This window comes from Danio aesculapii, chromosome 3, assembly GCF_903798145.1.
Source record: "Danio aesculapii chromosome 3, fDanAes4.1, whole genome shotgun sequence".
Lineage (NCBI taxonomy): Eukaryota > Metazoa > Chordata > Actinopteri > Cypriniformes > Danionidae > Danio > Danio aesculapii.
Genome location: NC_079437.1, coordinates 2,226,596 through 2,298,684, shown reverse-complemented (window position 1 = coordinate 2,298,684; position 72,089 = coordinate 2,226,596). Strand labels below are relative to the sequence as shown.

Sequence of the window (72,089 nt, the reverse complement as noted above, 5' to 3'; positions counted from 1 at the left end):
TGAGTTAGTGTACGTATAGATGGCAGCTGAATGATTCTGGGTCAAGTTATCTTCTGGTGTCTTGTAATTGTAGTTTGCAACGTTTATCCAAGACGTTTCTTTCTCAAGATATTTAGCTTTCACCAGATCTGCCATTTTCTCTGTGCATCCCTCATACTGATCATCAACTGAATTCAGTGCCATATCCAGTGGATATCCATCTGCAGCAACTCTGTGATCCTGCAGTGACAGGTATCAACGATCAGATCATCAGTATTGATGTGTAATAATATTCATACTAGAACTCAAGCTCACCTGGAGAGCAGCAACAATGAGGAGAAGAGCTTCAATCGTCATCTTCATTCAGTCCGATGATCTACAAAATACAGAGCAGATGATGAAACACCAGAAACACAAAAGAGATAGCCTTTAACCTGAAACGTACCTGAGAATTGAGTCCTTTTTTTGCTCTTCAGCAAAAGTCAGTCGCTCACAGTCAGTTTGTGAATGACTCTTCAAACACACAGATGGGAAGGTGCCTTTTGTATATCACAAGTCATCCATGTCTCTGTGTGTGTGTGTTTTGACATGTTGGGACATAAATGTGTACAATGACATGGGTGCGAAGCAGGCATTAGATAAGATGATGCATTATGAAGACATATCTGATGTCCCCATTTCTTAAAAGGCTTACAAATCATTCAGAATAAGTTAAGAGTCTAGTCTGAGGCAGCTAAACAAACACTGGAAGACTGCTTTGCATGTACAGACTGGATGTTTTCAGAAAAGTAGAAAGACAGCAGGACCCCTCAGTCATTATTGACAGCACTCCCACCACACCACATGACAACCTCAAAACATTATCAGTTCTGATTGTGCCTCCTGTATGTATAAATACCGGCCACTTTATTAGGTACATCTGCTCATTAAAGCAAATTTCTAATCAGCCAATCGCATGGCAGCAACTCAATGCATTTAGGCATGTAGACATGGTCAAGACGATCTGCTGCAGGTCAAACCGAGCATCAGATTGGGGAAGAAAGTGGATTTAAGTGACTTTAAATGTGGCATGGTTGTTGGTGCCAGACGGGCTGGTCTGAGTATTTCAGAAACTGCTGATCTGCTGGGATTTTCAAGCACAACCTTCTCTAGGGTTTACAGAGAATGATCTGAAAAAGTGGAAATATCCAGTGAACGGCAGTTCTGTGGGCGAAAATGCCTTGTTGATGCCAGAGGAGAATGGCCAGACTGGTTCCAGCTGATATAAAGGCAACAGTAACTCAAATAAGCACTCGCTACAACCGAGGTCTGCAGAAGAGCATCTCTGAACACACAACACGTCCAACCTTGAGGCAGATGAGCTACAGCAGCAGAAGACCACACCGGGTGCCACTCCTGTCAGCTAAGAACAGGAAATTGAGGCTACAATTCACACAGGCTCACCAAAATTGGACAATAGAAGATTGGAGAAACGTTGCCTGGTCTGATGAGTCTCCATTTCTGCTGCGACATTTGCATGTGTTGTGGCAATTTTTCTTTAATGAGGCGTTCTCTGTGGTAAAAAAAGACAAAGTCTTACCCAGGGTGTCTTTTAAAGTTTTATTCTTTGCAAAGAAGGTCACAATCATACAGCAATGACAGTTTCTGCAGAGTGAGACACTGAAACAGAGTGCTCTCTCTTTTTATCTGGTTTCTCCCCTGTACTGCTTACAAGGTCACTAAAGTCATGCGCTAGGCACATGCATCATGGATTATAGTTATCTTTCCCCTGTATTGGATTCTTGTTTACTGCTTCATTTTTGTCTTTTAATCAGGCCATATCATATTTACGTTAGGTGTCTCAACCTTTCTGACCCATACAAAACAAGGAGACAAACAACATTACACAATAGAAGTGTAAGATGAAAAACACAGAGTAGTCATGCACAGTAAAATTGAGCAATGTAGAAAATGCATTTACATCTAAAAGATGAATATAAATGAATTTCCATTACACATGGTAGGGTCAGAATTTGGCATCAACACCCTGAAAGCATGGATCCATCCAGCCTTGTATCAATGGTTCAGGCTGGTGGTGGTGTAATGGTGTGGGGGATATTTTCTTGGCACACTTTAGGCCCATTAGTACCAACTAAGCATCGTGTAAACACCACAGCCAACCTGAGTATTGCTGCTGACCATGTCCATCCCTTTATTTTTATTATTATATTTTATTATTTATATTTTATTTTTATTTATATTATTTTTATTATTATTATTATTATTATTATTATTATTATTATTATTATTATTATTATTATTATTATGACCACAGTGTCTCCATCTTCTGATGGCTACTTCCAGCAGGATAACGCACCATGTCTTAAAGCTCGAATCATCTCAGACTGGTTTCTTGAACATGACAGTGAGTTCACTTTACTCAAATGGCCTCCACAGTCAGCAGACCTCAATCCAATAGAGCACCTTTAAGATGAGGTGAAATGGGAGATTCTCATCATGGATGTGCAACTGACAAATCTGCAGCAACTGCATGACGCTATCATGTCAATATGGAGCAAAATCCCTGAGGAATATTTCCAATACCTTGTTGAATCTATGCCATGAAGGATTAAGGCAGTTCTGAAGGCAAAAGAGGGTCCAACCTGGTACTAGTAAGGTGTACCTAATAAAGTGGCCGGTGAGTTCATATTTTAGTTCAGCTGTCAGAAACTAAACACAGAGGATTGTGGGATATTGGAGACAGTGAAGGACACATCTATACTTTTAAAATTCAATTAGAAGAAGGCACCTCCCAAGTGAAGAAGCAGAATTTAGATTTGGATGTGTCTCGATGTCTTGGACACAGCCCTAGTTTTGTCCAATATTTCACCTTGACGTCTCAGTGCTGCTGAGATGACCATATGCAATTTCATTCATTAATTTTCTTTCCAGCTTAGTCCCTGCATTAATCTGGGGTCGCCACAGCGGAATGAACCACAACCTATCCAGCATGTGTTTTACGCAGCGGATGCCCTTCTAGCTGCAAACCCATCAGTGGGAAACATCCATACACACTCACTCACACACACATACACTATGGAGAATTCAGCTTACCCAATTCACCTATAGCGCATGTGTTTAGACTGTGGGGGAAACGGGAGCACCCGGAGGAAACCCACGCCAATACGGGGAGAACATGCAAACTCCACACAGAAATGCCAACTGACCCAGCCGAGGCTCGAACCAGCGACCTTCTTGCTGTGAGGCAATCGTGTTACCCACTATGCCACCGTGATGCCCCATATGCAATTTCATAAGGTAAATTTCCATATGGAAATGTCCAAACCAAATATTTGCTAAAAAACAAAACAAAAAAAAACCCTCATTACATCATTCCCTACAGGATACTTTCAGCTGTGCTGTGATCTTTACGATCCTACATGAAGAAAACCTACTAGGATATAATCTGAAGTAAAATGTGGTAAAGGTTTATGGTACAGAGGTAAAGGGAATATGATTTATTTACTTACTATTATTCTACTAGTGTTTATCTTTTGTATCAGTGTTTGTAATAACAGAGCAGTACCCATGGCATGTAAAAACACACTGCATCATATATTTTGTGTTACTACAATAAGGCAATTTCTTCTTAACCATATTATGGTTTCAACACGGTTTCCCTTTACATACAGTTGAAGTCAGAATTATTAGCCCCCCTGTTAATTTTTCCTCAAATTTCAGTTTTTTCTAAACATAAAAGTTTTAATAACTCATCTCTAATAACTGATTTATTTCATCTTTGTCATGATGACAGTAAATAATATTTGACTAGATATTCTTCAAGACACTTCTATACAGCTTAAAGTGACATTTAAAGGCTTAACTAGGTTAATTAGGTTAACTAGGCAGGTTAAGGTAATTAGGCAAGTTATTGTATAATGATGGTTTGTTCTGTAGACTATCGAAACAAAATATAAGGGGTTAATAATTTTGACCTTAACATGTAATAAAAAAATTTAAAACTGCTTTTGTTCTAGCTGAAATAAAACAAATCAGACTTTTTCCAGAAGAAAAAATATTATCAGACATACTGTGAAAATTTCCTTGCTCTGTTCAACATCATTTGGGAAATATTTAAAAAAGAAAAAAAAATCAAAGGGGGCGAATAATTCTGACTTATATATATATATATATATATATATATATATATATATATATATATATATATATATATATATATATATATATATATATATATATATATATTGTCATGATTACCAGCGATCTAACCACCAGAGGTCGCTGGTAAACACTCACATTCACATGGACTACATCTTATGAACTACAAATTCAGTCATGCAACACACACACACACACCTGCTCCAAGTCTCTACTGATTGGACTCCCACAGCTGATGCTGCAATTCATCGCGGTTTCTTTAGTCTTGTTTCTCCGTGTTTTGACCCTTGCCAAGTTTGTCTGTTTGTCCATGTTCACTGCCTGCCTTCTGACCTCTCGCCTGTTATAGTGACTACGATTCTGGATTTGCCTTTATTCATCTGTTTGCACCTGTGTTGACCCTTGTTTGCCTGAATACAGAATAAACCTGCACTTGGATCCTAACGTTGTCTCTGTCATCCACGTGTTACCCACACACACATATATATATATCATTATTTAATAGCACATATATAGTCAAGCGGTGGCACAGAATTAGACCTTTTCCTTGACCACACAGAAACAGCCATGGATAAGGCAGGACATCACTATCGTTGCAGAAAATGAGAGTATGTCTGCGGTCTAGAGGTATTATAAAGTTGATGACGACAACATTTCCATAGCAAACTGTGAGATATGTAAACTTGGGATTGTCTGCAGAGTATTTTAAGTAGATTTTTTAAATTTAGTTTTTTATATTATTATTATTTTTTAAATATTTACTATTGCACTAAAGTCCAGAAGTGAAGGATTGATGTTATTTAATACTTGATTGTTCAAGCTCCCTCACAGAAGTGCTCTGTTTGTTAACAGAGTTGTTGAATGTTAAAATAAGGTAAATTAAATAAAAAATAAGGAACATCCTGGATCTTCTTTGCTCTTCTTTTTTTAGTATTGTAGAAGTATCGGTTCAGGTTTCGGTATCGATAGACACTCAAAATAAAAAAAAAAACCTGATCGGGATATATATTCTGATCTGATCTTGGCCCATGTAGCCAAAAAACCTGCAGAACTGTAAAAAAGTAAATTGCATTTTTGTAATGCTTGTTGAAATCACCATAAATTGTTTTATAACTGTTTGTATTTTTCTATGATGTTTTTTTTTTTGTGTGTGTGAAAACTTATGACATTTCATCTTTAGAAAGGAACACGTAATTATGCACTTTTGCTTTCAAAAGATTTATTGATGCAAATAAAATAAAAGCCTTTGGCCAGTTTTCCTGACAGTTAAAACGGCACACTACATCAGAGCAGAAAAAAATAAATGGATGACTTCTGATGGTAATCACAATACAAAGCTTCATTGTTCAAATGCACTGCAAATCAACAATCAATACAAGAAAATGTGTTTAATCTGATTCCTCATTATTTAAGCCATCACATGTAATAATAGAAGCAACTTTACATAAAAAACACATTAAGCGAGGATTTACACTTTGCTTTATGTATAAGCAGTGTAAAAATATCCACAAATTAGCGTTTTTTTGGGGTATTTTGTGATTCGTGATTTTATTTCTCGCCTATTATTTATGCTTTTGAACTGCACTATGGGACCATTATGGCAACTTTTAACCTTGAAAAATTTGGTGTTGTATATTATGCCACAGAAACCTTGTAATAAACTCCAAGTACATTTTCTGTTCTCTCACAGACTTATTTCTGCATATATTATTTCTTTTACATTATATTATTATTGTAAACAACTAAAATGTCAATAAAAGTCACTTTGTTAAACTGCAGAGTTGAATTTTCAGCATAAAAATTCAACAGAGCAGAGATCAACATCGCATAATGCAATTCACAACCGTAATTCTTCTTTGTCTTCTTCTTTGGCTCTCGGCGAAGGCGGTCGCACTTTTTCCCTCTCCGTCCCATATCTCTCCTCGCTAGCTCCTCTTGTCTTTGTCTTAAGCTGCGGTCACACTTGACTTTTCTTCCCATAGACTTCCATTCATACGCACGCGAATGCGTCAGACCGGAAACGCAGGGTCATGCGTCAAGTTTCGCATGTTGCTGCGGTGCAAAGTTCAAGCTTGGTGAACTCTGACCTGCGAAATCACATCACTTGACTGCGTGAGACCAATCAAGGATCAAAACAGGACCTCTCTGGACAGAAATTTAAAACATGGAGCAATCGCTCGCTTTTCTTAAATGTCTAATCATCTTGTTTAATCCCGCCCCTTTTCGCAGCGCCGCACGACAGAATTTCGCACACAAAACGCTCGGTGTGACCGTAGCTTTATTCTATCTCACTCCCTACCCCTATATCCAACACCTTCGTGTGCTTTCACCCACTGGAGGGGGTATGTGGGTCTGTGACCAGCGCTGCAGGACCAGATAGCTGCCCGCCCTTACCAGACTATATCCACACCCCCTGTTCCATCCCCTGTGGCAATGTTATGTCTTGTCTGTGTGTTTTTTGTGCTAGATTGCTGGGGCTTTTTTTTCTCGCTGATCTCACACTGATCTAACTCAAGAGCAAGGTAAGAGGGAGTTTTTTTGCCTCTCTCTCCTGAAATGTATCTTATTTCCTGTTCTAAATGCTACCTCCTGTGACCTGTCTTCCCCTGGAATTGTGATGTTCGTGTACGGTCGGGGGGTTCAATTTTACCATACGAAAGTGTATGTGACGAATAAAGGCCTGATTTGATAAATACACAGAAAAATCACAAAATACAGAAACTCGACGAGATGATCCCAAGGTTTCCATATCCTGGACCAGGCCGTATCCTGAGCAGCTACTGTGGTGGTCATGGAGGAGTGGAGAACATGAGACTGATTCCTGTGACGCTCCAGAGACAGACGAGTCTTCGCTGAGGCCAGCTTCCAGCCTCCGCCACTGAGACTGCAGCTCTGCACAAGACGTTTGGCCAGCGGAGAAATTAAAATGATCGTGCCCAACTGAGCCTGGTTTCTCTCAAGGTTTTTTTTCTTCACTTTCGCCATTTAGTGAAGTTTTTTTCCCTCTCCGCTGTCGCCACTGGCTTGCATGGCTCGGGATCTATAGAGCTGCGCATCGTTGGATTTGCTCTTCAATATTTGGACTCTCAGTAGTGATTATTAAACCACACTGAACTGAACTAAACTGAACTGAACTTAAACACTACAAACTAAACTACACTGTTCCAATTTACTATGACCTTTTATCTGAAGCTGCTTTGACACAATCTACATTGTATAAGCGCTATACAAATAAAGGTGAATTGAATTGAATTGTTAACTAACAAATATTTTTTTTACAGTGTTATTTTTTGTGCTGTTCACAAATTGTAGAATTAAAATTGAATAAGAATTAAAAATGATCAAATAAAATCAAAGGAATAAAACAAAATACAACAATACATACAACAGGAAAAAAGCATACTCAGACGATTTGAGCATTAAAGGTCTTGTCTAAACAATGGAAAGCCTTTAAAATTTGGTTCTGTCCTGAACTAGTTTTGCATCAACAACGCAGTTCATGTAACTAATCTTTCCCGAGCTTTTCAAAGTGTACAAAGTGTCACACCAGGCCCCTGTCTGACCTTTTGTCTTCACAGCGACGACTTTAAACTTCTCATACGGAGGAATCAGCACCTCTTTCTGGTCGGGATATTTAGAGTATTTGATCACATCAACGCCTTCGCAGGTTTCGATTTCAAAACAAGATCTAGGTCCAAAACCCTGTGCTACAGCCCGATCGAGAGAGGAGGAGGTAAATGAACCCAAGCGAACCTCTTTGTTCAGGACGTCCTTCTCAAACTCTACAGTCGTACCACGAAATGTCGAATAGCATTTGTTTTGCGTTTTCTTCAGAATCTGTATGCCTTCGGTTATCAGAAAGTGAAGCGAATACCATGCAAACTTCCTGTCTTTATAATTTTGTTTCTCACCCCGAACGGCATTATTGAATGTACGGTATACGTTAGAATTGTTGTTCGTGTACACATAAAGAGCAACCGAATGAATCTGTTGCAAATTATCCTGCGGATTTTTGGCTTTACTTTCACCATCTTGCCAGGTATTCTTAAATTCAATGGAGTTATTCATTTCCATGGGCAGATATTTTGTTTTCACCAGAGCTGCCATTTTTTCTGTGCATCCCTTATATTGGACATCAACTGAATTCAGAGCCATATCCAGTGGATATATCTGTCCTTCATCAGCCACGGTGTGATCCTGCTGTAACTGGAATCATAATGATCAGATCATCAGTGTTGATGTGTGTAATAATATTCACACTAGAACTCAAGCTCACCTGTAGAGCAGCTACAATAAGGAGAAGAGCTTCAATCTTCATCTTCATTCAGTTCAATGATCTACAAGTTGCTGAAACACACAAAACAAGCTATTAAACTTGAGATCTTCTCTAATAGAGGTGTTTAAATTCAGACTTACCTCAGAATATTGTTGTGTCTATTTCAGTATTTTCAGAAGAGATTAGAAAAGTCAGTCGTTACTCTTCAAACTGAGATATGCTGAAAAAAGATGCTACTTCATATGACGGACAGTGTGTGCGTGTGGTGGAAGGTCTAACAGCTGAAGTGTGACTATAACACGTTTAGCAAACTGTTTAGCTCATCATTATGAGAGGCGTGAAAAAAAAAACATCGAGTTTTGCATCTTTAGTCTTTTACGCTACATCATTTAATCACGCTTGCCATTCCAATTCTTCTTCATGATTAAAGGGTTCATGCAAAAAATAAACAAATCTATACATTATATAGAAATCTCATAGAAAGATATGCAAAAATATATGCAAATTAAACATTTGTTTTTCACATATATAAATGTTGCAAAAATTGGCATTTACATATATTCTTTGTATTCCATTGAATACATGGTTTGCTCTGCGATATCATTGCATTCCCAAGGCACGATACTTGTGCTAGATGGGTGCTGGGTCACTGCCAAGAACTACCGAACCATTCTGGAAGACTTTGTGTGACCCAATAGTTCAAACATTGTATTCTGAGGGTGGTGTAGTATGTCAGGATGATAATGCACCAATACACACAGCAAGACTGCTGACAGAGTGGTTTGATAAACATGAAAGTGAAGTTGAACATGTCCCATGGCCTGCACAGTCACCAGACCATAATATTATTGAGCACTTTGGGTTTTTTTGTGGACTTGTAAAAGGCATTTTGTGGACATGTGTTTTGTAGACTTAGAGAAGGCATTCGACCATGTCCCTCGTGGCAGGGTAGAGGGTGCTCTGGGAGTATGGGGTTGGTTAAGGGTTGTCTCATCCCTGTATGAACAGAGTAGGAGTTTGGTTCGAATTGGTTGACAAGTCAGACTTGTTTTCAGTACATTTTGGACTCCGGCAGGGCTGCCGTCTGTCACCAATTCTGTCCATAATTTTTATGGACAGAATTTCAAAGCGCTTCCTTGGGCTGAAGGGTGTCCAGTTCGGGGACCACAGGATGTCATCTCTGTTATTCGCAGATGATGTTGTTCTGTTGGCTTTATCAAACATGGACCTTCAGCATGCACTGGGGTGGTTTGCTGCTGAGTGTAACGCGACTGGGATGAGAATCAGCACCTCCAAGTTCGAGGCCATGGTGCCCCAACGGAAAAAGGTGGTTTGCCATCTCAAGGGTGGAGGAAAGTCATTACCCTAGGTGGAGGAGTTCAAGAATCTTGGAGTTTTGTTCAGTGAGTGAGGGAAGGATGGAGCATGAGATTGTGGTAAAGAAGGAGCTGAGCCGAAAGACAAAGCTCTCGATTTACCGGTCAATCTACGTTCCTACTCTCACCCATGGTCATGAGATTTGGGTCATGACCGAAAGGACAAGATCTCGAATACAAGCGGTCGAAATAAGTTTCCTTTGCAGGATGCACCCTTATAGACAGGGTGAGGAGCTCTGTCACCCGGAAGGAGCTCGGAGTAGAGCCGCTGCTCCTCCACATCAAGAGAAGTCCACTGAGGTGGCTTGGCCTTCTGTTTCGGATGCCTCCTAGATGCCTACCTAGGGAGGGGGAAGACCCAGGACATGCTGGAGGGACTATGTCTCCGGCTGGCCTGGGAACGCCTTGGGATCCCCCCGAAGGAGCTGGAGGAAGTGTCTGGGGAGAGGGAAGTCTGGGGTTCTCTCCTAAGACTGCTGCCCTAATGACCTGGCCCCGGAAAAGCGGTTGAAAATGAATGAATGAATGAATGAATGAATGAAGTGTTTTGGCGGGGTGAGTCAAGAAATGTTTCCTTCCATCAGCATCACATAGTGACATAACCACTATTCTACAAGAAGAATAGCTCAAAATCCCTCTGGCCACTATGCAGTATCTGTCATTCCCAAGATGAACTCATGCTGTATTAGTCGCAAAAGGAGGCCCTACACTAAGGGTCACCAATCTTGGCCCTGGAGGGCCGGTGTCCCTGCAGGGTTTAGCTCCAACTTGCCTCAACACACCTGCCTGAGTGTTGTTGGCTAGCTAGTAAGACCCTGATTAGCTTGTTCAGGTGTGTTTGATTAGGGTTGGAGCTAAAATTTGCAGGATACCGGCCCTCCAGGAACAAGTTTGGTGACCCGTGCCTTACACCGTACTCATGAATTATTGTGTTCTAAAACCAGGCATTTCTGTTTCATTGTCCAACCCTTCTACTTATTTACTCTTTAGATCTAAAATTTAAGAGAAACAATGAAAGAGGAACATTAGACAAGTCAATCGCCAACTCAAGAGGAACAAAAGTTGCCATTTTATGTCACTGACAGTGTTCGTGTGTTTGTGGGATCCGACAGCAGAAATGTGGTTGTGGTGTGTTGATTGTAAATTGTTTCCCTCATCATAATGCAAGTCATGTTGAGGTCTGTTTGGTTTCACACTCTTGACTCACTGTTGTACAATAGCTTGCTGACACTTTCAAACAATTGTCTAGTAGTTAATGCATTTATAACATGAATAAGCTTGTATATCATTTATTAATCATAGTTAAACATTAACTCATGCATTATTAAAAGTTGTGCGTGTTAACATTAGCCAACGCACAGTGATTTAACATGATTTAACTTTAACAAAGATGAATAAATACCATAATAAATGTGTTACTAATTGTTTATGTTAGTTAATACATTAATGTTACATGCCTGGGGGTGTTGCTCTGTTGTTCCCTCCTCCCCTTTCTGTTTTAATTTGCTGTCTGCTGTTCTTCCAATTGGCTGGCGTAGTTCTCACGAGTGGACCAATCAGAAGAGGATGGGGGTTATTTAAAGAGCCCATATTATGGGTTTTTGAAAATGCCCTTCCATGTAGTGTGTAACACAGCTCTAAGTGAAGTGAAATATCCAGCTAAGGCTTAAATCTGTAAGTGTACAGTGTTTAAAACTGTTAATAACTTTGATATGGTGTTTATTATTGTCTATTTTTCTACAATGTTTATATTGATTATTTTATGTATATATTTTTTTTCTCTTCTTTATTATATGCGTATTTGATGCGTACGGCATTTATGTATTGGAAGTGTTCAGTGTAAAGGCGGAAGTCTTTTATTTTGAATTGATTACCATTACGGATATAAACGGATACACAGTAAGATCGCACATGATCACGGCGTCCCAGCTGTGCGGTCTACTACGGTCTGAAGGTTTAGCTTCTGGTTTGATTGGAGAACAAGGTACTGACACTTCATGTTTTAATACGTTTGTTTGTATTGAGTTTGTATATTGAGTTTAAGTGATGTCTGTTTGTTTGTATACGGTTCATGTTTGCTTACATTTGGTTTCATTTTCTCTTTATATACAAAGCTCTTACGGTGTAAAAGGTATGGCTCACGGTGTGAGATGTACGGTGCTCGGTGTTGGTGTTCAATGACGCCGTCATGAAGTGAATGCTGCACTGAAAATAAATCATGGGAAAACACCAGTAAAAGAGTCAATCCTTTATTGAACCAGGGAGCTACAAAAACGATTGATTCATCTATAAAAGAGTCAACTCATAGTGCTTCAAACGAGTCGTCTTAATAACGAGTCATTAGGTGTTTCGTGATGACGCGGCTACGAAACACAAGTAGTTGCGCGCGCAAAGCCGGGAGATTTGAAACCTGCAGCCCCGCCAACTAACACAGAAAAAAAGACACACACACACACACACCCCGGTTGAATGAAGATACACAATATAGCCCAGCCTTGAGCAGTTCGAGTGCTTCTGGAAATTACAGGCTTACAAAGAAGACTTCATCGGCCGTTTGTTAAAGGAAGGATCAGTAAAGACTGTCAGAACATGGATCAGTGCATCATGGATCATTTTTTTTCCCTCCATTTCACAAGTGTAAGTACGTTCGATTAAAATTGTTGCCTCGTTTACTCTAGCTTGCACATGATGTATTTAGTTGTGTTTTGTTACTTGTAACCGTGTGTACTGTATCAGGTTAACTCTTTATATTCTCATATCGCGTGTAAAGCCACGTTGAAAACGCGACGCGTGCCGCTTTGTTTATGGATCATCAGCTGTTCCTACACACATGCAACGGTCAAGTTTCAAAATCGGGTGGTGAGGAAGGTGTCGCTGACGCCGCCCTCTCTATTCTGCCGCCCTAGGCAGCCGCCTAGGTCGCCTCTATGGACGCGCCGGCCCTTGCGGCGTCCGCGACACCTTGGATATAACTGAGGACGCAGGTGGTGACAGAGGTGTCGCGGACGTCGCCCTCTCTGTTCTGCCGCCCTAGGTGCGGATATAACTGCTGAGGACGCGGGTGGCGAGGGAGCTGTCACGGACACCGCCCTCTCTATTCTGCCGCTCTATGGATGCGTTGGCCCTGTGGGCGTGTCTTTTGAGGAGGAGGGTAATGTGTGTTTGTGTGTGTGTGTGTGTGTGTGTGTGTGTGTGTGTGTCTGTTTGAAAAGAGCAGGTACACTGTGATACAGGCTAGGAGATCTCCTCCCCAGTTCTTGGAGTTTTTGCTCAATAAAATAGTTAGTCGTCTGTATTTTCAAGTCCATCATCTGTATTTACATTCACCCACTAGCAGCCAAAATCCACGCCTTACACTATGAAGCGTGTATGCACTGTGACTACTTTTATATTGTTGATTAGCTGCTGGGCATTTCACTCTGTCTCGCGCTGAAGGCTGTCAGTTTCGACCAATCGCAGCAGGCTGTCATCGGTCCAATCAGCCCAGATTAGCTTCGCGCTGAGGAGGGGTTTGGGTACAAATGAATCACTGAACGATTCATATGGGAGTCGCTGGGATAATTAGGTAAAAATAAATGCAGATTATAAGACCATGAAAGTGTTTTTTGACCTTGCATGCATATTAGACTGTTGTTGGAGACCCTTACAACCAAAATATGACCCTATTTCATGTATAATAGGGGCTCTTTAAGTACGGTGGCTGGGAAGTGCAAAACAATATTACAAAGTGTGAAACACTTTTACAAAGCTCGAGACAAATTTACATTTTGAAAAACATTTTTACCCATCATAAGACACAATTACATACAATTTTACCAAATTTACATTTTAGAAAAAAATTTACAAAACGCAAAACACTTTTACAAGTCCCGAAACAAATTTACGATTACAGATTCCTTACGGAAAGGGAATGTACCACACACCGGAAGTGACGTAGTATGTACCACACACCGGAAAATATCAGCTCGTGTGTGACTTTGTAGACACAGCTTAACACGAGTCTACAACTATAAAAATCATGATTTTATCAACTGCGATAAAACATTGTTTTGTCATTTAGAGCTATTCTGAGAAAACATCAGCGTGAGAGTATGTAGAAACATGTAAACGCAAGTACATGGAAACAATCACAGCACGGCATGTTGACTGATAAAGATATCAAAGTAGACCTGGTTAGCTCAGTTAGATAGATTGGTTGATACCTGCACTGAACCTTTTGACTTGGGTTCGAATCCCGTTGATCAAGTCAATTATAATTATTTCTTTACATTAATTTTGGTTATATACCGTTCTGCTACACAAATATTAAAATCAATAATGTTTACAATAACACTGATACCCAGTAATAAGAATATTTATTTGGTACGGGCATGTTTTGTTGCTGTGAAAAAGTGACGAATCTGCAAACGTGAATAGTTTACATCTGGAAAGGGGCACCAGTTAACGGACACCAGTTAAACCGTAACACCGGCTTTATTCAGTTTACATTTAAGAGTCCTCAAGCAGATGTTTACACCGAGTAAACTTGACATCATGTCCACGATTAAAGCGTACGAGTGCCCCTCGTTAAAATATTGAACACATTGATGGAGTGATGCAGTATGTCTGGTGTTTCCGTCTCGTCAGCGTCCTTTAGAACAGTGTTTCCCAACCCTGTTCCTGGAGGCACACCAACAGTACATATTTTGGATGTCTCCCATTTCTGACCCATTAACTTCAGGTGTTGGAGTCTCTTCTGATGTTATGATGAGTTGATTCAGGTGTGTTTGATTAGGGAGAGGTTGAAAATGTGTACTGTTGGTGTGCCTTCAGGAACAGGGTTGGGAAACACTGCTTTAGAAACTCCAAGGACCGACCACACGTAAAGCAAAACCGCGTTTAGCTGCTCATGTGTTTGCCGCAAAACATCCCTCGACTAGACCGCAGTCCATGTTCTGTCACCATAAACTTTACTTACGCCATGTACTCCACAGCACGAATTTACCGCACTCACCAACAACAACACTTTTCCCCGCGTCACTCCCGGTGTATGGTACATTCCACGTCACTTCCAGTGTGTGGTACATTACCTTTCCATACGGAATCTGTAATTGTAAATTTGTTTCGGGACTTGTAAAAGTGTTTTGCGCTTTGTTAATTTTTTTCTAAAGTGTAAATTTGTTTCGTCCTTGGTAAAATTGTATGTAATTGTGTCTTATGATGGGTAAAAATGTTTTTCAAAATGTAAATTTGTCTCAAGCTTTGTAAAAGTGTTTCAGACGTTGTAATATTATTTTGCACTTCCCGGCCACCATATTTAAGCACTCCAGTGATGACTTGGACCAGATTAGAGGGGGATGCTTGTTGCTTGTTGCTGCTGTGTTTTTCTGTGTGACATTTGTCTTAGTCTTGTTCTCTGGTTCGCTTTAAAAAGTTTTTTTTTGTGAGTTGTACATCTGTTACGAACGTCCCATACTAAAGTTGCTTAAATGTACTAAAAGGGAAGTGAAGGTAAAGTACGTCACGTGACTTACATTTTTACACACACGTAGTTGATTCTCTGTTAATCCACTGTTAACTCAAATGTTGTACCACGAAATGTCGAAGAGCATTTGTTTTGTGTGGTTTTTTCATTGAATCTGTATGGCCTCTGTTATCAGAAGGCTAATTGTATTCAAAAGACATCCACATTTGAACTACAATCAGCCCTTATACAGACATCCTGTCCACATCAATACTGGACGTTAAGTATATCACCAACCTGATTTCACCAAGTAGGACATGTTCCTGGATTAACATCTATGTTGATCCTAGAACAACATTCATATCAACCAATCAGAATTAAGGGATAAGTTTACCGTTTATGTTAAGTTTAGGCTTATGGTAAGGTTTATGCACTACTTGATTGTTATCCAACTATTATTCCCCTCTGATTTAGGGAATAATTTACAGTTATGGTTGGGTTTAAGGGTGGGGAATATGTATGGGTTACAACAAAAATGATGTTCCAGGATCAACATAGATGTTAATCGAGGATCGTAACGTACTTGGCATAATCATGACATGCTTAAGTATACATCGGAAACAATATATCTGCACCGAAACAAAATTAGATGTGCACAAATCAAGGTAGAACAGCCATTTACATATATTCTTTGTATTACATTGAATACATGGTTTGCTCTGCGATATCATTGCATTCCCAAGGCCCGATACTTGTGCTAGATGGGTGCTGGGTCACTGCCAAGAACTACCGAACCATTCTGGAAGACCATGTGTGACCCAATAGTTCAAACATTGTATCCTGAGGGTGGTGTAGTATATCAGGATGATAATGCACCAATACACACAGCAAGACTGGTGACAGAGTGGTTTGATAAACATGAAAGTGAAGTTGAACATGTCCCATGGCCTGCACAGTCACCAGACCATAATATTATTGAGCACTTTGGGGTGTTTTGTGGACTTGTAGAAGGCATTTTGTGGACATGTGTTTTGTAGACTTAGAGAAGGCATTCGACCATGTCCCTCGTGGCAGGGTAGAGGGTGCTCTGGGAGTATGGGGTTGGTTAAGGGTTGTCTCATCCCTGTATGAACAGAGTAGGAGTTTGGTTCGAATTGGTTGACAAGTCAGACTTGTTTTCAGTGCATTTTGGAGTCCGGCAGGGCTGCCGTCTGTCACCAATTCTGTTCATAATTTTTATGGACAGAGTTTCAAAGCGCAGCCTTAGGCTAAAGGGGGTCCAGTTCGGGGACTACAGGATGTCATCTCTGTTATTCGCAGATGATGTTGTTCTGTTGGCTTTATCAAACATGGACCTTCAGCTTGCACTGGGGTGGTTTGCTGCTGAGTGTAACGCGACTGGGATGAGAATCAGCACCTCCAAGTTCGAGGCCATGGTGCCCCACCGGAAAAAGGTGGTTTGCCAGCTCCAGGGTGGAGGAAAGTCATTACCCTAGGTGGAGGAGTTCAAGTATCTTGGGGTTTTGTTCAGTGAGTGAGGGAAGGATGGAGCATGAGATTGACAAGCGTATTGGTGCAGCGGCAACAGAAATGCGGTTGATGTACGGGTCCGTTGTGGTAAAGAAGGAGCTGAGCCGAAAGACAAAGCTCTCGATTTACCGGTCAATCTACGTTCCTACTCTCACCCATGGTCATGAGATTTGGGTCATGACCGAAAGGACAAGATCTCGAATACAAGCGGTCGAAATAAGTTTCCTTTGCAGGGTGGCAGGATGCACCCTTATAGACAGGGTGAGGAGCTCTGTCACCTGGAAGAAGCTCGGAGTAGAGCCGCTGCTCCTCCACATCAAGAGAAGTCCACTGAGGTGGCTTGGCCTTCTGTTTTGGATGCCTCCTAGATGCCTACCTAGGGAGGGGGAAGACCCAGGACATGCTGGAGGGACTATGTCTCCGGCTGGGCCAGGGAACGCCTTGGGATCCCCCCGGAGGAGCTGGAGGAAGTGTCTGGGGAGAGGGAAGTCTGGGGCTCTCTCCTAAGACTGCTGCCCTAATGACCTGGCCCCGGAAAAGCGGTTGAAAATGAATGAATGAATGAATAAATGAATGAATGAATTAAGTGTTTTGGCGGAGTGAGTCAAGAAATGTTTTTTCCATCAGCATCACATAGTGACATAACCACTATTCTACAAGAAGAATAGCTCAAAATCCCTCTGGCCACTATGCAGTATCTGTCATTCCCAAGATGAACTCATGCTGTATTAGTCGCAAAAGGAGGCCCTACACTAAGAATCACCAATCTTGGCCCTGGAGGGCCGGTGTCCCTGCAGGGTTTAGCTCAAACTTGCCTCAACACACCTGCCTGAGTGTTGTTGGCTAGCTAGTAAGACCTTGATTAGCTTGTTCAGGTGTGTTTGATTAGGGTTGGAGCTAAAATTTGCAAGTTTGGTGACCCGTACCCTACACCGTACTCATGAATTATTGTGTTCTAAAACCAGGCATTTCTGTTTCATTGTCCAACCCCTCTACTTATTTGCTCTTTAGATCTAAAATTTAAGAGAAACAATGAAAGAGGAACATTAGACAAGTCAATCGCCAACTCAAGAGGAACAAAAGTTGCCATTTTATGTCACTGACAGTGTTCGTGTGTTTGTGGGATCCGACAGCAGAAATGTGGTTGTGGTGTGTTGATTGTAAATTGTTTCCCTCATCATAATGCAAGTCATGTTGAGGTCTGTTTGGTTTCACACTCTTGACTCACTGTTGTACAATAGCTTGCTGACACTTTCAAACAATTGTCTAGTAGTTAATGCATTTATAACATGAATAAGCTTGTATATCATTTATTAATCATAGTTAAACATTAACTCATGCATTATTAAAAGTTGTGCGTGTTAACATTAGCCAACGCACAGTGATTTAACATGATTTAACTTTAACAAAGATGAATAAATACCATAATAAATGTGTTACTAATTGTTTATGTTAGTTAATACATTAATGTTACATGCCTGGGGGTGTTGCTCTGTTGTTCCCTCCTCCCCTTTCTGTTTTAATTTGCTGTCTGCTGTTCTTCCAATTGGCTGGCGTAGTTCTCACGAGTGGACCAATCAGAAGAGGATGGGGGTTATTTAAAGAGCCCATATTATGGGTTTTTGAAAATGCCCTTCCATGTAGTGTGTAACACAGCTCTAAGTGAAGTGAAATATCCAGCTAAGGCTTAAATCTGTAAGTGTACAGTGTTTAAAACTGTTAATAACTTTGATATGGTGTTTATTATTGTCTATTTTTCTACAATGTTTATATTGATTATTTTATGTATATATTTTTTTTCTCTTCTTTATTATATGCGTATTTGATGCGTACGGCATTTATGTATTGGAAGTGTTCAGTGTAAAAGCGGAAGTCTTTTATTTTGAATTGATTACCATTACGGATATAAACGGATACACAGAAAGATCGCACATGATCACGGCGTCCCAGCTGTGCGGCCTACTACGGTCTGAAAGTTTAGCTTCTGGTTTGATTGAAGAACAAGGTACTGACACTTCATGTTTTAATATGTTTGTTTGTATTGAGTTTGTATATTGAGTTTAAGTTTGTTTGTATAAGGTTCATGTTTGCTTACATTTGGTTTCATTTTCTCTTTATATACAAAGCTCTTACGATGTAAGGGGTATGGCTCACGGTGTGAGATGTACGGTGCTCGGTGTTGGTGTTCTATGACGGCGTCATGAAGTGAATGCTGCACTGAAAATAAATCATGGGAAAACACCAGTGAAAGAGTCAATCTTTTACTGAACCAGGGAGCTACAAAAACTATTGATTCATCTATAAAAGAGTCGACTCATAGTGCTTCAAACGAGTCGTCTTGATAACGAGTCATTAGGTGTTTCGTGATGACGCGGCTACGAAACACAAGTAGTTGCGCGCGCAAAGCCGGGAGATTTGAAACCTGCGGCCCCGCCAACTAACACAGAAAAAAAGACACACACACACACACACACCCCGGTTGAATGAAGATACACAATATAGCCCAGCCTTGAGCAGTTCGAGTGCTTCTGGAAACTACATGCTTACAAAGAAGACTTCATCGGCCGTTTGTTAAAGGAAGGATCAGTAAAGACTGTCAGAACATGGATCAGTGCATCATGGATAATTTTTTTTCCCTCCATTTCACATGTGTAAGTACGTTCGATTAAAATTGTTGCCTCGTTTACTCTAGCTTGCACATTCTGTAATTAGTTGTGTTTTGTTACTTGTAACCGCGTGTACTTTATCAGGTTAACTCTTTATATTCTCATATCGCGTGTAAAGCCACGTTGAAAACGCGACGCGTGCCGCTTTGTTTACGGATCATCAGCTGTTCCTACACACATGCAACGGTCAAGTTTCAAAATCGGGTGGTGAGGAAGGTGTCGCTGACGCCGCCCTCTCTATTCTGCCGCCCTAGGCAGCCGCCTAGGTCGCCTCTATGGACGCGCCGGCCCTTGCGGCGTCCGCGACACTTTGGATATAACTGAGGACGCAGGTGGTGACAGAGGTGTCGCGGACGTCGCCCTCTCTGTTCTGCCGCCCTAGGTGCGGATATAACTGCTGAGGACGCGGGTGGCGAGGGAGCTGTCACGGACGCCGCCCTCTCTATTCTGCCGCTCTATGGATGCGTTGGCCCTGTGGGCGTGTCTTTTGAGGAGGAGGGTAATGTGTGTTTGTGTGTGTGTGTGTGTGTGTGTGTGTGTGTGTGTGTGTGTCTGTTTGAAAAGAGCAGGTACACTGTGATACAGGCTAGGAGATCTCCTCCCCAGTTCTTGGAGTTTTTGCTCAATAAAATAGTTAGTCGTCTGTATTTTCAAGTCCATCATCTGTATTTACATTCACCCACTAGCAGCCAAAATCCACGCCTTACACTATGAAGCGTGTATGCACTGTGACTACTTTTATATTGTTGATTAGCTGCTGGGCATTTCACTCTGTCTCGCGCTGAAGGCTGTCAGTTTCGACCAATCGCAGCAGGCTGTCATCGGTCCAATCAGCCCAGATTAGCTTCGCGCTGAGGAGGGGTTTGGGTACAAATGAATCACTGAATGATTCATATGGGAGTCGCTGGGATAATTAGGTAAAAATAAATGCAGATTATAAGACCATGAAAGCGTTTTTTGACCTTGCATGCATATTAGACTGTTGTTGGAGACCCTTACAACCAAAATATGACCCTATTTCATGTATAATAGGGGCTCTTTAAGTACGGTGGCTGGGAAGTGCAAAACAATATTACAAAGTGTGAAACACTTTTACAAAGCTCGAGACAAATTTACATTTTGAAAAACATTTTTACCCATCATAAGACACAATTACATACAATTTTACCAAATTTACATTTTAGAAAAAAATTTACAAAACGCAAAACACTTTTACAAGTCCCGAAACAAATGTTTTTTACGGAAAGGGAATGTACCACACACCGGAAGTGACGTAGTATGTACCACACACCGGAAAATATCAGCTCGTGTGTGACTTTGTAGGCACAGCTTAACACGAGTCTACAACTATAAAAATCATGATTTTATCAACTGCGATAAAACATGGTTTTGTCATTTAGAGCTATTCTGAGAAAATATCATTGTGAGAGTATGTAGAAACATGTAAACGCAAGTACATGGAAACAATCACAGCACGGCATGTTGACTGATAAAGATATCAAAGTAGACCTGGTTAGCTCAGTTAGATAGATTGGTTGATACCTGCACTGAACCTTTTGACTTGGGTTCGAATCCCGTTGATCAAGTCAATTATAATTATGTCTTTACATTAATTTTGGTTATATACTGTTGTGCTACACAAATATTAAAATCAATAATGTTTACAATAACAATGACACCCAGTAATAAGAATATTTATTTGGTACGGGCGTGTTTTGTTGCTGTGAAAAAGTGACGAATCTGCAAACGTGAATAGTTTACACCTGGAAAGGGGCACCAGTTAACGGACACCAGTTAAACCGTAACACCGGCTTTATTCAGTTTACATTTAAGAGTCCTCAAGCAGATGTTTACACCGAGTAAACTTGACATCATGTCCACGATTAAAGCGTACGAGTGGCCCTCGTTAAAATATTGAACACATTGATGGAGTGATGCAGTATGTCTGGTGTTTCCGTCTCATCAGCGTCCTTTAGAACATTGTTTCCCAACCCTGTTCCTGGAGGCACACCAACAGTACATATTTTGGACGTCTCCCATTTCTGACCCATTAACTTCAGGTGTTGGAGTCTCTTCTGATGTTATGATGAGTTGATTCAGGTGTGTTTGATTAGGGAGAGGTTGAAAATGTGTACTGTTGGTGTGCCTTCAGTAACAGGGTTGGGAAACACTGCTTTAGAAACTCCAAGGACCGACCACACGTAAAGCAAAACTGCGTTTAGCTGCTCATGTGTTTGCCGCAAAACATCCCTCGACTCGATCGCAGTCCATCTTCTGTCACCATAAACTTTACTTACGCCATGTACTCCACAGCACGAATTTACCGCACTCACCAACAACAACACTTTTCCCCGCGTCACTCCCGGTGTATGGTACATTCCACGTCACTTCCAGTGTGTGGTACATTACCTTTCCATACGGAATCTGTAATTGTAAATTTGTTTCGGGAGCTTTGTTAATTTTTTTCTAAAGTGTAAATTTGTTTCTTCCTTGGTCAAATTGTATGTAATTGTGTCTTATGATGGGTAAAAATGTTTTTCAAAATGTAAATTTGTCTCAAGCTTTGTAAAAGTGTTTCAGACGTTGTAATATTATTTTGCACTTCCCGGCCACCATATTTAAGCACTCCAGTGATGACTTGGACCAGATTAGAGGGGGATGCTTGTTGCTTGTTGCTGCTGTGTTTTTCTGTGTGACATTTGTCTTAGTCTTGTTCTCTGGTTCGCTATAAAGAGTTTTTTTTGTGAGTTGTACATCTGTTACGAACGTCCCATACTAAACTTGCTTAAATGTACTAAAAGGAAAGTGAAGGTAAAGTACGTCATGTGACTTACATTTTTACACACACACGTAGTTGATTCTCTGTTAATCCACTGTTAACTCAACTGTTGTACCACGAAATGTCGAAGAGCATTTCTTTTGTGTGGTTTTTTTCATTGAATCTGTATGGCCTTTGTTACAGAAGGCTGATTGGATTCAAAAGACGTCCACATTTGAACTACAATCAGCCCTTATACAGACCTCCTGTCCACATCAATACTGGACGTTAAGTATATCACCAACCTGATTTCACCAAGTAGGACATGTTCCTGGATTAACATCTATGTTGATCCTAGAACAACATTCATATCAACCAATCAGAATTAAGGGATATGTTTACCGTTCAGGTTAAGTTTAGGCTTATGGTTAGGTTTATGCACTACTTGATTGTTCTCCAACTATTATTCCCCTCTGATTTAGGGAATAATTTACAGTTATGGTTGGGTTTAGGGGTGGGGAATATGTATGGGTTACAACAAAAATGATGTTCCAGGATCAACATAGATGTTAATCGAGGATCGTAACTTACTTGGCAAAATCATGACGTGCTTCAGTATACATCAGAAACAATAAATCTGCACCAAAACAAAATTAGATGTGCACAAATCAAGGTAGAAAACAAGTTATTTGGACACAATATAGACATGACCTGATGTCTAATGTTTGGTAGGTATAAAATTTTGTCATATCTTTGGTGTTTGTTCAAACTACTCATTTGAAATGAGCTGAAACAACACAATTCTTGAGTTTTTCTGAGTGGGACAACTTAATTGTTTTATATTCAATGGAATTGTAGGGTACATGTGACCATTATGCTTATATTTCACAAGTCCTGACGCGTATTAGTGCTCTTACACTCGATCACGACATGAGAGTTCATCTAATTCAATGTATTTTCGTTTTACTTTCACATCAGATATCCACACGTGCCAATGTTGTCAAAATCCACTCACATACAACTTGTTTGTTCCAGCCTGATGAACAATGACTTCAATATTTCACTTCTACGGTCATAAGCTTGTGCTCTCCAACTTCTGCACATCGCACTAAAAACTCACGTGTGTCACACAAACTGCGGGAACTATCTGAAGCATACTACACATGCGCAGTAGAAAAGTAACTCAAAGTATATGACATGCAAATCCGCAAGAACAGTACACGAAAACAGTATATATATATATATATATATATATATATATATATATATACATACTGTTTTCATATACTGTTCTTGCAGTATGTATATATATATATATATATATATATATATATATATATATATATATATATATATATATATATATATAAAAGTATATAACATGCAAGTATAACACAAAAAAAAAAAAAAAAAAAAATATATATATATATATATATATATATGTATAAAAATTACCTAGAACAATAAACTATTAAATATGGCTCCTACAGGAATTAAATTTGTAAAAACAAGTTACCTTAATTCCTTCACGTTGTTCCAACACAAAACAAATTATGTGGAACCAAGCATCTTATAGTGTAATTAACTACTATTGGGAACTTTTGCTGTGTTTAGTCATAACTTTAAGCCAGAGGTCTCCAGTCTTGCGCCCAGGAGGGCCAGTACCCCATATATTCAAGGTACAACCAGTTTGTCTAGAACAGGGGTGTCCAAACTCGGTCCTGGAGGGCCGGTGTCCTGGACGGTTTAGCTCCAACCCTAATCAAACACACCTGAACCAGCTAATCAAGCTCTTACTAGGTATACTAGGAACTTCCTGGCAGGTATGTTGAAGCAAGTTAGAGCTAAACTGTGCAGGACACCGGCCCTCCAGGACTGAGTTTGGACACCCCTGGTTTAGACGTTTCTACCGAGTTTGAACAAATATATAATGTAACGGCTAATGCTAAGACTCCAGCTTTGTTGGTACGCAGTTAAAAAGACAACATGTTACTTTTAAAATGTTGTTTATTAACTTCGATAAGAGAAAATGCTTCACTTTGCTGACTAAACTGAATCGATGTAAGAATTTCTTTGACATTTGCACCATAATCTAGTTATATTATTATTATATTTGTGTGGAAGTGAAACTGCTCTTACACAACATCTAGTTTTAAATAAAAGCGTTTGCTTCCCTTTTGACTGCCATCCATGCTTCATATATTAATGTTTTTTATATTCTGTATTTCAATACTTCTTGTATTCTGAGCTGAATAACAACTTTTAAATGTTGTTATTGCTTTTACTTCACTGTGTCTAAAGTCTTTACTGTTTGATGAATCTTTGTGCATCACTTTGTTTTCAATAATTCTCAGTTATGCAAGAAAGCAGAAGCTTCTCTTCTTGAACCCTGTCTGTTTTGTAACTTATGGCATGTAAAAGGGTCAAATGCCATGTGGTTTTTGCTGTTTTTTGTGTCATATGGGTTCTACAGATGGATATAAATGTACTGTATGTGCTTGTTGACTTAAAGCTCCACAGTGCATCCAAACAGGTCTAAATCTCAAATTCTACAAATTATATTTCTGTTTCTGTGGACTTCACTGTGGTGAAAAGTGGAACTTTAGCTTAAGCTGAACACAAATGGGTACAGTACTTCACACCAAGTACACATCAGTTACATCTACACAAATAATTCTGAACTTTCTCCCTTTCAGTCCATGAATGTGAATTCAAAGTTGCCACAAAATGCACTTATTGTAGTCCTATCAAGTGAAACTGCAAAAGCTTACTTTGTCCCTACTTTATACACTGTAAAAAATATCTGTAAATGAACAGATTTTTGTATTTTGTGATTCGCAAGTATTTTTTGTTTATTTACTGTTGTGAACCCTACAGTTCTAACAAAGTGACTTTTATTGACATTTTAGTAGTTTGAAATAATAATGATAATGATATTATATATATATATATATATATATATATATATATATATATATATACAACAGTTCTGGTTCTGATTGGCGGGTAGCTGTGTGATATTTCTGCAATAAAAGCACTGGACCTGCCTCCTCACCCTTCACCCTTGTGTATTACTCCGCCCACATACAGTGGCAAGCAGAGACACTCTACAGTTTGACAAATATTTCTGCTTTTGGACAAAATAATGTACTTTTGAGGCTTTTTTTGTTGAAAATGTAGTTGTTTATGCAAATATGCAGTTTGTTTATACAGATGGTGCCTATTTTGAAATGTTTAACATTTCTAAGCACGTTGGCAGATGTTAGCCAAAGACGGTTGGCTCTCTCTCTTTTGTATGTTGTAGTGCTGTATTTATTGAGTGTGAAATGGGACTCGCATATCAGGGATGTGTATTGTGTTGGCAGGAAGAAAGAAGTTATTGTGCTGCTTTATTCTGGATTAATTATTGTGATATCCCGATTGCAACAGAGAAAAACTTTACACTTTAATACTGCATGGAAATATCTCATTGCATATAACATGCCATTTTACGCCACATTCAGCCTTATAATCTTAAAATGTAAGCAAAATACCCGTATACAACCATATCGCACTGCTTTTCCTGTGGTATTGCTCGTGTATATATATATATATATATATATATATATATATATATATATATATATATATATATATATATATATATATATATATATATATTTGTATGTATATAAAAACACCAACTCAGACAATATAGCACTTTAAACTATTATAAACATCAATAAAACTTACTTTTAAAGGTTACAGGTAAAGGTGCCATAACAATTCAAAAGCATAAATAAACGGTAGAAAACAAACAAAAAACATGACTCACAAAATACAGAAAACTGCAAATTTACACATTTTCTTTAGCAATGTACTCTTGCAATATTCCAAAACAACTGATATGTCTTCAGAAACTGCATACTTACCATGCTGTAACTTATATGTCAGTCATGTGAGCCAAAATGATTATGTAGAAAGCTAATTCCTCAATAACTTTATTCATTCATTTATTTTCTTTCAGCTTAGTTCCTTATTTATCAAAGGTCACCATCATGGAATGAACCGCCAACTTATCTAGCATATGTTTTATGCAGCGGATGCCCTTCCAGCTGCAACCCAGTACTGGGAAACACCCATACACTCTCGCATTCACACACACACACATACACTACGGCCAATTTAGTCCATCTAGTTCACCTACAGCACATGTGTTTGGACTGTGGGGGAAACTGAAGCACCCGGAGGAAATGCACGTCAACATGGGGAGAACATGCAAACTCCACACAGAAACGCCAACTGACCCAGCCGAGACTTAAACCAGCGACCTTCTTGTTGTGAGGCAACAGTGCTAACTACTGAGCCACCCTGCCGCCCTCTATAACTTTATGTTCTATTTATTTGTTGGTGGGTGCAATCAAAGATGAATGCACACAATGTCAACAAAGAAATAATAAAGAGGATTGAAGACAGCAAATATATAATCAAGCATTGACTGATTTTATTGGAAAATCTTCATGTGATGTCAATCCGACATGCTATTATACTTTAGCAAAGCAAAAGAAGTGTAAATAAATGCTTTACAACATTGTTGTTCTGATGACAAAACACCACACAATGTTTATGACAGTTTCATAAAAAAAGAAAATGTAAAAAGTTATTCAATACAAATCCTTGATTTCAATTGTTGTCAAAGATGCAGAAATTATGTGAGGAATAATTGAAGATGTGAAGCAAAATGTCTGTTACAACTCTGCATTATTTTCTAATAATTCGATGGTCTGGAGTTAATTATTCCACTTATACTCTGGTTACCACATCTAAAGATGCTGTTTAGATGTTGTATTTCAGACATTTGTCAGGTTTTTGTTCTCAATCTGCTCCAATGTGTAGGACTAGTTTCTTACTCATCTCATCCGAAGCCTTCTGTTGTGTTTTTGATGTGATTTTTGACTGTTTTATGCTGTGAAATAACACCAATCAATTGACGGTTTGCACTCAGAATCTGCTGGAGCTACTTTAGCTTTGCATTTATCTGAAAATAGCTGCATGCTTAAGGGGGCCTTTCACACAGAATGCATTTTCCTCTCCACTGCGCTACTTTTCTACTGCTTTTCAATGAAAACAAGTGTTTGACGGACACCTTTCGCATCATCCTCGCATCTTTTGCTTTTTAGATGCCTTGTCAAGTTGAAAGATGGCTGCTCATCACTGTCAGTTCCATAGCAGTGGACCAATCAGAAGAGCTCAGAGGCAGGGCAACAGTCACAAGTTTCTGTTGATAGCAAATTAGTAATAGTAAATTTACTGTTAAATCATGGCATTTGTCCAGATATGATGATGATGATGATAAAAAGTCTTTATTTGTCACATTCACTTTTACAAGTAGTGAAATTGGACTCCTTCGACCATACACAAACATTTCAGGAGAAGACAGGCCAATGAGAGGTATCTTTAAAAAGAGGAAATAAGATACATTAGGGAAAGGGAAGGCGAAAAAGCCCTTCTCAGACTGTCCTTGAAGAAGGGCAGTGTGAAATCAGGAGGAAAAAAGCCTCAGCAACAAGCACATAAACACATAGACAAAACATCACAACAAGGTATGGGAACAGGGTATAGTCTGTTCTAGGCAGCAGCCATCTGCTCTTAGGGGCGGGGTTCTCCGGGTGAAGTTTGTCTCCAGCCAAGGCCATTTGGCAGGAGAGTCACATGGAAGCCGAAAGGGAAAAAAGAAAAAGGTTGCAAATTTAGGTCAATATCTGCCAATTTTGCAGATATCTAATGTCTGTCACGAGTCTCCAGGTCTGTCCAAATCTCGTTGCAAAGCATAGAGTATCTCTGCAATGTTTTTCAATTTGCAGTCCATAACCACAGTCACAGCAACCAGAGCACTAACTTCTTACAATCATTTTAATCCATCTGGCTAGCTTGGTGGGGTTTTAAGCCACACTGACTTTTTTTTTATCAATCGTTGATACCCCAGGGCACCGCCTAATCAACAGAAACCCTGTTGTCCAAGTTCTGAATAGATAGATATGTTCAATATCCTCCAGAGACAGAGCAGCCAGGCACACAATGCGCCACTTCTCCCACCCGTCCATCATGTATCCAGTAGCAAACGTCCTCGCAGGACAGTTGGGTTCCCCTGAACCCAGACTTCTTGTCAAGAAGATGGTGTCAATTCCGTTTAGAGATAATTCCTTATTGTTTGGAGAGCAGAGCAAGGAGAGCCTCAGAGATAGAATAAGATGAGACAAGAGGAGTCAGACAGGAGAGATTCGGGAGGGAGAGGAAAAAAATATGACTGTCTTCACCGAGAGCCAAAGAAGAAGATCCTAAGTTATATAATGTATCTTCAAGTGCCTATAATAACATATTGTGTTCCTCTTTCCAATAGACCTGTTATTGTTGTTATTACATCACGTTCATAACATCGCATCACATCAATGAGCCCTTAGAATGCTCATCAGCCAATCAGAATTGAGCATTCAACACACCCATAGAATAAATCTGAAAATAAATGATCCCTGGACAGATATGAATGAGTTCAAGATGTTCAAGAAACGCCTTGAAGAAGTATTTTAACTCAAGCAGTACAGCAGGGATTTAGTAACTCCAGGATTAGTGGGTCAAATCCCAAAGTGTTTAAAAAGCGACGGCAGTCCTGTTTCTGAGCAATCTGCTGCCAGATGTAAACTTCTCTATCAGAGGGGTTCATTTGGTTTTCAATGAGGAAGTGAAACACATTAATGCACTCTTGGTACATTTCTTCATCTCTACGATTGGGTTTGCTCAGTTGATCTTCCAGCATTTTATTTGGCTTTACGCTCAATTTCGGGCCAAACTGAACTCTCTTATAATGACCGCGGTTGACAGCTTGCGCAATAGCTTTTATCTTCCTATTAATGCATCTACAAAATCGAATGGTTTTAAGTGACATGGTCTTTTTGAATGCCAGCGTACAGTTCAGGTCGCTTCTTGTCCCGGCGCTTTTCAAAGCGTACACAGTTTCACACCACAGATTTTTGTCTACTTCTTTCGTCTTGATTGCAGTGACTTTAAACTTCTCATATGGAGGAATCAACACTTCTTTCTGGTCGGGATACTTTGAATATTTGACCACATTAGCACCGTTGCAAGTTTTGATTTTAAAGCAAGATTTATTTCCAAAACCTTGCGCTACTTTACGATCAAGAGACGATGACGTAAAAGAGCCGAAGCGAATCACTTTCCCTGTAACATTTCGATAAAACAACACGTTAGTACCACGGAAAGTAGTCTTGCATTTTCTTTGTGATTCGCTCAATATCTGTATCGCGTCTGTTAGCAAAAAGTGAAGCGAGTACCATGTGAACGTCTGGTCTGTGTAGTTTTGTTTACCATTGCGTGACGCCATATTGAAACTGCTATATACACTAGAATCGAGGTTAGTGTAGACGTAAATGGCAATCGAATGATTCCTTGTCAGGTTGTCTTGTGGTGCTGTCGAGTTCTCCTCACCTTCCTGCCAAGCCTTGTTAAATGCGTTTGAGTTCTTGAGTTCCTTCTCAAGATATTTGGTCTTCACCAGATTCGCCATTTTGATCATACATCCATCATACTGATCATCAACTGAATTCACTGCCATATCCAGGTGATATATGTTTTGTACAGCAGCTGCTGTGTGTTCCTGCAGAAACAGGAATCATAAATGATCAGATCATCACTGTTGATGTGTGTAATAATATTCACACTAGAACACAAGCTCACCTGTAGAGCAGCTACAACAAGAAGAAGAGCTTCAATCATCATCTTCATTCAATCCAATCCTTCACAAGACCTAGTGGAAATGATGAAATGATCAACCAGGTGTTGTAAATATAATACTTATCAACATGACATCATATAAATATACAATTATAAAACAGTTATTATAAATATAATAATTAACATTTACATCAACATTGGCATTGATATTAAAATTTAGATTTAATTTGGCATTAAAAACAAAGTGCACTTCTTTTTTTCTTGTCAACAATAAAAAGGCAGTGCACCTTGCGTTCTCAGAATGGAAAAGCACATTAGGTGTGATTGGGTTCTTAAAGTTGAGTTTGGGTTCCTGAGGTTGTGTGAATCGTATTGACAAACTGCATCCAAAATTTTTGTCCGTCATAAAAAAAAAAACTTTAAACCAGGTTTTATTTTTTCCATTTTTCGCATTCAAAAAAGCGCTTTGAGAGATGTTTTGACAGTTCAGAGCCTCCGTACAAGCGAAAAGCTATACAGAATGTCATCATTTGAGCTACAGATAACATTGTGACAAGTAAAGTTTCACAAACTAATTTCGAGAGGAGCATGTGATATGATTGACTGCAGCTGGCCACTCATCTACACTCACTAGTTAGCCAATCAGATTAACCCCAACTCACTATAAGTAGCCTAGCTAGAACTACTCTCTTATCTTCATTTTCCGAAGAAACCCCCATCCACCCCTTCTCCTCCTTTCTTCATTTACCACGGGGAGCTCTCGAGAATCACCGATCTCGTACTCACATGCTCTATGGACCAGGCGGGAGCCCTGGGCTCAACTATCTCCGAGCTCAAGGTTCTCTCCTGGGACAGCATGCCAAACATGCTAACAGTTGTCAAACAATATCTAAGTGTGAACTCTTGAAACACAGCGCATAAAATAAAGACAGCTGGCAGATAGTTGAGAACCCCATGCTGGATTATTTGACTGAGACAACTCTGCCCTGCAGCTGTTTGAGGTGTTTATGTGTGTGTGTTCATACATTTGACATACTGCCCATAGACATTATAATAGACAGCCTGGTCCACTTTCGGTCCATTGCTTCGATTCGTCAACACAACTGCCATCTATTATAATGTCTATAGGTGCTGCTAGTCTCCGTTCAGGATTTGTTTATGTACGTAATGTAAATGTGTGAAGTATCAAAAGCAATCTTTCAAAACTCCACTGATTTCCGGCAATAAACTTTGCATTTCGGGATAATCATAGTGCAGATCTTCCACTCTATGCAGTATTGGATGAACCTCTTTCCTTTTCTACTTTGGAGAAGAGAGGAGAACAAAGTTTCACTGCTTGAATTGACTCCGAAATGTTTCGCTTTTTTCGTGATGGATTAATTAATACGCATCGACTCAGTGCGCAAGGTTTTTGTCTATGAATTTTTGGCATATGAATATGAAAAAAGCACATATGAAAATTTCTGACTGCAAAGACCTATAAGTTACGCTAAGTTACCATCTGTAAAGATAAGCTAGTGAGAGTCTAGAAAGCTAAACCTTATAGTAAAACATAAAATTCTTGAGGAAGATTTTGTTATTAATTGATATTAGTTACAGGCAACTTATGCAAATTAGAACATCATATGTGACCCTGGAGCTCAAAACCAGTCCTAAACTGCACAGGTTTATTTTTGCCAATTGCCAAAAATACATAGCATGGCTCAAAATAATAGATTTCTCTTTTATGCCAAAAATTATTTGACTATTTTGTAAAGATCATGTTCCATGAAGACATTTAGTAAATTTTGTAGAGTAAATGCATTAAAACTTAATTTTTGATCAGTAATATGCACTGATAAGCTCTTTATTTAGACTTTAAATGCGTGTATTTGATTTTTTTTGAACCCCTAGATTACAGATTTCATACAGAGTTGTTGCCAAATATTGTCCTATCATTACAAACACACATCAATCATCTTTCAGGTGATGCATAAATCTCTGTTTCAAAGGAATTACACTTATGACTATAGTTTGGTTATGGAATACTGGACTTTGATTATGGTTTTGTGGTCCAGGATCACAAATATTGAATTACACAATGCCAAGGTCTCTGATTAGAGGTTTAAGGTGAGATATTTACGCTTTCAGTTGAATGATGCAGTGGAAGGAAAGAGATGGATCTTTCTGGAGAATGCAGAAATCCTTGATGTACTGAAGTCTTGTGAGACTCTTCTCTTCAACAGTCTTAAAAATCCAAACTTATTCATCAAAACAAAGGTCCTTTCTGAAACACAGAAATCTGGATCCTTTGAGGTGAGAGTTCTGAAGTCTTGAGCAATCCGGACAATCTGAAAAAAGACGAAGCAGTTAGCGAAAAAAGCTGAAGTTCTCTAGGGTAGTTGCTGTCCAAAACTTCCCCAATTCACTTTGCAGACATTCAGGAATCTAATGTTGTCTCTGTAACTTACGAAATGAGCCTTTTTACAGCAGCCAACCTTTTCTGTCTAAGCAAGAATGTTTTTATCCTTTGTCTGGGAGGTGGGATTTGCAAAGATGGTGCCCCTCAAATCCAGCATTGTGATTGGAGGACACTGTGAGGGGTGGAAATTGGATGATAACCTCAGGTGTGAATGACATTTGCATAGTCCCAGTCAGGGGCGCCGCTAGGGGAGGGAAAGTTAGGACGATTCTAAGGGCTCCCGCAATTTGGGGGCCCCCAGAGATATTATTAGGGGCCCACGCCCTATACCCCCCCCCCCACACCTTTCATCCGTGACCCCCCCCACCCTTACATTCATCCATGAAAGGTTTTCAGAGGGCCCGTGTCGGCTAGTGGCGCCCCTGGTACGAGTCCACGGTGAGAATTGTGTCTTAAATAAATTCCTACACTGTAAAAAACGTGTTTTTGTTTTTTCATGGTTTTCATGAAGGAATTAAGGTAACTTATTAGTTTTTACAAATTTAAATTGATTGAACATAAAACAATTAAGTTGTTCCAAAAAAAAGTCAAAAATTGTGTTGTTTCAGCTCATTTTAAATAAGTAGTTTGAACTTTTGAGTGTACGCTTTCAAATTCCAGACTAATTTCAGATCAACGTGGGCAAACATGAAGACCAAACCTCATTGTGTAATGTTGATCTTTACCAAAGCATTCATAAACAGAGTACATTAATAAGCAAGGGTATCTTGGACAATGTATATGTATGTATGGATGATGTTTTTGAGATGGAACAATAAGTAATGATGTTCGTTTGTGTCAGACACATGACAAAAAAACTGTTTAGTGAAACCGATGGTTCAGCTGATTGGGACAAATGGGTCTAAATCTGATTAAATTAGTCTTTTATGCTGATAGTGTTCTTTCTCTGTGTCCATTCAGTCATAAAAACCAGTTCCCCTTCGGATGGGGAACTCCAATGCTATGTGGAAACTTCCACTATGGGGATTTCGTCAGAATCCAATCATCTGAAAGAGTATAAAAACGGGCCAATGAAATGCCAATGAGTTGGCAGCGTCAGCGTGCACAGCTGGCGTCAATGACAATCAGTCATGCTATAAAGACGCAGCCAGTGCCATACTCGACATCCTTTCGCTTTCAGAGCCTTTCACGAAGCTTCTGAGAGAGTCTTTGAGGGTATCTCCAACCTGTGTCTACAGAGAGAGATCGAGAAGCAGCTTCTCCCGGTCCAGAGCGCGTATACGCAGTGGCAGTTGGTCGAGCTGGGTATTTCTCCCTTGCCTGGTGTCCTTTGGGTCCGGTCCTCCAAGAGCGGTTTGTATATAGGAAAAAAGCTTTCCTAAAAGAGCAACACGGTCGTGCAGCGCGTCTTTTTCAAGACGTCACTCCGACCGTGCGTTTCTGGATGCGGTGGTTTCCTATCCCCGGATGATGGGCACGAGCACAGCGTTTCATGTCTGGGGGTCCAGCATGTTAATGCGGTGCTCGCGGGCAGTGCATGCCATCACTGATGTCATGTCTGTTGCGCAGTTAAGATCGCGGCTCGCTCTTGCAAAAGAGCCACCCACCCCAGTTGTCCCCCGCACTGCGGTTGGCACTCGGGCAGATCTGAGGGTTTCAGTGAGAGTAAATCCGCCGCCCCCGGGCCGTGGACCTCTCGCTCCTCCACGCGCTCCATCCAAGCTTCAGGTGAAGAGAAGCGCTCCGTCCTGGGATGGTCGCTCTCTCACCTGATGACACCGGGGGTCAGATGTCCATCGCTGCATCGGAGGATGGGCTGTCATTGTCTGATGAGGATGCGAGCCCGCTCGCTCCCTCCCTCCGGGGTGGAGAGCGCGGCGTTAGCATCTAAAAAGCAGACGTGATGGCCGTGCTTTCTCGGGCTGCTTCGGCCGTGGGTCTGGTGATGGTTTATCCCCCAGCCCCGCGGCCGGACCGACTAGATGGGTGTGATGTGGAGGATATAAGGAGGCAAGACCTTCAAAGCCTCCCATCCCCTTCTTCCCGGAAGTGCACAGTGAACTCACGCAGTCCTGAGGGCACTTTTTTCTGCCCGATCTGCGTGCGCTTCCATCCTCACCATCCTTGGAGGTTGGGCTGTCAAGGTCTGACGAGGATTCGAACCCGCTCGCTCCCTCCGGGACTTTGAGCGCGGCGTCGAATCCAGAAGCAGACTTTGCGGCTGTGCTTCCCCAGGCTGCTTCGGCCGTGGCTCTGGAGATGGTTTATCCCCCAGCCCCGCGGCCGGACTGATTAGAGGGGTGGATGTGGAGGATGAAGGCGAGACCTTCTAAGCCTCCCCATCCCCTTCTTCCTGGATGGGCACAGTAGGCTCACGCAGTGTGCTGCGTGCGCCTTCCCCCTCACCGTGCACGCTATGGCCACCTACCAGCGCTACCAAGCGCAGGCGCTGGCCCGGCTGCGCGAGGATGGTTCTGACCCAGGACTGAGCATGCGCTCCGCACCGCAACCGACTATGCTCTTACAAAAAAAAAAAAAAAAAAAAAAGTCGGCTGTGTGTGCCCTGGGAAGGACGATGATCACATCCGTGATCCAGGAATGCCACCTCAGGCTAAACCTGGTGATGTGCGTGACGTTGACAAAGTTCGCTTTCTTAACTCACCCATATCCCAGGCTGGTCTGTTCGGCGACACTGGCGGTGAATTCGCCCAGGAATTCACGCCGGTGATAAAGCAGTCGGAGGCGATGGGCGAGGTCTCTATCGGCGGGATTGTATGACCGCTCCCCCCCGCCGAGCCATCCACATCCACTGCTTTTTCGCCGAGGACGCCCGCCCGCAGCTTTGCTTCGCCGCCCCCGCCTGCGCCTCCGGCCACGCGGCTGCGCCGAGCATCGCGCAGGCAACCAGCGTCCCCCGCCCAGGGCGCCGCTAAGTTCGGTAAAACGGACCGCGAAGCGTCCCTGAGGTGGGCCATCTGGGGAGGAGGGAATTTGCTCTTTCCCCGCTGGAGGGCGGGGCACGTTATTTAAAGGCGTAAAAAAAAAAAAAAAAAACGCCATCAAAATCCTCAGTGAAAGAGCACTTTTCCCCTCCTCCGGATGTGACAGCCCGAACACTGCCAGTCTGGGACGCTATGCCTTCCAGCTCGCAGGATCGGTGCATTTCGCCAATGGCTCATGGAGCGCGAGAGAACGGTCTCCTTTCTCTCCACTCCCAGCCCCTCTCCTGGAGTTTGAGTGCGAGATGAGAACATCTCCTCTCCTGCTCTCCTGTGGGACCCCAGCGCTCCCCGGATGAGCCCACTCACTCCACGCTGCCCCGCCGCTGGCACGTCAGCGTTCGTGCGGGTGGGACCATTTGCGGGGGCTCTGCCTGCCTGGTTAGCGCGGGCCAGCCCATCGCAATGGCTCATCCATACGACCAGACTCGGCTATGCGATTCAGTTTGCGAAACGGCGTCCCAGGTTCACGGGCGACCAGGGTCAGTCCTGCGTCCGCCCCTGTCTTGCGAGAGGAGATTGCTGTCCTCCTGGCGAAGGACGCAATCGAGCCGGCCCTCCAGCCGAGATGGAGCGCGGGTTTTACAGCCCGCACTTCATCGTGTCCAAAAAAGAGCGATGGGCTATGGCCAATCCTATATCTGCACATTTTGAACCGCTGCCTTCACTGGCTGCGCTCCGAAATGCTTACGCAGATGCGCATCACGCGATGCGTTCGTCCTCAGGATTGGTTTGCAGCAATAGATCTGAAGGACGCGTATTTTCATATCTCCACACTTCCACGCCACCGGCAGTTTCTGCGGTTTGCGTTTGAAGGTCGAGCGTGGCAATACAAGGTCCTCCCCTTCGGGCTCTCTCTGTCTCCGCGAGTTTTCACCAAGCTCGCAGAGGGTGCCCTCGCGTCCCTTCGGCTCGCCGGCATCCGCACGCTCAATTATTTCGATGACTGGCTGATTTTTAGCCCACTCTCGGGAGCAATTGATTATGCACAGAGATAAGGTGCTCCGGCACCTCCGCCTGTTGGGGTTTCAGGTCAACCGAGAAAAGAGCAAGCTCGCCCCCGTGCAGAGCATCTCCTTTCTCTGGTTGGAGCTGGACTCGATCACTATGGAGGCGCGCCTCTCACGAGAGCACGCCGAGGTAATGCTGAACTGTCTGAGAGAGTTTGACAAGAAAAAAAGTGGTCCCCCTGAAATTATTTCAGAGGCTCCTGGGGCATATGGCATCCGTAGCCGCGGCCACGCCGCTCGGATTGCTCCATATGAGACCACTACAGCATTGGCTTCACGATCGGGTCCCCAGACGCGCATGGCACGCGGGCACACACCGAGTGACTGTCACTGCGCTGTGTCACCGCACCCGCACCCCCTGGAAAGGACCCCTTCTTCCTACGGGCCAGTGTGCCCCTAGGTCAGGCGTCCAGGCAGGCTGTCGTTTCGGCAGATGCCTCCAGTATGGGGTGGGGGGCCGTGTGTAGCGGGCATGCTGCTGCGGACCTGTGGAGGGGAACCCAGCTGCATTGGCATATCAACTGCCTAGAGCTGTTGGCAGTGTTTCTCGCTCTGCGCCGCTTTTTACCGGTGCTGAGGGAGCAACACGTGCTGGTCAGGACGGACAGCACGGCCGCGGTAGCGTGTTCCATCCGGATGGGGGTATACGCTCCCGCTGCATGTCTCAGCTCGCTCGCCGTCTGCTCCTCTGGAGTCATACGCGGCTGAAGTCGCTGCTTGCTATTCACACCCCGGATGGGCTCAACCGTGCGGCCAACAGGCTCTCACGGCAGCTCCTTCCCCGGGAGAATGGCGACTCCACCCTGAGTCATGCGTAAGTATGCACTCCCCCCAGTGAGCCTACTCGCGCAGTTTCTGTGCAAGGTCAGGGAGGACGAGGGGCAGGTCTTGCTAGTTGCGCCCCTGGCCCAACCGGACCTGGATATCAGAACTCTCCCTCCTCGCGACGCCCCCCCTGGCGAGTCCCTTTGAGAGAGGACCTACTCTCTCAGGGACAGGGCACCATCTGGCACCCTCGCTTAGTTCTGTGGAACCTCCACGTGGGGTCCATAAGACGCGACGAGGAAGACTTAGGTAACCTACCGGTGGCGGTGGTTAATACCATCACTCAGGCTAGTGCACCCTCTACGAGGCATGCCTACGCCCTGGAGTGGAGTCTATTCACTGAGTGGTGCGCTTCTCGCCGAGAAGACCCCCGATCTTGCCAGATCAGTGTTGTGCTTTCTTTCCTTCAGAACAGGTGGAGCGAAGGCTGTCGCGCTCCACACTGAGGGTTTACGTGGCCACCATCTCCGCTCATCATGATGCGTGGATGGCGGCACCGTGGGGAGGCATAACCTCATCATCCAGTTCCTCAGAGGTGCGAGGCGGATGTTTTCCCCCGCCCCCCTCTCATACCCTCTTGAGATCTCGCGGTAGTGCTACGAGCCTACGTGGAGATCCCTTCGAACCACTCGACTCAGTATCCTTGAGATTTCTGTCCTTGAAGACAGCTCTGCTGGCCGTGTTGGCATCGGTTAAGAGGGTTAGGTACCTGGAGGCATTTTCGGTCAGTGACTCGTGCCTAGAATTCGGGCCGGCCTACTCTCACGTTGTCCTGAGACCCCGGCCCGGCTATATGCCCAAGGTTCCTACCACATCGTTTTAACAATCAGGTAGTGAGCCTGCAAGCGCTGCCCACGGAGGAGGCAGACCCAGCCCTTTCATTGTTGTGTCCTGTTCGCGCTTTGCGAATATATGGGGACCACACTCAGAGCCTTAGATCCTCTGACCAGCTCTTTGTCCATTACAGTGGTCGGCAGATGGGAAGTGCCGTATCTAAACAGAGGTTGGCCCACTGGATAGTGGATGCCATCTCCCTCGCCTTTGGGCCAGGGTGAGCCGTGTCCCCCGGGGGTGAGAGCGCACTCCACTATGGAGCATCGCATCCTCCTGGGCGTTAGCACGCGGCGCCTCTCTGACAGACATTTGTAGAGCTACGGGTTGGGTGACACCCAATACATTTGCAAGGTTACAATCTGCGAGTGGAGCCGGTTTCCTCAAGGGTATTAGGCAACCCTTGGTGATTGAGGAAACGATTCGGTTGAGGTGTCGAAACACGCTTGCTGCGCCACTCTCCCTAACCCGGAGATACGTGCGCTTTTTCAGCTTTGTCAGTTTAGTTCCCCATTTCTTTGGCGAACCCTGCAGAGTTCCTCCGAGGCCCCCAGCACCTGACTCAGCGGAGGAGTCAGGTGTTGGCCCGTTACGTTGTCGGCATGCCCGCTGGTCAGCCCGCGTTCTGGGTATAGGTGCCTGCTATGTGTGATCCCCGCTGGCGATCCCATACGTTCACTCAGCCACGGTATAGTCCCCCCTTCTAGGGCAGGCTCGTGTCTTCCCTCCCCGCTAACCATCCTTATGCTAGGACCCCCCCATCTCTGGGCTGGTCCATAGATTGTCACCAGGTCTCCCCTCTGGGTAACAGGTGAGCTCCGCAGCGTCCTCCCTATCGGGACTGAACGCTTTCCCAACGTACTGTCGTATCAAAACCTTTTTACTGGGTTATTGCGACTCCTCGAAAAATATAACCGTTTCTGAACAGGTAAGTGAGGGCCAGGGGACACGTTGGAAGACTCGGGGCGTTGTAGGTGCGCTTGCTCTACTGCGTGGCACACCCTTCGCCAGGGGCGCAGTAAGGTTCTTTCGTTGTGGCGTTTTCCATAGATTTCCCCATAGTGGAAGTTTCCACATAGCATTGGAGTTCCCCATCCGAAGGGGAACGCTACGGTTACTAAAGTAACCCTTCGTTCCCGAGGGGGGGAACGGAAATGCTATGTTCCTTCGCCACAACGATTGTCCCTTAGCTGTTGAGCGTGAAAGTCTCTTCAGCTAGAAAAGGATGTCGAGCATGGCACTGGCTGCGTCTTTATAGCATGACTGATTGTCATTGACGCCAGCTGTGCACGCTGACGCTGCCAACTCATTGGCATTTCATTGGCCCTTTTTTATACTCTTTCAGATGATTGGATTCTGACGAAATCCCCATAGTGGAAGTTTCCACATAGCATTTCCGTTCCCCCCCTCGGGGAACGAAGGGTTACTTTAGTAACCGTAGCGTTCTGCAAGTTGTGGTCAGTGAAGTTTCTCACTTTGGTTCTCAGAGGCCCTGTTTGTATTAAGATTCATTTTTGATCACAAGTGGACGGATTACCAGTCACACCTGGCATTTAAAAGTTTCTCTACACTCTCAGAAATAAATAGGTATACTTTTGTGTCTTACAGGGCCACATATGTACCTTAAAGGTATATATTAATATCTAAAAAGTACAAATGTGTAACTCGTAGTATCATAAAGATACTAAAATTCACCCGAAAGGTACAAAATTGCACAGTACTTGACAAAAGTCTTGTTGCCTATCTAAGTTTTAGGGACAACAAATAATATCTTGATTTCTAGTTGATCAATTGGTATCAGAAGTGGCTTATATGAAAGGCAAAGGCCTCTAGTCATCTGGAATGTCAAAGAAAGCGTTCTTGCAGGACTTCTAGAGGTCATCAAGATTCTTTGGATTCATCTTCAATGCCTCCTCCTTCATCTTACCCCAGACATGCTCAATAATGTTTAAATCTATTGACTGGGCTGACCAATTCTGGAGCACCTTGACCTTCTTTGCTTTCAGGAACTTTGATGTGGAGGCTGAAGTATAAAAAGGAGCGCTATCCTGCTGGAGAATTTGCCCTCTCCTGTGGTTTGTAATGTAATGGGCAGCACAAATGTCTTGATACCTCAGGCTGCTGATGTTGCCATCCACTCTGCAGATCTCTCGCACACCCCCATACTGAATGTAACCGCAAACCATGATTTTTCCCTCACCATCTTGACTGATTTCTGTAAGAATCTTGAGTCCATGTGGGTTCCGATTGGTCTTCTGCAGTATTTGTGATGATTGGTATGCAGTTCAACAGATGATTCATCAGAAAAATCGACCTTCTGCAACTTTTTCAAATGATCAACTAGAAGTCAAGTTATTACTTGTTGCTTTTACAACTGGGATCAATTACAAGACCTTTGTCAGGTAGTGTACTTTTGTGGTACCAATGTGCAAATTTAAGGTACAAAAGAATACCTTTTGAAAAGGTACCACTCCAGTGACACCTGTATTTCTAAGAGAGACACTGTATAAAGCGATAAGTAGGTTTACCTAAAATAGTGAGTAAACCTGTTGCCTTAAAAGCAACAGGTTAACTTTACTTAAAAAAACGTGAGTTAACACATTGTTACTTAGAGCTGTAACGTTGGCTTATTTTTTGTATAATTATGCACATAGTTAATTCACTGCATTTTAAGGCAACAAGTTCACTCACTATTTTACTCAACTCAAGTAAAGTCAACTAATGTTTTTACAGTGTACTTTCAGCTACTTTTCTGATGGTTATCTGATGTTAAAACGTAATATTGCAAAAAAAAAAAAAAAAGAAAAAAATATGCCCTTTACATAATTAAAAAATAATTCAAATAGGTTTATATATAAAAAATCATATTAAAATATACCAGATCAGTTAAATGTGTTCAAATACCTCTGGAAGTGGTAGAAAGTGAAAAAGCTGAAAATGCTTCACCCCATTCACATCTGTACTTAGCACTGTCGACTTGTGATCGGATCTACGAAAACGCATCTCAAATTCAGGTGTGAACAGGCCTGAGAACAAAGGACAGATGGTTCACACCGTGATCATAGGGACTGAGGTCTTAATTCCTGTTCCCACACTGAAAAATTGATTCATTGGATTTACTACATTTTAGTTAGTAAGTGTCTGCAAACAATTGATAAGGGCTGAATTTAAACAAACACATGAATTTGAACATTGCTACATTTACATTTAGTCATTTAGCAGACGCTTTTATCCAAAGCGACTTACAAATGAGGACAAGGAAGCAGTTTACACAACTATAAGAGCAGCAGTGATCAAGTGCTATAGACAAGTTTCAGGTGTGTAAAGTCTAAGAAGCTGAGCATTAGTAATTTTTTGTTTTTTTTTGTTTTTTTGAGTGAGAGAGAGAGTACAGTTAGTGGTATAGCCAGAGAGGCAGTTAAGATTAGGAAGGAAAGTGGAGACTAAATAGTTGAGTTTTTAGTCGTTTCTTGAAGACAGCAAGTGACTCTGCTGTTCTGATGTAGTTAGGGAGTTCATTCCACCAACTGGGCAGATTGAATGCGAGAGTTCGGGAAAGTGATTTCTTCCCTCTTAGGGATGGAACAACGAGGCGACGTTCATTCACAGAACGCAAGTTTCTGGAGGGCACATAAATCTGCAGAAGTGAGAGCAGATAAGAAGGAGCAAAGCCAGAGGTCGCTTTGTAAGCAAACATCAGAGCTTTGAATTTGATGCGAGCAGCAACTGGCAGCCAGTGCAAACGGGTGAGTAGCGGAGAGACACGTGCTCTTTTGGGTTCATCAAAGACCACTCGTGCTGCTGCGTTCTGAAGCAGCTGAAGAGGTTTGATAGAATTAGCTGGAAGCCCGGCTAGTAGAGAGTTGCAATAATCCAGTTTGGAGAGAACAAGAGCTTGAACAATGAGTTGAACTGCATGTTCAGATAAGAAGGGTCAGACCTTTCTGATGTTATAGAGTGCAAATCTGCAAGATCGAGCAGTTCTAGAAATGTGGTCAGAGAAGTTCAGTTGGTCATCAATCGTTACTCCAAGGCTTTTTATCATTTTGGATGCAGTAATGGTTGCCCCATCCATCTGGATTGAAAAGTTATGGTGAAGAGTCGGGTTGGCAGAAACTTCAAGCATTTCCGTTTCGCGAGGTTAAGCTGAAGATGATGATCTTTCATCCAGTGTGAAAATTTTGTTTGTTTAAATTCAACCCATATCAATTGTTTGCAATCACTTACCCTAAAAATGTAGTAAATCCAATGAGTGATTTTTCCAGTGCAACGAATGATGCAATATTGCTGTATCCAACAGCTGTTGCTCTTCAGTGTTTTCCAGCAGTGACGTTTAGGCCCAATCCCAATTCTACCCCTTAGCCCTTCCCCTTACCCCTACCCCTCATTATGCGCATTGCCATGAAAGTGTAGGAGTGTCCCAATTCTCTTTAGCTTGAAGGCGTAGGGCTAAAGAGAAGGGGTAGATAGCCCTCGAAAGAGAGATTTTACAGGACCACACTCGAAACCAAGGGGTAAGAAAATTTCCCAAAATACACCAGCCACAACGGCAGGATAGCTGCTCCCACAACAATCTGACTCTCGATGACACTGGAATACCCTGTCAGAAAAGTCTGATAGCTGGGAATGAGCTTTTTACAGCGTCTGCTATCATGTTAGTGTTGTTTTTGTGTGTTTACACAGATGAATATGGTCACAGTGTAAATGTACGGTACAGTTATGATCTTATTGTCACATTAGATCATTATGATAACATAATAAATGCCTTCAGTGATTTCCTGAAGATAAATACCAAAAAATAACACAACTGGAATAACTACAGCAGTCACGATCGTCTGATCTCAAATGAAGCAAGAGATTGGGATGACATATGATGACGCGTGCAGGTGCTGTAGTGCTGTCCCATTTCTTAGGGGTAAAATTTGAAGGCCTTCCCCTTTACACTCTGTTTTAGGGGGCAAGGGGTACAAAAACAGAACTGGGATTAGGCCTATGTTAACTAGTTTTCATCAAACTGTCGTTTTTCTTTTCTTCTTCTCACTCTCAGGTCCTCATTCACTATTTTGTTGCCTCATAATCCAGATATATTTAGCTTTTGAGAAGCTTTGCATCTGGATGTGAAACTGCACTTCACTGCACAATAAATTATATATATATATAAAAGATTGTATTACTGGGGGGTAACGTGGTGATGCAGTGGGTAACATGTTCGCCTCACAGCAAGAAGGTCGCTGGTTCGAGCCTCGGCTGAGTTAGTTGGCATTTCTGTGTGGAGTTTGCATGTTCTCCCCCTGTTCGCGTGGGTTTCCTCCGGGTGCTCTGGTTTCTCCCACAAGTCCAAAGACATGCTGGTACAGGTGAATTGGGTAAGCTAAATTGACCGTAGTTTATGTGTGTGAATGAGAGTGTACGGGTGTTTCCCAGTGATGGGTTACAGCTGAAAGGGCATCCGCTGCTTAAAAACGTATGCTGGATAAGTTGTCGGTTCATTCCGCTGTGGTGACCCCAGATTAATAAAGGGACTAAGCCGAAAAGAAAAGGAATAAATGAATGATCTGCACACTCTGCATAAACAAGGAAAAACCCCGAATCAGGAAGAATTGAGTCAGGAATGTACAAAATGAGTAAAGCATTTTAATAAACACAATAACACAGCTTGTTTCAATCTCCAAAGTTTATTGAATAAAAGTTTTCTGACAAACAAGTGTTAAGATGAACAAAATCATGTGTAGTTCAGTAAATACATGCAACTAATTGTTATTGACAATAACCAAATATTAATGAAAATTAAAATGATTCATCTTACAGTATTTTCATTTTTACTTCTGCCACCAAATGTAATTTAAGCAACAAATCAATGTATTTTTGTCTACATATTGTATGATCATATATCTGACTTTAGTATGAGATTATATGTTATTGTAAATGCTTTTATCATTTGTTTACAACAGTATAGCATAGTATAGTATTCACCTTATTCTTCAGGTTCGAGAGGACGCAGCCATTTGAATCTTTTTGGCTCGAGACTTACGGTCTCATTCACTTCAATTCATTTTTAGACGATAGAAACAGCTTGTTATGCTGCTTGACATTGCAAACGGATATTTTCTTATTATATTTGTCTACTTTGTCTGTGTAGTCATGCAAACACTTGTTTGTCGAGCAAGTAGTTTGACCGTTTTCTGTCGTTTATCATTCCTAGTCATTTCTCCCATAGGCGACTGAATCCGAAATTCTGAAACAATTGAAGAATAAGGTAAATAGTATACTATAGTATAGTATAGTATAGTATAGTATAGTATAGTATAGTATAGAGAGAATCAAGTCTGGAAGATTCTCAATAATACTAGTAAAAGAAAGTAAATATATGTGTTGTTTATCACCTTCATGTGAGTTTTTTTTTAATTCTTTTTCTAATACTTCTCAAATTAACAGACCAAAGAAATGTTCACAGTATTTCTGATAATACATTTTTCTTCTATGGAAAGTTTTATTTTTTTTAAATTTGGCTGCAATAAAAGCAGTTTAAAAACAATTTAATAACAATTTTAGGGTTAATATTATTAGCGTCTGATTGTCTAGAATAAACCGCTGTTTTCCATATAAATTGCCTGGTAAACACAATAATAACCCAGTTAAGCCTTTAAATTGAACTTTAATACTAGTATCTTGCAAAATGAGTAGCAAAATACTATGCAAAAGACTAAATAAATCAGTTATTAAAGATTAGTTATTAAAACTGTTATGTTTAAAAATCCTCTCTCCATTACGCAACAATTAAGCACACAGGAGGGCTAATAATTTTGACATCAACTGTATTTCAATTCAGGATAAATAGAAAGGCAAGACTGACCAAGGCAAGCAAATCTAATAATTAAAACTTGTATGGGATAGAGAAATATGGCATGTCTCTCTTTACCAAAAACAAAAGAAATGTTAAGTAGGTTAATGCAAATTTTGACTAAATATTTTTTTATTTCTTCGGCGGGAGTTATGTCTTTTTTGGGGAAATGCACCCCTTGATGGAGTCTTGAATAGAGTACAGTTCAGGTCACTTTTTTTCTCATAGCTTTCCAAAGTGAACACGGTTTCACACCACCAAAGATTTTTGTTTTCTGTTTTTCTCTGGACTTTAGTGACTTTAAATGTCTCGTATGGAGGAATCAGCACCTCTTTCTCATGAGGAAGCTTGGAATATTTAGAAATATCAGCACCTTTACAAGTGCGGATCTCAAAACAAGACTTTTTTCCAAAAGGCTTTATTTTGTTAGGATCTAGAGAGGACGAAACAAAAGTGCCCAAGCGGACCTCTGTGTTCAGAACATTTGCATCATTTATCTTCACGTTTGTGCCACGGTAAGTATTGTAGCAGTCATCTTGGCTTTTTTTCAGAATCTGCACCGCATCTGTTAACAGAAAGTGAAGCGAATACCATTTGTAGTTGCTGTTTTCATATGTAGGTTTACCGTTTCGAACAGCTTTATTGAAATCTTCATATACAATTCTGTCAGTGTACACGTAAATGGCGATTAAATGATTACGGCTTAGTGGATTTTCTGGGGATGGTTTTACAGCATTCTTTTCACCGATTTCCCAAGCTGTTTTGAAGTTAGGATTGCCATTTTTTTCATTGTTTAGATAGTAATTGTCCACTTTGATTGCCATTTTATCGCTGCATCCGTCAAACTGATCATCAGCTGAATTCAGTGCCATATCCAGTGGAAATATCGGTTCTTCAACAGCAGTGACTCTGTGATCCTGCAGTGACAGGAATCCAAATGATCAGATCATCAGTATTGATGTGTGAAATAATATTCATACTAGAACAGATTCAAGACCTGTGAACAGATGATGTCAATCCAACGAGGACTTTGAAGAACTGCTGCCAACTCTAGGAGGACTTGAAGAGATGCTGTCATCCCTACAAAGACTCTGAGGACTGCACAAAGTCTTAAGCAATACACAATACACACTTTGTTCTTAGTTATTTTGTTAATCTGGGGTGCGTTTCCCAAACAACGACGTAACTCGCGGCTGAACTAACATAATACAATGCATCGATGGGAAAAAGAACGATGTAGTGACGAGTGTTTCCCAAAACCGGTAGTTTCTCTGATGCAGATTCATCGTTTGAATCACGTTAGTTATAACATAAAACGCCCATAATGATGCTCTAAAAAGGGTGGAGTAACTGCTTCTTTAGAAAAAAAAAACATCATTTCTTTGTGCAGATTATATTGTTTTACACGCACTTAAAACAAATACAATACTAGTTTTGATAAATACATGCACTCATTTTCCCTATTAATTGAAATATATGTAAATGGCAGATATAACGCCTGTGTTTCCTTTACAAATATTATTGAGAACATAACGTATTCTATTCTAAAACATAACATCACTTACAAAAGCTAACACCTATACTAATAGCATATATAAATCATATAAATAAATAAATAATGTGGCTGTTTATTTAGAAATAAATGTATTATTTATTAGGAAATGAAAAATCCTACTTTAATAATAATATTAATAATATGAATGATGATGATGATGATTAAGTAGGATATTGTTTATTTATATTTTATTTTGTGAAAAGTCTACTTTTACAATTTGACACATGTAAACCACTGCAGAGATGTTCTAATCAACAGGCCCATGTCAGTACAGATACTTAGTAAATAACCTCCAATAATTAAAAGCATTAACGTATGCTGTTTTTTGTTTGCACAAGCTTTGGAGACGTAACTTAAATTCCGCTTTTAAATAAAAGGTCACCTATAGCTTTCACCATGAGCCATGGCTATGTTCAAAATGACACCAATGTTTTCAAAGTGCACTGCGAAGGGAGCGCAACTGAAAACATGAAGATGGCTAAAACTGAACTGTGAAAATACTTTGAAAGCAAATTACACCTAAGAGTGATGACTTTAATGCTTTTTATCATTCAAAGTTAATGTCAATTCAATTCAATTCAATTCACCTTTATTTGTATAGCGCTTATACAATGTAGATTGTGTCAAAGCAGCTTCACATAAAAGGTCACAGTAAATAGTAACAGTGTAGTTCAGTTTGTAGTGTTTAAGTTCAGTTCAGTTTAGCTCAGTTCAGTGTGGATTAAAAATCACTACTGAGAGTCCAAACACTAAAGAGCAAATCCAACGATGCGCAGCTCTACAGATCCCGAACCATGCATGCCAGTGGCGACAGCGGAGAGGGAAAAAAAACTTCACTAAAGGCGGAAGTGAAGAAAAAGAATGTTTTAAATGAATAGGGCATAGGGGGATAACTGGGAACAGAACACAGCCAGGAACTATGTTTCTAACTACAGCTCCAGAGGTGTAGTTGCAAGCGTACAATTTTGCGACGCAGTTTGCGAATGTTAGTTGGACCAAAGGATTTGGGAAATGCCAAATCAATGAACTATGCTTGTAATGACACAACTTGCAACCTTAGTTGGATAACGATGGTTTTCGGAAACACACCACAGATCACTTCATTGAAAACATATTATATCACTTTTTGAAAGTACACCATATATTGTATAACAGCAGCTCAACTATATGTACATGTTTGACCGCTGTACTGTCCTCCATATACTCAACACTTCAACTCTTTCTAACTTTGATTGTAGTGTAATAATGAATGTATTATGTAAAGCTGCTTTGGAATGATAGTTAACGTAAAAAAAGGACCATACAAATGAACTTGAATTGAACAACTAGAACACAAGCTCACCTGTAGAGCAGCTAAAATGAGGAGAAGAGCTTCAATCTTCATCTTCATTCAGTCCAGTGATCTAGAGGATACAGAGAAGAGCAGATGATGAAAGAATAGATGACAGTTTCACAAATACCAAAATGAATAGCATAGAGTATGTACACAGACTGGCACAATAAAAGGCACATTTTACAATTGTTTAATAGTAAAAATAAAAATAAAAAACATAATTAAAACATTACATGCATCATGGTAATATTTTACCTTACCCTTAAAATAATCAAGATTCTTCAGGTGCTCAAGATCCAGAACGATGTTGATCAGACAAGAGGTGCAGTATGAGGACAACAGCAGTATTTAAACCAAAATATGAGGAAGTTAGCTTTTTTAACTCACCAAAACATTATGGATAATGATTTTATTTGTTTATTTTTTTAATCTAAATGTAATTGCATATGTTTCGCAACATAAATGCTGGGACAAACCCCAAACCAAACCTTTCATTTTCGCAATTAATACTTTTAAAATGATTAAATTCATTTATTGCACTGTCTAGTTGTCTGTAAGCATTTATGATGTCATAATTATGGATATCTTTAGGTTTTCTAAGAATCTTTGTATCAGGATGTGAAACTGCACTTGCGCTGTTTTTTAAATAAACAAAGGTTCAGTTCCCTTTAGGCTCTTTTACTCCTGATGTTTTATATCTTAATCATATACTTTTCTCTCTCTCATTCCCTTCTCTTATTTTCAAAACCTTCGTCCAATATTTCTTCAAACTGTACTCTCGAGTACTCTGATTAGCTATGTTTCCATCCAAAAATGTGAATTACTTTTATGCACAAACCTGGATTATCGCATATAAGACGGAGCACAGACGCTCTTGATTATACTGAAAGGGTTAAGGCATTTTAGAATGACTAAAACAACAGTTCAGATGTTTTACAGTGTGCTCAGCCTGCTGGTTTATTCATTCACACATATTTTTATCATCACATGATCTCTTAGAACAAAATCACATGACCTTTTTTAATGCGCATACTGGAATGTGTTCGATAAAAGTGTTTCCATCGTAGTTTATGCGCATCTTTTCTTATCGAAGAAAAAAGTTGATCCTATTCAGTTATGCGCATCTTGGTGTTTCCATCAACCGTTTTTTTTATTATTACAGTTTTTCTCAGTGGCTTTGGTGCATTTCTCACAACACTATTTACATTTGCACAACAGTTAATGCATTGCAAACCCTAGTTGATAACTTGCAAAAGCGTGTCACTTCCTCAAAATGGATAGTTCTGGAAGTCCTGACACCGTTGTTTATGAACAAGATCCTCAAATGGCTTTGTTTTCATTATGACAGTTTACTCTGTAAATGTTTTCCAACGCAAAAAAGTCAGATTTTGGTGACACTTCCTGAAAATGCTCAAGTCACCACTATATACTATTTACACAGCCATTTGAAAACTACAGTAAAGTTAGACATCACTGCATTTACTGAGGTATCTGAGTACAACACACTGAATATGTATATTTCACGCTTTTACTGCATTTGCTCTTAGCAATTCTTATTCACAGCATTGTGTAGAAGAATAAATACACTCTTATTAACAACAAACAAACACTTCCTTTGGGTAGAGCTGTGCACAACTGTAAACAATATGGCAGTACATATTGGAACTGAACCTACAACACAGGTCTGTAAATCATTCATCAAATTGTTCAGTCTGGAAGACATTTTCAGGAAAAAAAGATTTAAAGATTTTTATAAAATTAGCTTGACAGATTTTGACAACTAGTTCAACATTTTTGTATGTAATGACTCAAGTAATGAGATCAGGACTCTTAGTTTTATATGGGTTGACTATTCAGCATTCACAAGTTTAGTTCATTTTGACTGACATGACAATGAGCGAATGATAATGTTATAAACAGCAGAGAGTTGTATGAAAGCAGTTGATGCATGTCCAAAATCATTAGCATGTTGTTGGAAGGAATGAGAAACTGCTACTGTGATGTGCACAAATGACTAACTATTTAATGATTCTCTGCTTATCACTTATCATTTCATGCCCAGAAACAATATATATATATATATATATATATATATATATATATATATATATATATATATATATATATATATATATATATATATATTAGAATATATACAGTGAAGAATAATGACTCAGGAAATTGTATTATACACATTGAATTTTTGTAATGCTAGTATCTGTTACTAGTGTGTAAATCCACAATTTTTCAAACCCACTACAGTCTCTTAAACTTCACATTTACAATTATTTTCTAACAGGTCTCACATAAGGGAAAAGGATGCAAATGAAACTTGACAAATATTATAAAACAGCTTCTAAACCACAACCATTTCATTTGGACTTTCAGAACCTTTAATTGTCACACAGAAGGGAGTTTGATGATTTTTTTTTTTACAGAAGCTAGGACACATTTCTCAATATTTAGGTCACTTTTGCAAAACTCTTCATACAGTTCTCTTAACCGACTTTCAGCTTGGCAAAGCAGTTAATTTCACATTCAAAGTGCACTACAACTACCAAAACACTTTATTCAGGTCTCAAATAAACTCATTCTGCTAGAACACTAGCAAAGGTTGACAGCCGACAAACACACTTTTTCACCCACAAACCAATGAGCTAAAAAACACTAGCAACATGTAGCATTACACAATGTTTTCTTGTGTAAAACAAATATCTTTGTTTATAATTGCAATATATATGGTTTATAACTGCAATATATGTTACTGGAATGAATCACATATGGTAACCCACCTCTGTTCTCATGTTTGGATTGATTTGTATGCAATTTAATCCTGCAAAAGCTCTAAGATGCAGTATGTAAGTTTGACACCCAGTGGTTGAACTAGGTATTGCACACCTGGTTCAAAACACACGCAAGCACAGGCTTCCAGATTGACGACACCAACAGGAGCGTTCCTAAATGTCGAGCCTAAAGGCTGATTTATTCTATCATGTGTTCAACAGCAGGCGTTAGAAGGAATATGACATGTTCAATACTTACTCCCCCACTGTAAGTTATTTTTTTAACACTGCTACAATTGAAAAGCTTACATGCATCCTCACTGCATTGTCACCGAATTGCCAAGCATTTTTTAAATGTAGCCGAAATATAGATTTTGTTTTCAAAATATTTTGTCAGGATCTTTTGCAATTCTCTCTCTGCATACTATAATCTTGTTTATCAACGGAATATAAAAACGTTTATCAGCTTAATTCTGCTAATTTATGGATATTTTTTTTACAATGTGGTGCATGAAATTCTAGCAGCAGGATGCAGGAGATCAACTCTGCTGGATGAGAACATGAATCAGGAGACAAAATGAACAGGATTTATTGAAATTAGTTTCATCTTTATTGATGTTACATCACTGCATTGTCCTGTGATTAAAAAGCATGACTGCTAACATATTCATAACTTTAAGTTACATCTGAAGACAATACAGCACAAAACATATTTAGTTACTGATATCAGTATAACAATAAAAAGTAATACGTAATCAAACATGTTAAATGAGGGTCCTTAATTTCTACATTTATGTGATATTTGCTGGAAATTACAAAGAAAAGTATGTAATTAGCAATCAGTCTCACTGGAAATATGTTCCCAGGGCTACAATTTTTGAGAACCAACGAATATGTATCCTGAACTACATCTTCTTGCTGCTTCTGTTTTAACAAATCCACTAGAGGGCGTCGTGTACATTTTTGACAATCAAGCAAAATAATCTGCCAATGGGGCAAGAAAAACAATCTTATGTTTAAAGGAAAAACAAGATTACTTCTTTTATCGCAATGGCAGATTATTTTACTTGTTTTTAAGAAGAACTCACTTAAAATTAGCATATTATTTCTTTAAAAAAGACAATATGTTTTGCTTGTCTAGAAAATGCTTTTTGATTGAAAATGTTTTTGATATTTGGACTAGAAACAAGACAAAAAATCTAAGTAAGAAAAGCATTTTTTGCAGTGTAACATCAGACCGACGTCTGTCAACATTGGACAGATGTCGGATTTTGGTCAGTTTCCAACGCAACCTAAATACAACCAAATATCAACGTCTAATGATGTTGCAGCTTGACGTTGTGTGGGCGTTACCACTATGACGTCTATCAAACGTTGGATTTTGGTTGCCATACCTGAAGAAAAAAATGTCAGTATTTGATGTTGGTTTACAGTTTGTCTCTATTGGTTTGGCTCCTGAAGAAATAAATGTCAGTATTTGATGTTGGTTTACAGTTTCTCTCCATTGGTTTGGCTCCTGAAGAAATAAATGTCAGTATTTGATGTTGGTTTACAGTTTTTCTCCATTGGTTTGGCTCCTGAAGAAATAAATGTCAGTATTTGATGTTGGTTTACAGTTTTTCTCCATTGGTTTGGCTCCTGAAGAAATAAATGTCAGTATTTGATGTTGGTTTACAGTTTTTCTCCATTGGTTTGTTCCTGAAGAAATAAATGTCAGTATTTGATGTTGGTTTACAGTTTTTCTCCATTGGTTTGGCTCCTGAAGAAATAAATGTCAGTATTTGATGTTGGTTTACAGTTTCTCTCCATTGGTTTGGCTCCTGAAGAAATAAATGTCAGTATTTGATGTTGGTTTACAGTTTTTCTCCATTGGTTTGGCTCCTGAAGAAATAAATGTCAGTATTTGATGTTGGTTTACAGTTTTTCTCCATTGGTTTGGCTCCTGAAGAAATAAATGTCAGCATTTGATGTTGGTTTACAGTTTTTCTCCATTGGTTTGGCTCCTGAAGAAATAAATGTCAGTATTTGATGTTGGTTTACAGTTTTCTCCATTGGTTTGGCTCCTGAAGAAATAAATGTCAGTATTTGATGTTGGTTTACAGTTTTTCTCCATTGGTTTGGCTCCTGAAGAAATAAATGTCAGTATTTGATGTTGGTTTACAGTTTTTCTCCATTGGTTTGGCTCATTTCTTGAAACAGAAATTACATTCTCAAAATTCTAAGATCATTTGGCAAAACAGTGTTAAAGTTTAGCACAACACTATAGCTCACTTGCAAAAGCTCATATCTCCCCAAAAACAGTTCACTCACGTATCAAAACTAAATTCCTTTCCCATATAAAAAGTCAGTGCCACAAAAATGGCAAATATCCTTCTCAATTGCTTTGGATATTTTCTTGAAACAGACCGGACATTCTCAACACTCTCGGTGCTTTTGCCAAAATAATGTGGATGGTTCAGCACAACACCATGGTTCACCTTCAACAGCTCATATCTTTCCCAAAATATTTCACTCATGTGTCAAAACTAATTTTCCTTCTCATTTAAAACAGTCAGTGCCCCCAAAATGCTTCGTCCCTTTGGCATTGTGTAAGCACTGCGAGTCAAAATGTTAAGATGTTTTGTCACTGACGCAGAGGACCACTAAAATATCCCTCATGTCCACCTTTAGTCTTAGCCCAGTCCTTCATTGACAATGGTTACTGTACTGTTTTTGTCCAGCTAACAGAATACAATTGTGTATAAAACTAAAAATAGAAATAGGATTTTAGGGTAAGAGTAGCCTCCAAGGTTTGACATCCCACATTGCACTCATACTGCCAAGGAAATTGTAACCATTATCAATCACACACAAAGTAATTTCCATGCATGAAAATAAAACAAAATATACTGTAATATAAACACACAAACAAAAACAGTGAAAATTATATGCAGCCTACAGTGCTTGATTGGTCATCTAAGATGTGGGAAATTCCTCCTTTGTTAGTCAAGTTCTAGTTTCACCTGACTGTCAGTTGCTGTAATAAATGTATTAAATGTTTCACGGATTCATATACGGTATTCATGGTATTATGTTCTTGACTAAGTTTGACGATTGAACAGACTATTGTGCATGTGATGACCTATACAATGAAATGACGCTGACATATTTTGGAGCGAACAACCATTGAACTGAGAATCAACAATCAGTTTAGATCAACTAGATCTCTTCACTTGGAAATTGTGCTAAATGTCGGCTACCTGTACTTAATCATTTGCAATTTGATGAAATGAATGAGAAAATCAAGTCTGTTGTGAACAATTGCCAAGTGGTTTGGAGGTTTGTCCATGTTGTTTTGAGAATGTAATTTCTGTTTCAAGAAATGAGCCAAACCAATAGAGAAAAACTGTAAGATGTTGGCTCCACCTTGGATTTTGGTCACTTTACAACGCAACCCAAAATCAATCATATATCAACATCTTTTGACTTTGTTATTGGATATCAAAAGAGCGTTATCCTTAGACACTGGCTAGACATTAAGTTTTGGTCGCCCGACATCACAACCTAAATCTAACCTAATATAAACGTCTTATGACGTTGTGGTCCTGCTGGGCTGCCTTTAAATTTAATAGTTATAGAATCCTGGTAGTTCCAGTGTTAAAATCTACAACAGGGCCGGAGAAATCTCTCTTTCTCAGTGTCAATTTTCAGATAATGCAAGAACCGTTTGCAACTCCGATTTCTGTACCTATGGTCAATATCGGGCTGAACAAGAAACAGTGTTTTATTGGTGTTTTCTCTGATACTGCTAAAGTGTCTGCACATGGATATTACGGCTCTTTTCCTTTGCTCATTTATCAGTGCCAAGGCTCAGTGTGTCTGGCGATATCTACATTGATTGCTTAAACAGTGAATTGGGTCTGGCTGATCCGCTAACTCTACAATACTAAACATTGAATGTGATGGAAACAGTTTTTGAAGAGAGCATCAACAAAATCCGTTCACGTCCAATCTCAATATTTTTTAATGCACTTCGGTTTTGTGGATGTCACTGAAAAGTTCAAGTTACTTGGTTCCAGTGTCACATCCAGTGGAACTATCTGTTCATCAGCAGCGACTCCGTGATCCTGCAGTAACAGGAATCATAATGATCAGATCATCACTGTTGATGTGTGTAATAATATTCACACTAGAACACAAGCTCACCTGTAGAGCAGCTAAAATGAGAAGAGCTTCAATCTTCATTCAGTCCAATGATCTACAAAATACAGAGAATATTCGAAATATTAAAACCATCACGCCAATTTATACAAGTGTGACAGTAATAACATCTCTAAATAATCTTTTACTTTACCTTCAAGCAGTGGTGGGAGTAACGAATTACAACTACTCACGTTACTGTAATTAAGTACATTTTTGGGGTAATTGTACTTTCATGAGTATATTTTTAAGTCAGTAATTTTACTTGTACTTGAGTACAAATTAAGCTGAATAATGTAATTTGTTACTTTTAAAATCACAATTCGTTACAGAGTACTGTAAATAAATGAATATTTTAACCACTGACTTCGGTAGCCAATAAAAAAAACTCATCTTAACGGACCAATGAAAAGACTGGTACATTATTTGAGCCGAAAAACAAGCTGCAGATTTACGTGAGCTGAGCAGTGATGGTATTGTTACGAAGTTATTGTTCTACACATGGAGATTCAAGACACCAACAACGCATCTGAAGAACGCAGAAAGGACAAAGAAATAACAGAGGATGAATCCCCATGGCCACACCTGGAGGAGCTGTTCACCTACAGGGGGAAGAAAGGGGACAGTGTGCTAATGCAGTGTAAGCAATGTCTGCCATCTGCTGTGATTTCGGCTTACAAGACTTCAGCCTCTAATCTAAAAAAACACATAATGGTAAGAAGACATATAACTTAATTTGTGTGATATTTTATTTATTTATATGTTTAGGCACTATGCAGTGTTGTTCTGCGGTTTCTGATGGTTTGTTTCGCGCTATTAGATTAATAGCAAAGTTTCTCCAAAACTTGTAAGTGAAGTGATATTAAAGTTTAACGTTTAAACCAGGGCTATTTAATTGGTGAACTTGGCCCGCGAGGCAATTTGTTCCGGCCCTCCAAATAGTGTGACCAAGACATCAAAAATAAAATTTGTTGTTCAGTCGAAAAAACGGCTGCTTTATTTAGGAAGTGACATGCGTCGTTCAGCACGAGCTGCATTTGAAGGCTGCGCAGACAGAGCCTGATTCACCTGACAAAAAAAGCAAGTGGCGCGAGCAGCCGAAAACATTTGGATAATTTGTTAATTACGGTTAATTCATCATAAAGGCTTCTCAGCGCTGCGTTTCTGTCGCACGGAAAAAACCTGCAGCAACTAAAAGTTATGCTACCTGTGCGCTAGTTTAAAGATCCGAGTTTAAACCAAGGCTAATATTTACGCACACTGGATTAACTATAGCAGCGGGCTGTTCACATATCGTGTCTTTTCCGCACACAAGTTCGTTATATAAGAACATTTGCCAATATGCGCGTGCAAGCGGACCTCACACCTTCCAGACACACCGATTAGAAAACGTTTCACACCGTAGCGTGGCTTTCAGTGCAATGTAAACAAAAGATATGTTAAACGAATTATTGCAAATTATTAAAAAGATTATGTATGTCTGAACGCAGATGATAACAACAGTTTACTTGAATACTGACCTAATATAAAGCTTAAACTTACATTAGACGTGATAACCGTGAAACCATTATTCTCAAGAATCGTACAAACAAAATCTACAATTGTTGCATCCATAATTGTTATGCAGTTCACATAACATATGAATGTACACATGTATGAATGTAGAAGAAGCCTACTTAAGCAATGCACTGCTTTTGTTGTGCTTTAAAATACAGCATTTGATTGTTTTCCTATTGTACAATGCACTAAATGATATTTCAAAATACAATATATTAACATTTTAATGGTAAGAAGACTAACAACTTTATATTTGTGACATTGTTTTATTTATTTTTATTTTTATTATTGGGTTCAATGTGTTTATGTTTCAAAAGTGTTTATAGTACCTTTAAATGTGTATTGTAAAATGTGTTTTATTGTCTGGATCTTGTCTGATTCAGCAATTACGGATCAATAAATACCATCAGCAAAAAAGTAATTTGTACTCTGAGTACTTTTTTTAAAGAGTAATTTGTACTTTTACTCAAGCACTTTTTAACCCCAGTACTTTTACTTGTAATTGAGTATAATTTTAGCAATGTAACAGTACTTGTAATTGAGTACAAATTTGTTGTACTCTTACCACCACTGCCTTCAAGTTGGCTGGAGAAGGTTCTTCAGGGTCTCGAGATCAGGAATGATGTATGATCAAGATGCAGTACGAGGACAACAGCAGTATTTAAACCAAAATCAGAATCAGAATCAGAATCAGAATCAGAAAGAGCTTTATTGCCAGGTATGTTCACACATACGAGGAATTTGTTTTCGTGACAGAGCTTCTACAGTGCAACAGGATTACAGAGACAGGACAAAAAACAGATAATAAATATATTTTTTTAAAAATAGAAGTAAGTAGTGAGTGCAAATATACAGATTGACAAGTGTATGTACATGTTTATTACTATATACAACGTTATATGTGCAGCTGTTATGTGCAAATTGGCATGTAAAGTGTGTTGTTAAATAAGTGTATATGTGTATAAAAGTGTATAGCAAGTAGTGATGTTGGTTCCACAATTATTATCATCAAGTGTTCATGAGATGGATTGCCTGAGGGAAGAAACTGTTTCTGTGTCGGGCTGTTCTGGTGCGCAGTGCTCTGTAGCGTCGACCAGAAGGTAAAAGTTCAAAGAGGCAGTGTGCTGGGTGTGAGGGGTGTGAGGGGTGCTGGGTGTGAGGGGTGTGAGGGGTCCAGAGTGATTTTGGCAGCCCTTCTGCTCGCTCTGGATAAGTACAGTTCTTGGGGAGTAGAAAGGGTTGTACCAGTGATTCGCTCAGCAGTCCGAACTATTCGACGTAGTCTTTGGAGGTCGTATTTAGTAGCTGAGCTAAACCAGACAGTTATTGATGTGCAGATGACTGATTCAATGATGGAGGTGTAGAACTGTTTCAGCAGCTCCTTTGGGAGGTTAAACTTCCTCAGCTGACGAAGAAAGTACAGCCTCTGTTGAGCTTTTTTGACAATGGAGTCAATGTGAGTGTCCCACTTCAGGTCCTTAGAGATGGTGGTGCCCAGGAACTTGAATGACTCCACTGCTGCCACAATGCTGTCCATGATGCTCAGTGGGGGGAGAGCAGGGGGGTTTCTCCTGAAGTCCACTATCATCTCCACTGTTTTGAGCGTGTTGAGCTCCAGGTTGTTGTTACTGCACCAGACAGCCAACTCCTTAACCTCCTGTCTGTAGGCAGACTCATCACCGTCCTGAATGAGGCCGATAAGTGTGGTGTCGTCTGCAAACTTCAAGAGCTTCACAGAGGAGTCTTTTGATGTGCAGTCATTCGTGTACAGGGAGAAGAGCAGTGGGGAGAGGACACACCCCTGGGGGGCGCCAGTGCTGATTGTGCGGATGCTAGATGAGAATTTTCCCAGCTTCACCAGCTGCTGCCTGTCCGTTAGGAAGCTGTTGATCCAATGACAGACAGAGGTGGGCACAGAGAGCTGAGTTAATTTGGGCAGGAGAAGTTTTGGGATGATGGTGTTAAACGCCGAGCTGAAGTCAACAAACAACATCCTCACATAGGTCCCTGGTCTGTCTAGGTGTTGCAGAGCATAATGCAGTCCCATATTAACCGCATCATCCACAGACCTGTTTGCTCTGTAGGCAAACTGAAGAGAATCCAGTGAGGGTTCAGTGATGTCCTTCAGGTGAGCCAGCATCAGTTTTTCAAAAGACTTCATGACCACAGATGTTAGCGCCACCGGTCTGTAGTCATTTAGTCCTGTAAGTTTGGGTTTCTTTGGGATGGGGATGATGGTGGAGCGTTTGAGGCAGGAGGGGCACTTCACACAGCTCCAGTGATCTGTTGAAGATCAGGGTGAAGATGGGGGCCAGTTGGTCAGCACAGGATTTTAAACAGGCTGGTGTTATAAAATCTGGGCCTGGTGCTTTTTTCCTCTTCTGTTTCCGGAAGACCTGGCACACCTCCTCTTCACTGAACTGTAGGGCAGGTATGAGGGAGGCGGGGGATGGTGGTGTTAATGGTGGCGTGAAGAGCAGTTCAGAGTGGGTGTGGGGGGTTTTCTCAAACCGGCAGTAAAACTCATTCAGGTCGTTTGCAAGTCGTTCATTGTCTACAGTGCTGGGGGATGGTGTCTTGTAGTTTGTGATGTTTTTCAAACTTTTCCACACGGATGCTGAGTCGCTGGAAGAGAACTGACTCCTTAGTTTCTCAGAATAGTTCCTTTTTGCGACTCTGATTTCCTTTTCCAGTGTGTATTTGGCCTGTTTATACAAGGCCCTATCCCCATTTCTGTAAGCAACCTCCTTGGCCTGACGTAGCTGTCTGAGTTTTACAGTGAACCATGGTTTGTCATTGTTGTATGTGAGATGAGTCCTGGTAGGAATGCACACGTCTTCACAGAAACTGATATAAGATGTTACAGTCTCTGTGAGCTCATCCAGATCGTTTGCAGCAGCTTCAAAAACACTCCAGTCAGTGAGGTCGAAACAGGCTTGTAGATCTCGCTCTGTTTCGTTAGTCCATCTTTTCACAGATCTTAATACAGGTTTGGCTGTTTTCAGTTTCTGCCTGTAGGTTGGAATGAGATGAATCAAACAATGGTCAGAGTGTCCCAAAGCTGCTCGTTGGACGGAGCGGTATGCATCCTTTATTGTAGTATAACAGTGATCCAGTATATTTCTGTCTCTTGTGGGACATGTAACATGCTGTCTATATTTTGGCAGTTCACGGGACAGTTTTGCTTTGTTAAGTCCCCGAGAATGATTAAAGCAGAGTCCGGGTGTTGTTGCTCTAACACCGTGATCTGATCAGCTAGTTTCTGTATCGCCAGACTCGCGTGCGCGAGCGGAGGAATGTAAACACTGACGAGGATGAACGAGCAGAACTCGCGCGGGGAGTAAAAAGGCTTACAGTTAATAAACAGTGCTTCGAGATCTGGACAGCACATCTTCTTTAAAACTGTTACATCTGTACACCACCTTTCATTGATGTAAAAGCACGTCCCGCCACCGCGTGATTTCCGCGTTGATTCTTCGTCGCGATCCGCTCTGAACAGCTGATAGCCCGGTAGGTGAAGCGCGTTGTCCGGTATGGTGTCGTTCAGCCAGGTTTCCGTGAAACACAGAGCAGCTGAATGCAGAAAATCCCTGTTTGTCTGAGAGAGCAGAATGAGTTCGTCTATTTTGTTGGGTAGAGAGCGGAGATTTGCTAGATGAATGCTAGGCAGCGCGGTCCGAAATCCGCGCTGTCTGAGTTTCACAAGCGCGCCTGCACGCTTTCCTCGTCTGCGCGCTTGAAAGCGTTTGAGCAGCACCGCGGCTCCTCCGACTACGATGTCCAACAGAACATCAGATAAATCCAGGTATGGAAAAATATTCGGTGGTGTATGTGCCCGAATGTCCAACAATTCGTCTCTGGTGAAACTAATTGTAGGAAAATGACTCGAGACAGGACAAACTAACAAAAACACAAACACTACTGCAGAGCACGACACGGAGGCTGCCATCGTCATCGGCGCCATCCTTCGGCGATATGAGGAAGTCAGTTTTTTTTACTCAAAAAATTATTTGGACTTAATTAATTTAATTTTGTATCTGAATGTGTTTGTGTGTGTGTGCATTTGTTCTACAATAAATGACTAGGACAAACCACAAAACAAAACACACACACACACACACACACACACACACACACACACACACATATATATATATATATATATATATATATATATATATATATATATATATATATATATATATTTCATTTATGATGTAATAATCCTGGATATATTTAGCTCTTCTAGGAATCTTTGTATGAGGATGTGAGACTGCACGTGTGCATTTTCTTTAATGAACAAATTTTCAATTCCCTTGGGACATCTTAAAGGACAGACATGTGTGTGGGTGTAGTGTATAGACCAGGGGTCACCAAACTTGTTCCTGGAGGGCCGGTGTGCTGCAGATTTTAGCTCCAACCCAAATCAAACACACCTGAACAAGCTAATCAAGGTCTTACTAGGTATACTTGAAACACCCAGGCAGGTGTGTTGAGGCAAGTTGGAGCTAAACCCTGCAGGGACACTGGCCCTTCAGGACCGAGATAGGTGACCCCTGGTATAGACCGTCATATTGGGGTGATATAAACACACCCAGTCCTTTTTTTTTCTCAATTTAGCAACATAAAAACGGTGGACCAATTGGAGCAGTTTTGAGACCGACCGCAGCTTTACGTAGTATTGCGGCCCCCCCGCCCACCAATATTGATTGACAGGCGCACATTACCATATCCTCAGTTTGCTGTTTCACGTCTGCCAATTAAAATAACTTTTTCTAGAAGCGCCTGAAAAGGCATAAACAGAATTCCTTTCGACTACGTCACTGGATTCCGTCATTGGGTCGGTAAGTGGAATTTTGCAAGAACATGAATCAAGAGACAAAGTGACAGCAAAGAATGAACAGGATTTATTGAAATTAGTTTCATCTTAACTGATGTTACATCAATGCTTTACAACATTGTCCCGTGACACTAAAAAGCCTGATAACTAACATTTGCATATCTATTAGCATCGTCTGAAGACAATACAGCACACAACATCATATTTGGCTAATGGTACCAAATATAACAATAAAAAGTAATACTTAAAACGTTAAATGAGCAGAAAAGGGTCCTTCATTTATACATTGTTATATTTGCTGGAGATAACAAAAGAAGAGTATGCAGTAACGTTGATTAATGTGAAACTGATGTCAATCATGTAAGCATATAAGTTCAAAACAGTCATACTGTATGTTGTGCACACTCAAAAAAAACAAAAAAAAAAACACATTTGCTGCTTTTTCCAACAACATATTTAAAATGAGTTTAAACAATGCAATTCCTACATTGATTTGGGGACAAAGTATATATTTTATGTTCAATCCGCTTTGTAAAAATGATTGAGTTAGCCTAATCGATTTGTTTTAGCGATGGGAAGTTCAGATCATTTTACTGACTCGGACCTTTGAGTCTAATTCATCGAGATGAACAAATCTTTTTTTCCCGAGTCATTTCGTTCAATTCCTTCAATTTGCCAAAATGACATCAAATGTTACAAGATGATTCCAAACACATCTACAACTGACCCAAGCGCTGATCACACTATAAACAAGTCATAACTAGAATGCTACTATACAATGCAACGCTACTAAGAAAGAGAAAATAATCCTTCATTGTTTATTTGGTGTTCAATCTACGATTAGCTCTTCTCACCTCTTCTGTCTTCAAATTTGAGTCGCTTGTTCACCCTACACTGACAATCCCATTGAAGCTTAACCATTGCATGCAGTCTGAGCTGGAAACACTCATGATTAGTTCACATTTGGAGTCTTCGGGTTTTTGAGCCGTTCGTTCATCACATGACAGCATGTAAAGAGATGACTCAAAACCGAGGACTCGAAGGATGAACGCATCAAATCTTTTTTCGGCTCTAAACGCATATGTTTGACTTCTGTCTTTCACATGATGAACGAACGACTCAAACCATTCAATAACGTCTCACTAATTTGTTTTGGGACAACATGAAGGTACTTTGTGGAATCCAGTATTTTTTCTACAGCGCTTATAGTATTAGTGCAGCTTAAGAGCTACAGCAAGGCTGCAGAAATCTCTCATCCTCAGGGTCGATTCTCAGGGAACGCAAGGACAAATAGCACCTCCGATTTTTAAACCTGTAGTCACTTTCTGACCCAGCACGAAACGGTCTGTATCTCTGATGCCATCCATGAGGGTTGTCTCTGATAGCAGTGAAGTGTTGGCATCCGCACATAATTACAGCTCTTTTCCACTGCTTGTTCTGAAGTGTCCAGGCTTGGTATGGATTGCGATGACTGCATCGATTGCCTAAACATCGAACTGAGTCTGGCTGGTCCTCTGACTCTAAGATATGATACACCGAATGTGAAGAAAGCTTGAGTTTTTGAAGAGAGCATCTACAAAATGCATTAAGGTCAAATGTGTTTTGAAAATTTGAAAATGATCGATTTTTAATGCACTTAGCTCTTCTGGTTACCACCGCACAGTTCAGGTTACTTTGCTTCCCTGCTTTTTCCAAGACAAAGTAGCTTTGACATTCATTTGTGTTCGGATAAACGCCACTGACTGTAAATGTCTCATATGGAGGAATCAGCACCTCTTCCTCCTCAGGAAACTTTGAGTATTTCGTCAGATTTGCACCTTCACAAGTGTGAATCTCAAAACAAGACACATTTCCAAACGCAAGCGCAGTATCAATATCAAAGGATGAGGATGTAAACGAGCCAAAGCGAACCTTTTTGTTCACAACATTGGTATCAAAGTGAACCATTGAACCACGATATGTTACAACGCATCCAGGTTGTGTTTCCTTCAGAATCTGAATGGCTTCTGTTAACAGAAAGTGTAGTGAATACCATCTGTATGCATCGTTTTCGAAGTCTTGTTTACCAGAACGAGTGTCGTCATTAAAATGTTTAAATACGTTATAATCTGAGTTAGTGTATACATAAATAGCAATTGAATTACTATATGACAAGTTATCTTCAGGTTCTATGGCATTCTTTTGGCCTTCTTGCCAAGACCTATTAAATTCAAAGTTAGACAATTCCCTCGGCAAATACACTGCTCTCACCAGATCTGCCATTCTCTCTGTACAACCCTCATACTGATCATCAGCTGAATTCGGTGCCATATCCAGTGGAACTATCTGTCCTTTAACAGCGACTCCGTGATCCTGCAGTAACAGGAATCATAATGATCAGATCATCAGTGTTGATGTGTGTAATAATATTAATACTAGAACACAAGCTCACCTGTAGAGCAGCTACAATGAGGAGAAGAGCTTCAATCATCATCTTCGTTGAGTTCAATGATCTAAAGAATACAGTGAAGAGCAGATAATGACAGACCAGAAACGTTACAAACATGATATAGAAAACATGATCACACATCGCTGCAAAGTTTACAGAATATGGACTTACACTTGTTTCATGGCAACAAAGTGTAACAGTAACAACATCACTAAAGCATTACATAAGTTATAATACTCAGTGGTCGACTGATATGGGTTTTTTGAAGGCTGAGATATATCTTAAAAGAAACATGTTGAAAGAAATCTTCATTCCGTAAAACAGAAATTGGGGGAAAAATATACAGGAAATAAAAATATACAATATATCTAAAATATAATATTATATATAATATTTATAAAATAATATATATAAATAAATATGTATATATATATATATAAATAAATAAATATATATATATATATATATATATATATATATATATATATATATATATATATATATATATATATACCATTTAAGTTTAAAAATATACCATAAACACATTGTGCACTGGTGCAGCGCCATCAAAATAAAAGTCCCACTTTTACAAGTCAAACAGAAAAATATATTGGCCGATGCAGATTTAATTGAATTATTGCCAAATATCACCAGTGTTGATATATCAGTCGACCACTAATAATAATCTTTTACTTTACCTCCAAATTGGCTGGAGAAGGTTCTTCAGGTTCTCGAGATCCAGAACGATGTTGATTAGACAAGAGGTGCTGTATGAGGACAACAGCAGAATTTAAACCAAAATAAGAGGAAGTTAGGTTTTTTTTTTACTCAAACTTTTTTGGGATATAATTTAATTTAATTTTGTATCTGAATGTGTGTGTGTGCATTTGTTCTGCAACGTATGACTGTGACAAACCACAAACTTTTTTTGTTTTTCTGAATTAACAAACTATCAACACTTATTAAGTACATGTTTTTCCATTTATGATGTAATGATTCTGAATATATTTAGCTTTTCTAAGAATCTCTTGTATTAGGATGTGAAACTGCACTTGAATAAACAAATGTTCTGTTGATCTTGAGCGTCTTAAAGGCATAGCTTAGCCAAAAATCAACATTTCCTCACCCTCAAGTGGTTCCAATACAATACGAGTTCTTTCTTCTGGTGAACACAAAACAAGATATTTTGAAGAATGCTGAAAACCTGTAGCCATTGACTTTCATAGTGAGAAAAACAAATCCTATGGAAGTCAATGGTTACACGTTTTCAGCATTTTTCAAAATACTGTTCAACAGACGAAAGAGACTCAGGTTTGGAAGTAAAAGTTCAAAAAATTTGGAAAGAGTTTTCAGTTTTGGGTATTTAAGGTTCTTTTTTGTCCTTTCTTATTTGTATTCCCCTCTCCTCTTTGCAAACTGTGAAACTTCTGTGTCTAAAAGATTTTTATTCATTGTCTGAGAATATGAAAATATAACAGTTCAGGGTTTTTTCCCCCATCTGAAATGAGTGTAGTTAACTCAAAATTGATTGAAAGTTAATTCTACTCATTTGAAAAGAGTTGTTGAAGGTAATGATTTAATTATATACCTCATTACTTTAACTTAAAGGGCACCTATGGTAAAAAATCTACTTTTCAAGCTGTTTGGACTGCCATATGTGCATGTATGGTGTATAGACTGTCATATTGGGCTGATATAAGCACACCCAGTGCTTTTTTTTCAATTTAACAACATAAAAAACGGTGGACCAATTGGAGCGGTTTTCAAATCGACCGCTACCTGATGTAGGAGAGCGGTCCCCCCGCCCACCAATATTGATTGACAGGCGCGTCATCATATCCTCAGTTTGTTGATTCACGTCCGCCATTTTCAGCGTGAGTCGAAGCGATATCACTAAAGGAACACGCTAGCTCTATTTTTAGATGCAAGGCTCATTGGGCTCAACACAAGAGCAATATTCTCCACATTATCGCTCTAATCGGAATTATTGGTTGTATCTTTAGGTAGGTTTGCAAACATGTGTACTTCTCATTGAGTCTACCTTATACTTCAGCCGTTTGTATTTCTCGCGATCCCAGAAGCTCCCTGTGATCTTAACTAGCATGCGTTTTAGAATTCTAAACATAGGTTTCTATCAGGGTACACTCAAGTCGACGGCTGGGCGCCGCGGACCGCTGCAGAAACCTATGTTTAGAATTCAAAAATGCGTGGCGCGACGATTCGAGACACTTCATGTTTCTGCCGCGCCACAGAGAGTGTCTGGTGTGCCGTGTCGCGGCTTCGAACGGCGCATCCGGTGCCTTAGTCAAAGTTAATTCAGTGTGCGTGATTATTAGTTTCTGTGTACAAGCTCTGCACTTGAAACTAGCACACAGTTGGCTGTAAAACTGTACAAAAACACAAATGATTTTGTACTCTGCTTGGTCTGTGTCCGAGTCGTACATGCACGACTGAATACTGTACCTCTCACTCCAGCTCGTTCTCTCGTTCTCACAGTCTGCCTGTTAGACTCTGTTGCAAACGCAGAGCGGGTGAGCTCATGGTTCCGCCCCCTTGTTACATTGGCGGGAAGCCAAAACTAATTTACATGTGAAGCAACACACCCCTAAATCAGCGAACTGTGGACACGCCCCCAACATGACACTTTTTAACACATTATAATAGAAAAATCTGAATTGTGTTTTGAACTGAACCTAAACTGGCACACTCAGAAGAACCATAATATTAATATTAAATCATAAAAAGAGATAAACTATGGACCCTTTAAATTGAGTAAGTTCACAGTACTCATGAGGATTAGTTTTAAACTTAAATGGTTTGTTGCAATTGGTTTCCTCAAACGGTTTAAGTTACCTTAACTTTTTGGGTTTAACAGTGTTCTTATGTACAGTGGTAGGACTATGAAACTGAAATGCCTGGTTTATGGTGTAGGGCCTCCTTCTGCAGCCAATGCAGCATCCATTTGTTTTGGAAATGACAGATACAAGTCCTGCATGGTGGCCAGGGGAATTTTGAGCCATTCTTCTTGAAGAATAGCAGCCAGGTCACTACGTGATGCTGGTGGAGGAAAAACGTTTCCTAACTCGCTCCTTCAAAGCACCCAAACGTGGCTCAATAATATTTGGGATCTGGTGACTGTGCAGGCCATGAGATATGTTCAACTTCACTTTCATGTTCATCAAATCATTCTGTCACCAGTCTTGATGTGTGTATTGGTGCATTATCATCTTAATGCACGGCACCGCCTTCAGGATACAATGTTTGACCCATTGGGCGCCCATGATCATCTAGAATGGTTCGGTAGTCCTTGGCAGTGACACACCCATCTAGCACATGTATTGGGCCTAGGGAATGCCATGAAATTGCTGCCCAAACCATCACTGATCCACCTCCATGCTTCACTCTGGGCATGCAACAGTCTGAGTGGGATGCTTCTTTGGGGCTTCTCCACACCATAACTCTCCAATGTAGATCTTTCTGCATTGATTTACATGATTTCACAAAATTAGGTGTCCATATATGTTAATACCTCTTTAATGACAATTTTTAGAAAACAGATCAGAAGCGAAAGAGCGAAAACAGGTGAAGACCTGTAAAAAGGAACAATTTGCATGGATAAATCAATAGGCTAAAGGTTTTAAATGTATGAATTAGGTTTCATTTTACTTGGATATCTAAACACATGTTATCTAAACACTTTTTGTGAACCTTTTTTTGCCACAGATCACATTTAATTAAGTTTTAAAATCACTTTGTAAAAGTCATTACAGATTTTATCACTGCTTATTAACGGCAGCTGTTATGATTGCTACACTGTAAAAAATGGCAGTGATTTCAACGGTAAAAAACTGTAAAAATGCTACAGTAAAAATCCGTAATCTGGTTAACAGTGTGTTTCCTTAATATATACGACGAATATCTGTAAATTGACTGTCCTAGAATTCCCTGCACGGCACATCACTTATTATGCTTATTGTTGACATTACTATTGATCTTTTTAGTTGTTTCCCTATCAGTGATGTACATTAGAGATTTATGTTACATCTAATATTGATAAACAATGTTTATTTCATGATTTAATTTTATGCGTGTTACCATACTGGTGTTTAGTAGCTGTGTGAATGACACTGAGCACCTTCTATATACTGATACACTTTTCTGCTTGTGAGGAAAGTTGATTGTGATGAACATTGGTTCATTATGTAGCTTCCTCATCATCACCTGCATATGGCTGTGCTAACGTGTCTAACTGAGCAACAAAAGATGTGTAGATGTTGGTAATTCAAAATACAGACATTTTACCTCTATAAATTAATAAAATACAGTATTTTAACATAAAAATGAGAAATTACTTTTACGGTTTGTACGTTTTTTAACGGTAAAGTACTGGCCACCACAGCTGCAGTTTTTTTACCGTAAATTTTACGGATTTATTTTTTACAGTGTAGGTATCGAGATCTGTCCTCTGTTGGCTAGATCATCTCATTTCAAAACACTCGCTGCGAGCACTTATTGCTAAATAAACACTTATTAAATATATAATTATGATGTAATAATCCTAGATATGTTTATCTTTTCTAAGAATCTTTGTATGAGGATGTGAAAGTGCATGTGTGCATTTTCTTAAATAAACAAATGTCCTTTGGACACCTTAAAGGGATAGCTCAGCTCAAAAAGTGAACATTTGCACGTCTGCACACTTTAAAAAGCTCAACATTAGACTACAGACCTGCTTTTGGTCTCCTTTGAAAGGTGACACTTCACTCCTCAAGTCTCAATAAGGAAAAACGGTAACACTTTACAATAACAGTACATGAATAATGATGTGTTAATATGTAAACCAAACATGACTTTATTACCATCTAATGATGAGTTGAGGCATGTGCTAATCATGAACTAACTTTAAATACAAGGTGAGTCACATGAGTTCATGCTTGAATAACGGCTACCTTAATTACTTGTTAGTACATGATTGTCTGTTAATTAATGTATTAATTACCACATTAGTTTATGCTTAATTTAACCCTCATGAACTCATGAGCTGTTAATATAATTATATTGTGACTTTACTTGGAGGGGCACATCATCATTAACCCATTCTTTACTGCTCATGAACTCATGCATATCCGTCTGGTGTGTTTACACCAACACAATCTCACAGCAATTCGTAACTTTTTGATTTAGTGGCTAATTCGTACGATCTAATTCGTACAATTTAGTACGATTTGATCATCCCCCAATGACGGTTGGGTTTAGGGGCGGGGTTAGGTGCCACGCCTCCTTTTTAAAATCGTACAATTTCGTACAACTGAACTCATACGAATTCGTACGAATTAGCCACTAAACTGACAAAACGTAAAATACTTACGTTTTCTCGTGAGATCAGGCTGGTTTACACATAGTAACAATAGAAAAGTGTTCTGTCAACATCAACAGTTTTAAACACGGGAGTCCATGAGTAGTTAAAGATGAGTTAATGGTGATGTGCCCCTCTAAGTAAAGTCATGACATAATTATACATTAACAGCTCATGAGTTCATTGCTTACATTTAGCTTATATTTAAACATTAATTAATACATTAATTAATAACATTTACTAACAAGTAATTAAGATAGCTGTTAGTTACACATAACTCTTCTGACTCATGTTGTGGGTACAGTTAGTTCATGATTAGCGCACGCCTTAACTCATCATTAATTCATAATAAAGTAATATTCAGTTTACGTATTAATACATCATTATTCATGTACTGTTATTGTAAAGTGTTACAGAGAATATTGATGTGTGTAATAATGTTCCTGCTAGAACACAAGCTCACCTGTAGAGCAGCTAAAATGAGGAGAAGAGCTTAGATCTTAATTTTCAGTCTGTCTGATCACCCATATGATGGATATAATGACGCACCGATGCTGAAAGACAACAGTGTAGAGTGTTTATTACAGTTTTTTTTACAATCGCTATGATGTTTTTTTTTCAATATATTTAACAAGTTTCCTAATATCTTAACACGGTTAGCACAACATCCATCTTTGTAGGCTATACAATTAACACATTTCTTGTTGCTTTGACACAAAATGCATCCAGTTAACACTAACTTAAAATGCTTGAACTTCTTTTACACACAGACTCAACCAAGAACAAAACAATGTCATTTTACAGTCAGATTTACAAAGGCTTTGACACAGCAAGTCAGAAGAGATAACATCATGATCTAAACAGAACTTTTATAGGCTGAAGTAAAAGTGAGCAGCTGTTGTGAATTGAAACACAAATATGCTCCCTGTATTTTATTCCATTGCCAATAAGAAACTGTTTATTGCAGTTTATATATATATATATATATATATATATATATATATATATATATATATATATATATATATATATATATATATATATATATATATAAATATTACAGCTGATTCCCAGCTAGAAAACACACTCATGTGTTGAGGTTTCTCCAATCACATGATCATATGTTCTAAATGAGGTTTTTGAAAGGAACAGTGAGTGCATCAAAGAACTCTGTCACTAATATGTCCAGGTAAGGTTATGCAATACAGTCATTATTGTAATACACTGTGTGTTTTGCTGTAAATGACTCTATAAACCTGGAGTTCATTAGTACATACAGTAGATATACAGTACAGTACAGCATTTACATGCACTGTGTCTAATTACTTTCAGAGAGTCATGGAGTTGAAGGTCAATCAAGTCCCACATGAAATTATCTATGTTGACGAGGCTGGGTTCAACTTGGCGAAAAGGCGTCGCCGTAGGAGAAACATATTAGGCCAAAGGACCACAGTTACCGTGCCTGCTAGAGAAGAAGAAGCCAGGCAAATGCAGAAGACAGGGCAGAATAGAAGATTACTCTGTTTTTTATTATAGTTGCGGTGCTTTTTCTGTTTGTATATCTCGCAGTGATGTCCTTTTGCAAATAAAGTCTGTACTGCAGCAATTCTGTGTCTGTATTTTTTTTTTTTTACATAAACATGTACATTTTATAAAGCTCCTCTGAGATGGTAGTTCATTTTTGGTATTGAATTTCTGCAGCAAAAGAAACAAAATTTATGCATTTACTAAACCTAACAAAACAAAATATAAGGGCAGAGCTGACACATACAATAATGCAGTCTCTGTAATGTCAGCTTATGATAGTGTTTTTATTGTCAATGTGTTCTGATTGACTAAATGTTCCTGTTGGCAGAGAACATGTGTTAGTGTTTTGGTTAATTATTGTAATTATGTGAAAACATCTGTGACATGACTACTTTGAAAATCATGCAGTCTGAACTCGGCATAAGTCAGTTAATACGAGAGCACCGTCAACACAAAAAGGTAAACGAACACACACCCTTGCACACGGCAACACACATGACATGACACATAACATATAGAAAGAACACACAGACCCATAATCCGTGACAGATATTTTGTAGGAGGAAACTTAGAAAAAAAAATCACTATAAAACATAAAAATATTTATGATTGTAAACTGTAACATTGCAGTTTGTAAAAAAAAAAGAGGTGTGCTCTTGTGATTATTTATTTTTAAATTATACACACCTACAGTATGTTTTACACAGCAGATGCCCTTTCAGCCAAACACTCTCACATTTACACATATGACCAATTTAGCTTATTCAATTCACCTATAGCTCATGTGTTTGGACTGTGGGGGGAACCAGAGCACCCGGAGGAAACTTACACCAACACAATGCAAACGCCACACAGACAACTGGCCCAGCCGGGACTCGAACCAGTGACCTTCTTGCTATGAGGCCACAGTGCTAACCGCTGAGCCACCATGACGCCTATATCTCATATTCCCACATACAACCCTACGGAAAAAAAAACAGCTTAAACCAGCCTAGGCTGGTTGGCTGGTTTTAGCTGGTCGACCAGCCTGGTTTTAGAGGGGTTTTGGCCACTTCCAGGCTGGTTTCCAGCCATTTCCAGCCTGGTCTTAGCTGGTCAGGCTGGAAAATGACTAGCTAAAACCAGCTTGACCAGCCTAGCCAGGCTGGGAGCCCAGCCAAAACCAGCTATGTCCAGCTTAAACCAGGCTGGTCAAGCTGGTTTTAGCTGGATTTAGCTGGTCATTTTCCAGCCTGAAAAGCTAAGACCAGGCTGGAAATGGCTGGAAACCAGGCTGGAAATGGCCAAAACCCCTCTAAAACCAGGCTGGTCGACCAGCTAAAACCAGCCAACCAGCCTAGGCTGGTTTAAGCTGTTTTTTCAGTAGGGAATAGATATTTTTTTAAAGTCAGAGCTATTAAGAGAAATTGAAAAAAAAGGAAAGAGATCTTAACCCATGCAGTGGCATTTAAGACCATAGAAACTATTATTTTTTCTTTTAAGGGAAATGTAAATGTCACAACTGACCAGACCTTAAAATCATTGCTCAGAGTTTTTCTTTAAATATAAAAACACAAAAATCAAATGCTACTGTAACATTTCTTAACCTTCAATTTGATCTGTAAAAGTTATTTGAATGTAAATAAAACTTCATACTTACTGTACACAAAAAAATAAGATGACAATGTACACTCTCAGAAATAAAGGTACACGAGCTGTCACTGGGGTGGT

The 72,089-nt window shown here is 40.0% G+C and overlaps 4 protein-coding genes across 5 annotated transcripts in view; all 4 read right to left on the bottom strand.

Moving 5' to 3' along the window:
• The window catches only part of LOC130216585 (ecto-ADP-ribosyltransferase 5-like), an 840-nt gene extending 498 nt beyond the window's left edge, over window positions 1-342 (bottom strand). The window contains exons 1-2 of the mRNA XM_056448482.1: window positions 295-342; window positions 1-219 (exon numbers count right to left, since the gene is read on the bottom strand). The exon at window positions 1-219 is cut by the window's left edge and continues 498 nt beyond it. Of these exons, the coding sequence (XP_056304457.1) occupies window positions 1-219; window positions 295-342 (267 nt within the window). The remainder of the gene's footprint in view (window positions 220-294) is intronic.
• Window positions 343-7,531: 7,189 nt separating this feature from the next.
• LOC130217564 (ecto-ADP-ribosyltransferase 5-like) lies at window positions 7,532-8,500 on the bottom strand. The gene is made up of 2 exons (XM_056449686.1): window positions 8,414-8,500; window positions 7,532-8,334 (listed from the first exon to the last, which is right to left on the bottom strand). The coding sequence occupies exons 1-2, from the start codon at window positions 8,459-8,461 to the stop codon at window positions 7,588-7,590; spliced, it is 795 nt and encodes a 264-aa protein (XP_056305661.1). The 5' UTR covers window positions 8,462-8,500; the 3' UTR covers window positions 7,532-7,587.
• Window positions 8,501-26,649: 18,149 nt separating this feature from the next.
• Window positions 26,650-64,245, bottom strand: LOC130220643 (ecto-ADP-ribosyltransferase 5-like). Of its 2 annotated transcripts, none has more exons than XM_056452863.1 (3): window positions 64,195-64,245; window positions 63,500-63,560; window positions 26,650-29,837 (listed from the first exon to the last, which is right to left on the bottom strand). In XM_056452863.1, exons 2-3 carry the CDS (start codon window positions 63,539-63,541, stop codon window positions 28,755-28,757), a joined length of 1,125 nt encoding a protein of 374 aa, XP_056308838.1. In that variant the 5' UTR covers window positions 63,542-63,560; window positions 64,195-64,245; the 3' UTR covers window positions 26,650-28,754. The 2 variants fall into 2 exon arrangements, with proteins under 2 accessions (XP_056308838.1, XP_056308836.1); XM_056452861.1 differs by lacking the exon at window positions 26,650-29,837 and adding an exon at window positions 61,113-63,420.
• LOC130220644 (T-cell ecto-ADP-ribosyltransferase 2-like) lies at window positions 43,681-48,022 on the bottom strand. Its single transcript, XM_056452864.1, is given in 5 exon segments — window positions 43,681-45,738; window positions 45,819-45,848; window positions 45,850-45,930; window positions 47,719-47,779; window positions 47,970-48,022. Coding segments are annotated over 4 exon segments (972 nt in total). The 5' UTR covers window positions 47,767-47,779; window positions 47,970-48,022; the 3' UTR covers window positions 43,681-44,925.
• Window positions 64,246-72,089: the final 7,844 nt, after the last annotated feature.

Coding starts and splice junctions, on each gene's coding strand:
- LOC130217564 (XM_056449686.1), bottom strand. CDS start 8,461: ATGAAGATGAAGATTGAAGCTCTTCTCCTTATTGTAGCTGCTCTACAG. Junction 8,335..8,413: donor TTATTGTAGCTGCTCTACAG/GTGAGCTTGAGT, acceptor CAGTTACAGCAG/GATCACACCGTGGCTGATGA.
- LOC130220643 (XM_056452861.1), bottom strand. CDS start 63,541: ATGATGATTGAAGCTCTTCTCCTCATTGTAGCTGCTCTACAG. Junction 63,421..63,499: donor TCATTGTAGCTGCTCTACAG/GTGAGCTTGTGT, acceptor CTGTTACTGCAG/GATCACGGAGTCGCTGTTAA.